The sequence below is a fragment of the Lolium perenne genome, chromosome 1 (genome assembly GCF_019359855.2).
Source record: "Lolium perenne isolate Kyuss_39 chromosome 1, Kyuss_2.0, whole genome shotgun sequence".
NCBI lineage: Eukaryota > Viridiplantae > Streptophyta > Magnoliopsida > Poales > Poaceae > Lolium > Lolium perenne.
The window spans coordinates 217,008,082-217,080,170 of NC_067244.2; the positions used below are offsets into that span (position 1 = coordinate 217,008,082).

The 72,089-nt window shown below is 42.0% G+C and overlaps 1 protein-coding gene, 2 long non-coding RNA genes and 1 other non-coding gene across 16 annotated transcripts; 3 read left to right on the forward strand and 1 right to left on the reverse strand.

Annotated features, from left to right (window-relative positions):
* Positions 1 to 10,860: 10,860 nt before the first annotated feature.
* LOC127325513 (pentatricopeptide repeat-containing protein At2g30100, chloroplastic) lies at positions 10,861 to 12,503 on the reverse strand. Of its 7 annotated transcripts, none has more exons than XM_071823524.1 (3): positions 12,023 to 12,503; positions 11,212 to 11,280; positions 10,861 to 11,138 (listed from the first exon to the last, which is right to left on the reverse strand). In XM_071823524.1, exons 1-2 carry the CDS (start codon positions 12,296 to 12,298, stop codon positions 11,278 to 11,280), a joined length of 279 nt encoding a protein of 92 aa, XP_071679625.1. In that variant the 5' UTR covers positions 12,299 to 12,503; the 3' UTR covers positions 10,861 to 11,138; positions 11,212 to 11,277. The 7 variants fall into 7 exon arrangements, with proteins under 7 accessions (XP_071679625.1, XP_051208272.1, XP_051208266.1 ...); XM_051352312.2 differs by having other exon boundaries at positions 10,861 to 11,143; XM_051352306.2 differs by having other exon boundaries at positions 11,212 to 11,913.
* A 2,109-nt stretch (positions 12,504 to 14,612) lies between these two features.
* LOC127325512 (uncharacterized) lies at positions 14,613 to 18,036 on the forward strand. The gene is made up of 2 exons (XR_011748716.1): positions 14,613 to 17,829; positions 17,921 to 18,036. It is a non-coding gene; the product is annotated as an uncharacterized lncRNA (long non-coding RNA).
* A 9,196-nt stretch (positions 18,037 to 27,232) lies between these two features.
* On the forward strand, positions 27,233 to 34,098 carry LOC127325510 (uncharacterized). Of its 7 annotated transcripts, none has more exons than XR_007867201.2 (6): positions 27,233 to 27,882; positions 27,978 to 28,173; positions 28,855 to 28,901; positions 29,084 to 29,136; positions 30,579 to 31,252; positions 33,861 to 34,098. It is a non-coding gene; the product is annotated as an uncharacterized lncRNA (long non-coding RNA). The 7 variants fall into 7 exon arrangements; XR_007867200.2 differs by lacking the exon at positions 33,861 to 34,098 and adding an exon at positions 31,593 to 32,430; XR_007867196.2 differs by lacking the exon at positions 33,861 to 34,098 and having other exon boundaries at positions 30,579 to 30,618; positions 31,150 to 31,586.
* Positions 34,099 to 53,680: 19,582 nt separating this feature from the next.
* LOC127325516 (5S ribosomal RNA) lies at positions 53,681 to 53,799 on the forward strand. The gene has a single exon (XR_007867205.1). It is a non-coding gene; the product is annotated as a 5S ribosomal RNA (ribosomal RNA).
* The last annotated feature ends 18,290 nt before the right edge of the window (positions 53,800 to 72,089 follow it).

The window sequence follows — 72,089 nt, forward strand, 5'->3', positions numbered from 1 at the left end:
CTTCTTGAGGTGGAGAGAGATAGGTGAACTGACTCAACATAAAAGTAAAAGAATGGCCCTTCAAAGAGGAAAGCATCGATTGCTATATTTGTGCTAGAGCTTTTATTTTGAAAACATGAAACAATTTTGTCAACGGTAGTAATAAAACATATGTATCATGTAAATTATATCTTACAAGTTGCAAGCCTCATGCATAGTATACTAATAGTGCCCGCACCTTGTCCTAATTAGCTCGGATTACCCGGATTATCATCGCAATACACATGTTTTAACCAAGTGTCACAAAGGGGTACCTCTATGCCGCCTGTATAAAGGTCTAAGGAGAAAGCTCGCATTTGGATTTCTCGCATTTGATTATTCTCAACTTAGACATCCATACCGGGACAACATAGACAACAGATAATGGACTCCTCTTTAATGCATAAGCAATTAGCAACAATTAATGTTCTCATATGAGATTGAGGATATATGTCCAAAACTGAAACTTCCACCATGATTCATGGCTTTAGTTAGCGGCCCAATGTTCTTCTCTAACATTATGCATGCTCTAACCATTAAATGAGTGGTAAATCTCCCTTACTTTAGACAAGACGGACATGCATAGCAACTCACATGATATTCAACAAAGAGTAGTTGATGGCGTCCCCAGGAACATGGTTATCGCACAACAAGCAACTTAATAAGAGATAAAGTGCATAAGTACATATTCAATACCACAATAGTTTTTAAGCTATTTGTCCCATGAGCTATATATTGCAAAGGCGAATGATGGAAATTTAAAGGTAGCACTCAAGCAATTTACTTTGGAATGGCGGAGAAATACCATGTAGTAGGTAGGTATGGTGGACACAAATGGCATAGTGGTTGGCTCAAGGATTTTGGATGCATGAGAAGTATTCCCTCTCGATACAAGGTTTAGGCTAGCAAGGTTATTTGAAACAAACACAAGGATGAACCGGTGCAGCAAAACTCACATAAAAGACATATTGTAAATATTATAAGACTCTACACCGTCTTCCTTGTTGTTCAAAACTCAATACTAGAAATTATCTAGACTTTAGAGAGACCAAATATGCAAACCAAATTTTAGCAAGCTCTATGTATTTCTTCATTAATGGGTGCAAAGTATATGATGCAAGAGCTTAAACATGAGCACAACAATTGCCAAGTATCAAATTATTCAAGACATTTTAGAATTACTACATGTAGCATTTCCCGATTCCAACCATATAACAATTTAACGAAGAAGATTCAACCTTCGCCATGAACATTAAAAGCTAAGAACACATGTGTTCATACGAAACAGCGGAGCGTGTCTCTCTCCCACACAAGCATGATGGATCATATTTTATTCAAACAAAAACAAAAACAAAAACAAAAGCACACAGACGCTCCAAGTAAAGCACATAAGATGTGATGGAATAAAAATATAGTTTCAGGGGAGGAACCTGATAATGTTGTCGATGAAGAAGGGGATGCCTTGGGCATCCCCAAGCTTAGACGCTTGAGTCTTCTTAGAATATGCAGGGGTGAACCACCGGGGCATCCCCAAGCTTAGAGCTTTCACTCTCCTTGATCGTAGTATATCATCCTCCTCTTTTGACCCTTGAAAACTTCCTCTACACCAAACTCGAAACAAACTCATTAGAGGGTTAGTGCATAATCAAAATTCACATGTTCAGAGGTGACACAATCATTCTTAACACTTCTGGACATTTCCCAAAGCTACTGGAAGGTAATGGAACAAAGAAATCCATCCAACACAGCAAAACAGGCAATGCGAAATAAAAGGCAGAATCTGTCAAAACAGAACAGTTCATAAAGACGAATTTTAAAGTGGCACCAGACTTGCTCAGATGAAAATGCACAAATTGAATGAAAATTGCGTACATATCTGAGGATCACTCACGTAAATTGGCATAATTTTCTGAGTTATCTACAGAGAATTAGGCCCAGATTCGTGGCAGCAAGAAATCTGTTTCTGCGCAGTAATCCAAATCTAGTATGAACCTTACTATCAAAGACTTTACTTGGCACAACAATGCAATAAAATAAGATAAGGAGAGGTTGCTACAGTAGTAACAACTTCCAAGACACAAATATAAAATAGAGGTACTGTAGCAAAATAAACACATGGGTTATCTCCCAAGAAGTTCTTTCTTTATAGTCATTAAGATGGGCTCAGCAGTTTTAATGATGCACTTGCAAGAAATAAGAGTTGAGAGCATCAAAAAGCAAATTCAAAACAAATTTAAGCCTAACATGCTTCCTATGAAAAGGAATCTTTTAAATAAACAAGTTCATGAAGAGCAAAGTAACAAGCATATGAAGATAGAACAAGTGTAGCTTCAAAAATTTCAGCACATAGAGAGGTGTTTTAGTAACATGAAAATTTCTACAACCATATTTTCCTCTCTCATAATAACTTTCAGTAGCAACATGAGAAAACTCAACAATATAACTATCACATAAAGCATTCTTATCATGAGTCTCATGCATAAAATTATTACTCTCCACATAGGCATAATCAATTTTATTAGTTGTAGTGGGAGCAAATTCAACAAAGTAGCTATCATTATTATTCTCATCAAGTGTAGGAGGCATAGTATAATCATAATAAAATTTACTCTCCATAGTAGGCGGCACCAAAAGACCACTATCATTATAATCATCATAAATAGGAGGCAAAGTATCATCAAAGAAAATTTTCTCCTCAATGCTTGGGGGACTAAAAATATCATGCTCATCAAAGCCAGCTTCCCCAAGCTTAGAATTTTCCATATCATTAGCAACAATGGTGTTCAAAGCGTTCATACTAATATGTTCCATAGGTTTTTTAATTTTCGCATCAAACCATCCATGTCTTAAATCAGGAAATAGAATAAGAAGCTCATTGTTGTCCATTATGCCTAACTAGTGTAAACAAGAAACAAAATGATGCAATTGCAGGATCTAAAGGAAATAGCTTCGAGCACACACACAACGGCGCCAGAAAAGTACTTTACCTGGGACCGGAGTATGAGTGCCTTTTACCTTTCCTCCCTGGCAACGGCGCCAGAAAAGTGCTTGATGTCTACGGGTGCTTCTATTCTTGTAGACAGTGTTGGGCCTCCAAGAGCAGAGGTTTGTAGAACAGCAGCAAGTTTCCCTTAAGTGGATCACCCAAGGTTTATCGAACTCGGGGAGGAAGAGGTCAAAGATATCCCTCTCATGCAACCCTGCAACCACAAAGCAAGAAGTCTCTTGTGTCCCCAACACACCTAATAGGTGCACTAGTTCGGCGAAGAGATAGTGAAATACAGGTGGTATGAATGAATATGAGCAGTAGTAACGGCGCCAGAAAAGTGCTTGCTGGCGTGCAGTTGATGGTAGTAATATTGCAGGAAGTAAAGATGCAGTAAAACAGTAAACAAGCAGCGATAGCAGTATTTAGGAACAAGGCCTAGGGATCATACTTTCACTAGTAGACACTCTCGACATTGCTCACATAACAGAATAAATAGATAGATGCTAGACTCTACACCCTCTTGTTGGATGATGAACACCACTAACTGTGTAGGATTACACGAACCCTCAATGCCGGAGTTAACAAGCTCCACAATATTCAATGTTCATATTTAAATAACCTTAGAGTGCATGACAGATCAACATAACCAAACCAAGTACTAACATAGCATGCACACTGTCACCTTCACACTACGAAAGGAGGAATAGATCACATCAATACTATCATAGCAATAGTTAACTTCATAATGTACAAGAGATCACAATCATAGCCTACGCCAAGTACTACACGATGCACACACTGTCACCATTACACCGTGCAGGAGGAATAAACTACTTTAATAACATCACTAGAGTAGCACACAGATAAATTGTGATACAAAACACATTGCAATCATAAAGAGATATAAATAAGCACTTCACTATGCCATTCATAACAGCGAATAAGTATTCTGTGAAATATAGCCTAAGAGACCCACACGGTGCACACACTGTCACCTTTACACACGTGGGACAAGGAGTCTCCGGAGATCACATAAGTAAAATCCACTTGACTAGCATAATGACATCTAGATTACAAGCATCATCATATGAATCTCAATCATGTAAGGCAGCTCATGAGATTATTGTATTGAAGCACATAGGAGAGAGATGAACCACATAGCTACCGGTATAGCCCCGAGTCTCGATGGAGAACTACTCCCTCCTCATGGGAGACAGCAGCATTGATGAAGATGGCGGTGGTGTCGATGGAGAAGCCTTCCGGGGGCACTTCCCCGTCCCGGCGGCGTGCCGGAACAGAGACTCCTGTCCCCCAGATCTTGGCTTCGCGATGGCGGCGGCTCTGGAAGGTTTTCTCTGGTTTCGTCGAACGTCGTCGAGGTTTTAGGTCAGGGACGACTAAATAGGCGAAGAGGCGGAGTCGGAGGGGCCACAGGGGACCCACACACTAGGGGGACACGCCCCCCTTGGGCCGCGCCGCCCTGTGGGGTGGGGCCCCCTGGCTCCCCTCTGGCCTTTCTCCGGTGCTCTGGAAGCTTCCTGGAATTATAAGATCTTCGGTGTTGATTTCGTCCGATTCCGAAAATATTTCCTTACTAGGATTTCTGAAACCAAAAACAGCAGAAAATAGCAACTGGCCCTTCGACATCTCGTCAATAGGTTAGTTCCGGAAAACGCATAATAATGACATAAAGTATGCATAAAACATGTAGATATCATCAATAATGTGGCATGGAACATAAGAAATTATCGATACGTCGGAGACGTATCAATGAACCACGGGGGCATCTCCAAGCTTTGACTTTTCACTCTTCTTGATCATATTGTATCATCCTCCTCTCTTGATCCTTGAAAACTTCCTCCACACCAAACTCAAAACAAACTCATTAGAGGGTCAGTGCATAATTCATATATTCAGAGGTGACATAATCATTCTTAACACTTCTGGACATTGCACAAAGCTACTGGACATTAATGGAACAAAGAAATCCATCCAACATAGCAAAACAGGCAATGTGAAATAAAAGGCAGAATCTGTCAAAACAGAACAGTCCGTAAAGACGGATTTTATTGAGGCACCAGACTTGCTCAAATAAAAATGCCCAAATTGAATGAAAGTTGCGTCACGCACGTAAATTGGCAGATTTTTCTGAGCTGCCTACAGAGAGGCAGGTCGAAATTCGTGACAGCAAGAAATCTGTTTCTGCGCAGTAATCCAAATCTAGTATTGACTTTACTATCAAAGACTTTACTTGGCACAACAATGCAATAAAACAAAGATAAGGAGAGGTTGCTACAGTAGTAAACAACTTCCAAGACTCAAATATAAAATAAAGTGCAGAAGTAAAATAATGGGTTGTCTCCCATAAGCGCTTTTCTTTAACGCCTTTCAGCTAGACGCAGAAAGTGTGAATCAAGTATTGTCAAGAGACGAAGCATCAACATCATAACTTGTTCTAATAATAGAATCATAAGGTAACTTCATTCTCTTTCTAGGGAAGTGTTCCATACATTTCTTGAGAGGGAATTGATATTTAATATTACCTTCCTTCATATCAATGGTAGCACCAACAGTTCGAAGAAAAGGTCTTCCCAATATAATGGGACAAGATGCATTGCATTCAATATCCAAGACAACAAAATCAACGGGGACAAGGTTATTGTTAACCATAATACAAACATTATCAATCCTCCCCAAAGGTTTCTTTATAGCATTATCAACAAAATTAACATCCAAATAACAATTTTTCAATGGTGGCAAGTCAAGCATATCATAGATTTTCTTAGGCATAACAGAAATACTTGCACCAAGATCACACAAAGCATTACAATCAAAATCATTGACCCTCATCTTAATGATGGGCTCCCAACCATCTTCCAACTTCCTAGGAATAGAGGTTTCAAGTTTTAGTTTCTCTTCTCTAGCTTTTATGAGAGCATTTGTAATATGTTTTGTAAAGGACAAATTTATAGCACTAGCATTAGAACTTTTAGCAAGCTTTTGTAAGAACTTTATAACTTTAGAGATGTGACAATCATCAAAGTCTAAACCATTATGATCTACAGCAATGGGATCATTGTCCCCAATATTTTGAAAAATTTCAGCAGTTTTGTCAATTTCAGCAGTTTTAGCAGTTTCAGGTAATTTTGCACGCTTTGCACTAGGAGTAGAAACATTGCCAACACCAATTATTTTACCATTGATAGTAGGAGGTGTAGCAACATGTGAATCATTAACATTACTAGTGGTGGTAATAGTCCAAACTTTAGCTACATTATTCTCTTTAGCTAGTTTTTCATTCTCTTCTCTTTCCCACCTAGCATGCAATTCAGCCATTAATCTAATATTCTCATTAATTATAACTTGGATGGCATTTGCTGTAGTAACAATTTTATTTTCAATATCCTTATTAGGCATAACTTTCAATTTTAAAAGATCAACATCAGAAGCAAGTCTATCAACCTTAGAAGCAAGAATATCAATTTTATCGAGCTTTTCCTCAACAGATTTGTTAAAAGCAGTTTGTGTACTAATAAATTCTTTAGGCATAGCTTCAAGACCAGGGGGTACACTCCTATTATTGTTGTAAGAATTCCCATTAGAATTACCATAACTATTATCATTAGCAGCAGGATATGGCCTATAGTTGTTACCGGAATTATTCCTATAAGCATTGTTGTTGAAATTATTACTTTTAATGAAATTCACATCAACATGTTCTTCTTGGGCAACAAATGAAGCTAAAGGAACATTATTAGGATCAACATTAGATCTACCATTCACAAGCATAGACATAATAGCATCAATCTTATCACTCAAGGAGGAGGTTTCTTCAACATAATTTACCTTCTTACCTTGTGGAGCTCTTTCCGTGTGCCATTCAGAGTAATTTATCAACATATTATCAAGAAGCTTTGTAGCCGCCCCCAAAGTAATGGACATAAAGGTACCTCCAGCAGCTGAATCCAATAGGTTCCGCGAAGAAAAATTCAATCCTGCATAAAAGGTTTGGATGATCATCCAAGTAGTTAGTCCATGAGTTGGGCAATTCTTTACCAAAGATTTCATTCTATCCCATGCTTGAGCAACATGTTCATTATCTAATTGCTTAAAATTCATTATGCTACTTCTCAAAGATATAATTTTAGCGGGAGGATAATATCTACCAATAAAAGCATCCTTACATTTAGTCCATGAATCAATACTATTTCTAGGCAGAGATAGCAACCAATCTTTAGCTCTTCCTCTTAAGGAGAAAGGAAACAATTTCAATTTTATAATGTCACCATCTACATCCTTATACTTTTGCATTTCACATAGTTCAACAAAATTATTGAGATGGGCAGCAGCATCATCAGAACTAACACCAGAAAATTGCTCTCTCATAACAAGATTCAGTAAAGCAGGTTTAATTTCAAAGAATTCTGCTGTAGTAGCAGGTGGAGCAATAGGTGTGCATAGGAAATCATTATTATTTGTGCTAGTGAAGTCACACAACTTAGTATTTTCAACAGTACCCATTTTAGCAGTAGTAAATAAAGCAAACTAAATAAAGTAAATGCAAGTAACTAATTTTTTTGTGTTTTTGATATAGAGAACAAGACAGTAAATAAAGTAAAACTAGCAACTAATTTTTTTGTGTTTTTGATAAAGTGCAGCAAACAAAGTAGTAAATAAAGTAAAGTAAAACAAAGCAAGACAAAAACAAAGTAAAGAGATTGGAAGTGGGAGACTCCCCTTGCAGCGTGTCTTGATCTCTCCGGCAACGGCGCCAGAAATTTGCTTGATGCGTGTAGTTGACACGTCCGTTGGGAACCCCAAGAGGAAGGTGTGATGCGCACAGCAGCAAGTTTCCCTCAGTAAGAAACCAATGTTTAATCGAACCAGTACGAGTCAAGAAGCACGTTGAAGGTTGATGGCGGCGGAGTGTAGTGCGGCGCAACACCAGGGATTCCGGCGCCAACGTGGAACCTGCACAACACAATCACAGAACTTTGCCCCAACGTAACAGTGAGGTTGTCAATCTCACCGGCTTGCTGTAACAAAGGATTAAACGTATTGTGTGGAAGATGATGATTGTTTGCGAAGAACAGTAAAGAATAATTGCAGCAGATTGTATTTCAGATGTAAAGAATAGGACCGGGGTCCACAGATCACTAGTGGTGTCTCTCCCATAAGATAAACAGATGTTGGGTGAACAAATTACAGTTGGGCAATTGACAAATAAAGAAGGCATAACAATGCACATACATATATCATGATGAGTACTATGAGATTCAATCAGGGCATTACGACAAAGTACATAGACCGCTATCCAGCATGCATCTATGCCTAAAAAGTCCACTTTCAGGTTATCATCCGAACCCCCTCCAGTATTAAGTTGTAAACAACAGACAATTGCATTAAGTATGGTGCGTAATGTAATCAACACAAATATCCTTAGACAAAGCATCGATGTTTTATTCCTAGTGGCAACAGCACATCCACAACCTTAGAACTTTCATCACTGTCCTGCATTTAATGGAGGCATGAACCCACTATCGAGCATAAATACTCCCTCTTGGAGTCACAAGTATCAACTTGGCCAGAGCCTCTACTAGCAACGGAGAGCATGCAAGAACATAAATAACATATATGATAGATTGATAATCAACTTGACATAGTATTCAATATTCATCGGATCCCAACAAACACAACATGTAGCATTACAAATAGATGATCTTGATCATGATAGGCAGCTCACAAGATCTAACATGATAGCACAATGAGGAGAAGACAACCATCTAGCTACTGCTATGGACCCATAGTCCAGGAGTGGACTACTCACACATCGATCCGGAGACGATCATGGCGATGAAGAGACCTCCGGGAGATGATTCCCCTCTCCGGCAGGGTGCCGGAGGCGATCTCCTGAATCCCCCGAGATGGGATTGGCGGCGGCAGCGTCTCTGGAAGGTTTTCCGTATCGTGGCTCTCGGTACTGGGGTATTCGCGACGAAGGCTTTAAGTAGGCGGAAGGGCAGGTCATGGGGCCACACGAGGGCCCCACACAACAGGCCGGTGCGGCCAAGGCCCAGGCCGCGCCGCCCTAGTGTGTGGCCGCCTTGTGGCCTCACTTCGTTTCCTCTTCGGACTTCTGGAAGCTTCGTGGAAAAATAGGACCCTGGGCGTTGATTTCGTCCAATTCCGAGAATATTTCCTTACTAGGATTTCTGAAACCAAAAACAGCAGAAAACAACAACTGGCTCTTCGGCATCTTGTCAATAGGTTAGTGCCGGAAAATGCATAATAATGACATAAAGTGTGTATAAAACATGTGAGTATCATCATAAAAGTAGCATGAAATATAAGAAATTATAGATACGTTTGAGACGTATCAACTAGCACAAATGCCCGTGCGTTGCAACGGGTGAATAAAAAAACTACATCACAAAGTTATAGAATAATCCCTTTTACATTGGCGAAGCCTAGTTCTTCACCGGCCCATCAAATCTGGCTGAGTCGACATATGGTTGCGGATGAGGACAACCGCCAAAAAAATGGAATGAATCTTCCTCCCTCTCACCTGCACACACCATCATGGTATTATACGCAGGAGGCTAGAAAAAACCAATCCAACATTTTAATATAATGTACTCACTTCATTCTGAATTAGATGTATCATTTTTATCCAGATCCACATATGTATATATACACTAAAAACGTCTATATATACAGGATGGAGGGAAGAAATAATGAAAATAACTCCAATTACAGACTACTAAACTATAACCGTTCCTATGTATAGAAGGGATATTGGGCTAATAAACCAACTTTTGCATACAAAACGCATCCAAAGAGATTGTAAAATAGCACAAAGCATGGATGCAGTGAAATATAAATATCAATATGATTACTTCACCATCCTCGTCATTTTTGACCAATTGCAGCAAGTTCGCTTTCTTGTAAGATACTAAGTTTGGCTAAATCTGTAGACCTTTTTAGTGTACGTCTAGGTGTACCATATTTTTTTATAGAAGGTAGAATAATATGTACAAGAACTGATATAGATCACACGCGATCTTATCAGTCAAAACCCTCGTAAAGCTACCCTTACAACTCACGCATACAAAAAAAAGTGTCTCCAACTCCTGCTCTACTTCAGAGCTTCATGGCTTCCACCATTTTGGCAGAAAAAATGTCTTCGTTGCAGTGCCTCTTGATATCAAGCCCACCTTGGTGATATGGTTTGCACACCGTTTCCCAGGACACCAGGCACTAACCTCCCGGCCTCTACCTCCTCTGAGCCAGCTCAAAAAAAAGTTATGCTTCTGTTTCAAATATTGGTGGTCATCTGTCAAGTTGTGGTTTAATATTGTAAAATTGGAAAGAAAAACTACAAAAGTTCTCAGCAAGAATGCAACTGTCAAGTTGATCATCTGAATCTTTGATGCAAATAGGAAGTTGAAGGAAACAAAAGTTTCTGATATGGGACCATACTTCCTGCTCCACATTATTCATTATTGAAAATGAGGTTCAAAGGAAAAAAAACTTTATTTAGCTACAGGATTGTAAGAACTGATTTTTGAACATAAATCAGAGAAAGATCAGTTACCGGTGGGGGAGATCTAATCCATTGAGAATCTGCCTTGTGTATGCAGAGACTTGTAAATCTCACAGTTTATACTTGTGATAGAGAGATGAATGATAACCTTTTGTAACAAGCTCAATAAAAATGTAGAGTTTTGCTTCTTCATGCATTTTAATTTTGAACATCATTGCTAGCGTACACAAACAATGACTTAAATAAAAAATTATTGAATCGGAATACATAAACAAGCAACATCAAAAGGAGTGCTGAATATACCTACAGAACTATATTTTTATATTCAAACTGACTAAAGAGAACAATTTCCTATGAAGCAAAATATAAAATCAGAGATGTACATAAACATCGAATATTAGAGATTTAGAAGATGGCAGAGCATATGAAATGTGAGAGTGTGTAATATACACAACAGTTAATATTACATGATTAATACTACTGACAGAAATCAAGAACAACAACAAACCTGTTCTTGTGCAAGAATAGACTGATGTGCATTGCTTCCTATGTCAAGTAAAGACACTTCCTTAACAACAAAAATTGAACCTTCGCTGCACAAATATTCAATATCAAATGCCAATGATTTTTTTCTTATCAAAAAATATTATTAAATGCTTACCAAGTACAGCAGAAACAAGAAAATATGCTTGCTCACTCCTAAGAATTTCCTCGCGAATAGAAGTGTTCACTGCGAAGAGATAATTAGAAGTCATTTTGTGTTATGCCCAGCTCATTGATTATGTTATTCTGCCTTCTGATTGTTAGTTACTCCGTATTTGTGATTCGTCGAGTGCCCCCTGCTCACCATCCCGACCCCCACCATAAAACAACAGATACTCAGAATTATTAAATGTATCAGGCTTCTTGGTAGGACATGACAGCATCCTGGGGTTACTGATGTCAAGAGTTCACTCGGTTAGTGAAGGTCAAATTATAGTATCGTCTAATATATTAATTAATACCTATGAAAAAATATTTCCAAACCCAAAATATTCCCTAAAAGAAACCTTAGTCCTCCCTGTATCAGCCAAACAGTAATAACAATATCATGGTCAGAGTACTGTATGAGTCATGTAGAGAGGTGCTTCCATCGCAAGTCTATCAACATTGATGTGAGGTTTATGACTTACCGATTATCATATTCAGACCATGTTGAGAGGCATGTCATCAGAAAATCAACATGTGTTATACAAGCATGTTACTATAGCAGTAAGAGTTGCAGTGCTCTGCTTACATGCCTAGTCATTCTAAATCCAAAACCATAGAAATCTAAGCTGGTTTTCAGCATGCGGTTCCAAGTTCTAAGAATCAAGAAACAGTCCTGAGTAGGATATGAGCACAGATTCAAGACAGTCCTCGATAGTCAATCGCATAACTAACGAAGGAATAAGCATAAAACTTGCAGGAGGGAGATAGAGCTAGTTAATTACCATCATCTTCCATGCGAGGTAACCGACGGGGCCTCCAGTCTGGCCGTCGTAGTCCGCTCCCGCGCCGACGCTGCCCCTCCTGAGCATGTTCCTGACGAACTCGACAGCGCGCGCCCTCTCACTGCGGTCCCAGTAGAGCGCAACGGCCTTCTCGACGAGGCTCAACCCGGGTCGCAGGCTGACGCAGTTCATCTCCCCGAGCAGCGCGGAGACGTCGCCGCCGCCCCCCACGAGGCGCTTGATCCAGCCGCAGGCGATGGCGGTCATTAGCTCCATGGTCTCGTCGTCGACGTAGTCGGTTCGGAGCAGCCAATCGAACACCTCAAGGAGGCGTCGCGGCCCTCCTACGCGAAGTAGACGAGCACGAGCTGGAGGTCCCGCAGGGAGAGGTCGGCGAGCGGGGCCTTGTCGTCGGCCGCCGCGGTGGGCTCACGCTATAGGTGCTCGATGGCGGCGGCCAAGAGCCCGCGCCGAGGCGCACCGAGGCACAGGGGGGCAGAGGGAGACGGCGGCCGGGCGCGGGGAGGCGAGCGAGACGTGCGTGAAGGCGGTTCACGTGACGAGGTAGCTGGGCCGGCCCAGCTGAGCCCGCGCGGAAAAAGAATGGTCGCTGAAGCCTACGACCAAAAGGACGACAAAAGTAGGGGAAGAAGGGGGAACACGTTCATTCTTTTTAAGTAGTAGAGAAAACCATCAAACCAGTGTGCTTGAATTCGTCTGTACCAAATATATTTCATATTTTCCGATAGACTCTTAATATTCATAATTTTGCTGCAAAAATGATATACCTCCCCCGCTAAAAAAGTGAGTACCCGTTAGTTGGAATTGTGAGATTGGTAAAATAGAAACATGGTTGCTGGATTACAGGAGCCAGATACAAAGATGAGCATGATGTACACAGCCAACTAGAGAACATGTCGAATAGGTAGGAATATGTAATAAGCAAAGCTACTCGTCTAGAACTAGTTCAACGAAGGGAACTCGTTGATGTCATATAGGCTGGGTGGCGGCGTCGGAGCCAGCGGCGCCTGCATGCCTTGTGCCACAACAGGTTGCTGCCTCCTTGACGCTCCGTTCTTGTATCCACCCGACATGCCGGGCTGCTGCCGAGATGATCCTCCTCGCTTTGCGCTTGTCTCGGCCTGGACCCTGGCGGCGTGCTTCATCGCCTTGGCCTGTTTCTCCAGCTGATTTCGCCCGATTATGTAGTCCCGAGCAGAAGGGTAGGCGTTGCCAAATAGTTCCTGGGTAAGACTCAGGGCCGGTGTCCCCGCGTTCGCGTCCAAGTCGAAGTGGTTGACGCTCGGCTTCTGTCCCGCCATGAGATGAGGACGGGAGCTAAGGACCGCGAGCTGCAGAAAACGCTAGATCGGCCGACGAGATCGAGCAGCGATGCTTTTGGTTTGCTGTGCGATCCGTCTGTTGGATGATCGGAACCTGCACAATGGATGGGTATATAAAGGACGTGGGGTGCAATCCCAGGCGGAGTCGATCGATCGGTCATACAACTCCGAGACGAACTTTCAAGGTGGAGTCTCAGTACGAGTTGGATGATACGTGTGAGTGCTAGTCCTTGTTTGCTTAGGAGTCGGTTCAAGTTCCATAGTAGTCTGGTGAGCTAATAACTACTATATTAAATGGGAACTGACATCTTTTTTGTGGTAATTTTGGGGCCTTTTTCGAATTCACATCGTGCTGACACGTGTCTTACTTGGTGGTTTGATTTTCGCTGCCTTTTTTCTGTGTACATTTCGGTGCTATCTAGCAATTTTGTGAAAGCAGACCCATTGCTTTGGTAGTGCGTTATTTTGGCCCTTTGAACGTGTGGCCGTAGCCGTGAAGGGAGCAGTCAAAGCGGTGGACATCCATGTCCCCACTGATAGGCTGTCTCTATAATTTTACCCTCCTCCAGATTTCTCTCTTCTTCCTGGACGCCTCCGGCCACCATCCCACTGCTCCGGCTCTTCCCCCACTTGCACGACGCCACCTGCTCCTCCCCACTGGCGCGTGCCCACAGCGCCGCCTCATCTCCTCCTCACCTGACCTGCTCTCCTCCCTGTGCTTCTTCCCAAGAACAACATCCATGGGATTCAATGCGAGCGTCTGCTCTGGCGACTCCGCCCCTGTTCTTTCGCTCGGTGCTGCGGATCTCCACGGGCGTCGCACGGGTAGGGATCTTCACCAACGTCAGGTGTTAGTAGTTCCCTGCTAAGTCGTCCCCTTCCCCATGGTAGTCGGCGCTACTGAGGGCGACCGGCTCAGCGGCAGAGCTGCGGTGCCGCCCCTGATCCTCCCAGTCCCTACCTCATCTACCACTGCAGAATAGAGCCGGTGTTGGTTGCTGTTTCATCCACGAGATCGATGGCGAATATTGTGGATCGACGAAAGGAGATTTTACCAGGTATGCTCCCTAAGGATCGAGCATATCCTACGATTGTACGGAAAATTGACAAATCTGTATGCTAGGGTTGTTATCCACGGATTTAATCTTTCCTTGTGTGTGCGTTCAACAGGAAGAAGAGGAAGTGACAGCACAGGTCGCAGGCAAAATTCACCTCTTGCTACAAACTGGTGAACGCCAACTGCCAGCAGCGGCATGGTGTTAGGCCTCACGGATGGGCATTCTCTCAGTTTTTTAACCATTGTTGCAGACTGCGGCCAGCAGCGGCTAGATGTTGCCTCTTGCTACGAACTGGTGAACAACAAGTGCGGAAGGATTCGTACGTGCAAGCCAGCAGCAGCCTGGTGTTAGGGCCTCACGGATGGACATTCTCTCAATTTGGTAGTCATTGTTGCAGTCTGTAGACCGCGGATAATTCAATGCACCAGTCAGGTATTTCACAAAAAGTATATGAAATAATTTGCTTGAATTTAGTAATCTATCTTTGATGTGATGCTTATTTATCAATATATTGGTACATGAACAAACAATGCCATCCCCGTGACAAAAGACCAGCTAACTTTTGGTCACTATTTACAACTAATTGAAGCACTCCTGCGACCAATGTCAGCACAATTTCTCTTCTTCACCTCTTAGTAGTATGTCTAATTATATTAAGCGCTGGTTATTTCCATCACATAGTTCTTCAACTAATTTCTAATTTTCTACGCGTGCCACTTGATATCTGGTCAGTATTTATATTTTTTTAGGTTAGTTGTGCTTTACACTACCAACCTAACAAGATCCTCATATACAGATCTGAGTTGAAAAAGACAGTAGTCCTTTGCTTTTCAGATAATAGGCCATATATGCCAAGTTTTAAATTAATGAAGACAACTTTACCAACTTAGCTTAGCTGAGTGGGTTGTTATTTTGAGCTTATCATCTATCGTCGTTCTAGAATCACCATAGTCGATGGTGGCAATCTGTGATAGGACAACAACTCCTATGAGGGCAACGAATACGGCCGATGTACTCGACTCATCCCGTGTGTTGGCACCGTTGTCTTCCTCCCAGAGAGGCAAGTATTATCGATGCTTCTTACCGTGGTGTAGGATGCGTAGACGGTAGCTCAATGTCCAGGTGGATGCAGTCTGGCGGGGAATAGGAGCTGCTGCCTACTTCTCTTGCACTCTCAATCCCCTTATTGCTTCGCCCGACTCTGATTTCTTTGCTCTGTTGTCCTCTGAAAGCCTAGCAGATCACAAGGTTAGTATGAAATAATGTAATGGGGTGGTCACGGCTCCCGAATCTATCATGTTTAATTTTATATACCTGATGTTTTCTATTGGGTATATTTTTTGTTCTTATTCGAAGGCAACTCCAGACCCTGCTTCCAATATGTTGTCCTCATCTATTCTGGAGGTTTGCAACAATTACGAGGGGTCTTTCTCCTGAATTGTTCCCCAAACAAAGAAGGTAAAAACTAATCTCTACACCTCACTTAGTGGTATTTAATTGACACATTTGTTATCGTGCTATTGTTTGTTTCCACTAGGGATCCAGTTTCCATGTTAATTTTTCATTTGGTTCGGGTTTGTAACTTGTGGTTGATGGTCATGTTGAAATTTTCTTTCTTGGATATTGATTTGTGCTTTGATTGTTTCAGATAGTTAGTCTATTAATTATTTTCATTGGCTGATTGCAAGGAGGTGAGTACTATTGGCTCAAGGTGGTGTCTTTGGCACTTCAAAAACTATCCGTCCTATAATAGGCAGTTTCAAATTCCTCATTTTACATAGGTTAGACCAATAGTAAGTTGAAGATGTAATGGCCTAATGGGCTTATAACCGGGTTGCTTGACTACCTCTCCTAGATAGTGCAGCAGGAGATTTTGTTGGCCGTACATAATTATTTTCATTAGCTGATTGCAAGGAGGTGAGTACTATTGGCTCAAGGTGGTGTCTTTGGCACTTCAAAAACTATTCGTCCTATAATAGGCAGTTTCAAATTCCTCATTTTACATAGGTTAGACCAATAGTAAGTTGAAGATGTAATGGCCTAATGGGCTTATAACCGGGTTGCCTGACTACCTCTCCTAGATAGTGCAGCAGGAGATTTTGTTGGCCATACATGCATGGTGGGTAACTTCTGTATACATACATATCATGAGTGTCTTCTTAATGATAGGCGGTACTGTTGGTGCATACAAACCAGAAAAATAATACTTCCACTAGGAGCATTGCTAAGCCTTTGTCTGTGTGCACATGTTTCTATTTTCCTATAACTAGCTATATCAACATAAGCATTTCAACTATAACTTGCGGTTATGCTTTGCTTCTTTCATAATGAGAGATGTTTGCCCCGGTATTTGGTAATGGTTCCCCCTTGGTATAAATCCTCTTCAGTTATTGGTTTCTTATTTTCTTTTTTTTCCCAGACCTGAAGAATCGGACGGAGAAATTTATATTTTTAGTGGATACCTATACCAATGAATGAGTCCTTGCAGAATTTTCAAATCGTCTTTCGGTTGAATTATTGTTCTCTACCTTCTTGCTAGCCATTTCTCTACTTACATTTAGTGATCCTGATGCCAAATGGATCAGACGAAATAACATCACATCTTAATTGAGCGAGAAAGGTTTGTGTGCCTAGGGATGGGTGTTTTTCCTCCTCTTATATTCAGTTCGTTGAGCATTTTGTGTGCCCTGTTCAGGCCAAGCTATGTGCTCGCTTTTGTTTGGTTGTTTGTTTGCTTATCCAGTAATATTACTAACCTGCAATGACATGCTGGCCATATACATACAGTTCTTTGAATTTTATGTTGGAGAGTCTGATCTAATTGCTAACCAGTATATGCTTACAGTTCAACTATTCTTCATTGCCTTCAGAGAGGGCATTGATGCTCACTGAATCTCTTTTTTGATAGAACTTCGCCCATCTTTGTGCATATGCTTGGGTTTTCAATAAAATATGTTGTTATTTGGTTCAAACCAATTATAAAACAAGTATATACTATCAGTAGTTTGGATTGTCCATCCATTCTGGACAGACATAGGTGGAGTCACCGGTCAGGTAGTGCATCCAACTGAATTCCTACATTTCGCCCAAATTTCGTGATATGGCAGCATTGAAAAGTACTCTTCATTAGTAATATAATAATCTTGCATTCCTAAGTCTGATACCTGCTTTGCATCCTTCCTGCAGGCATGTGAGTTCATTGAAGAAAATATGCATGTTTTTTCCTTGTATGGTTCAAGCTGTTTAAATAGCAGACCATTCGTGTTGCACATTGGCCATAACTATCCATACATGTCCCTTCACAAACTACTATCTATTTCCGAGATCTAAGGCATAGCCGGGATGGTGAGTATGGGTTGATGCACGCCTGCCGGCCTTAGTTCGAATCTCCGCATTCGCAACCCAGGTTCTACTCACTAAATCTTCTACAAAACTGCCAAGGGCTTCTTCCCCTGTAGGCGTCATTTTTTTATTTATTATCTATTTCCCTTAAACAGTTGATTGGCAATGTGGGGAAGTAGGATTGTAGAGTGGACGCTCACTGGTTCCTTTTGCTTTGGTCAAGACGCACATTACAACAACGGAATATAGTGATTCAGATATGGGCCAATTACTACATATGAGTGCTCTGTATGGTGTGTTACCTCTGAAGTTATACATGTTTGACAAGTGATGTTTGTCTCTAATTTGAACTTTTTCCTACAGCAATCTGTTTGATCAGTTGTTAAGCGATCACCCTGAGAGAAAAAAGGATTGAATGACTGCTTCTATCCTCATTGTGTAACTAACCGTAGCGATCTTACTGTTGCAAAATTAAAAGGACACAGGTTCAAAAGGCCATCTACAAGAACAACACATGTACTTGACCGAACAAAGTGCACACTCTGAATAAGATCATCACTGAATAACAGGTTCTGTCATGATTACCATAGATATTTTGTTTCCGGCTATCCTAATATTTCTATTGATGTCGCAATTCTGAGTGAAGTGACATGTGCTTGAAAATTTGAACCAAGTAAAGTAGAATGAGGATGCAGCGTGTAGTTTTCTTGATGGGATTTGCTTTCTTTATTATTCTTAACTATCTCTCTCTTATGAATATATGAACCTTCCAGTTCCAGGTGGTACTACCAACAAGTATTTTTAGATTATATCAACCAAGGCAAACCATTATTTTTCTCTTCTCTTATTATTACTAATTGCAGTACAAGAAATCACAGACTTCATACATGTGTCATGGACAGTCGATTGGTAAAGTAGAATGATCTATATTTAGTTTGCCCCGCTTTCCCTGAAAATACCATGTTGTTTTTGGCAACTAATGCGTAAACTCACAGCTTCACGTGTTAAAACATGGATGTAAACTGAACAAGTTTGGATGGGGCAATAGTACAACATACCACCTCCTCCGCTTTTCAACTCGCAGCTACCACATGGGCGCGGCGTGCCGCCGCGCCATTACATGCTAGTAACATTAATGGTCTTACAACTTGTTCATCGTGTGAAGGTTTAATCTGTACATAGTGTAGTCGCTGTTGGGATTCGCCCACGGATCGATTACATCAAACTAGACGAACACACGCGCACAAAATTTATCGCCAAGGGCACGTATCGTGCCCTCTATTCTTTTCTTTATTTTCTACTTTTCTCAACTCACAATACAACTTCTGTGTTACAAGTGGCAGCCAACCTCATGTATATATACACGAGCAGCCCCAACCTTATTAACCGACCGGTACATGACTTCCTAAACTGACCCGACACAACTTGCTAGTATAACCCTGGCCGGACACAAACAGCAAACCGGACCAGAACATGACTCTTACCTAAACTAACACGTGCTACTACCTAAGACACGACAAACCTACTGCTACTAGAACTAGCACTCATCGTCTATGCCATGCAAGCTAGGCTAGACTAACCTACAACCTTGCTGAATAAACTCTTGCCAATTCCTAATTAGACTCAAACAAACTAAGGCAAGATTATTACTAACAATCTCTCCCTAATCTTGACTTGTCATCTCGTTGTACTCCTGCTCTTGACTCCTTGCAGATTCGCGATTTGTCGACTCAACTTCAACGCATGATCCGGACTACCAGCCCACACGGCCGCATCTACGCGTGCAACATGCAAGACTTGACACACAGACAGTCTTCACGTCGAACCAATTTAACCGGTCACTGTCCCACTACACGTCAAGCTTGATCTCCTCGCCGAGACACGCAGATGGCCACCTTGCCACCTTGTCTTCGCTCACGTCGATCCTTGCTCCCGGGCAACTCCTCGAACGTGACGCGCTTCAACTGCAATGGATCCTCACAGAAACAAGCACTTGGACACAACGACGACTCACGGACTCGACGCCGACTCGACGTGCAGACGTGCACACACTTGACTCTTTGACTCATCGGACTCCTCCGAACACGATCTTGACGAGACTCCCGGCACCGCACCTCGGCACCACCTCTCCCGTCAACGATCATCCGCAGCCCCACCACCTTGCGACGACAACTCTCCGCCGTCTCCTCCTTGTCGCTCCGCCGAGCGACAGTCGCCCGCCCCGAGGCGCTAGTAGGGTCGCCTCCCCGGGGCAAGCGTGGCTTCAAATCTTGAACCTCGCTCTGATACCAATTGTTGGGATTCGCCCACGGATCGATTACATCAAACTAGACGAACACACGCGCACAAAATTTATCGCCAAGGGCACGTATCGTGCCCTCTATTCTTTTCTTTATTTTCTACTTTTCTCAACTCACAATACAACTTCTGTGTTACAAGCGGCAGCCAACCTCATGTATATATACACGAGCAGCCCCAACCTTATTAACCGACCGGTACATGACTTCCTAAACTGACCCGACACAACTTGCTAGTATAACCCTGGCCGGACACAAACAGCAAACCGGACCAGAATAAACTCTTGCCAATTCCTTATTAGACTCAAACAAACTAAGGCAAGATTATTACTAACAGTCGCAATCCTACAAATTAGAATCATGTGAAGATTTGGTTCTCAATCAATAAAAAGCTAACATGTGGGAGGTGGCGTTTTGGCTCATAGGAGCAAATGCTCCTATTATACAAAATAATTAAAAAACAATTTTAAAAATGTCAAAAAATTCTGACATAATTTTTTTGTTGTACATCGTGACATTTTATGTTAGTGCACAAGTTTTCATGGAGAAACAATATTTTATGTGGCGTGTACAAAAAAGACAAAAAAATGTCCTGTATGTAGTCGTGTTATAGCATCAAAATTTGTCTTTTTTACTGGAGCCACAAATTTTTATAGTTTTTTTTGAAAACTTGTGTACGAACATAAAATGTGTAGATGTACATGAAAATTTTTAGTTTAGAATTTTTTGACACTTCGAAATGTTGATTCACGCAATGGGAGCAAATGCTCCTATGAGCCAAAGTGAATATCCCTAACATGTGGCGTTATAGTTTTTGCAAAAAAAAACTCTTAATATTTTTTATTTGCGCAAGAAACACATGATGCCGTCTTACATGCAGGTCCCACCTGTCAGGGGCTACGAATCAAATAAAAGTTAGAGTGCACAAACATGATTATGCTAGTCCTTGTTTGCTTAGGAGTCGGTTCAAGTTCCATAGTACTCTGGTGAGCTAATTACACTAAAGGTACTACAATTTGTTCATCATGTGAAGGTTTGGTCGTACATCTAGCATAGGGTGTAGCCGCAATCCTACAACTTACAATCATGTGAAGATTTGGTCCTCAATCAATGAAAAGCTGACATGTGCCGTTATAGTTTTTGCAAAAAAACCCTTAATATTATTTTTTTGCGCAAGAAACACGTGCTGCCGTCTTACATGCGGGTCCCACCTGTCAAGGGCTATGAAACAAATAAATGTCCTACAACTTGTTCATCATGTGAAGGTTTAGTCGTACATCTTGCATAGCGTCTAGCCGCAATCCTAGAACTTACAATCATGTGACGATTTGGTCCTCAATCAATGAAAAGCTAACATGTGGCGTTATAGTTTTTGCGAAAAAACTCTTAATATTTTTTATTTGCACAAGAAAGATGTGCTGCCGTCTTACATACGGGTCCCACCTGTCAGGGGCAAATAAAAGTTAGAGCGCGCAGACGTGATTCGAACTGGCGACATGCTGGCGCTAACTCCCGGTTGCCACCGAAGCTCATATACATATACTTACTAAGTAGAGAAGTTGTGCTGTTATACAAAAACTAGATCATGAAAGCGCGCGTTGCCGCGCCCGTACATATTTAAGAAAATTATAGATTTGGCATACACAAATATAGGCATTTTCATCTTTTAGACAAAATTAGTTGAAGAGAAAATTATTCATATGTTTGTACGATGGATACAACCGTATTGCCCTGCACGCCATGTCTTGCTGTTGATTCTTATTAATTTGGGGAGTTTTTGGAGGAGCTAGTGGCGATACTGAATTGGGGAAGAAATGAGTTGCCCCATACCACGGTTCCAATTACATTTTTTTGCCTTTTGCTGATGCTATAAACTGTTTGTTTGGAATAAGATTTACCAGATAAGTCTCTTGATGTATAAGAAGACATGCCTTGCTGGGCCCATGTATTTTAACACAAAATTATAAAAAGTAGTAGAGAAGATTTATACGATATAATAAATAAATTTAATTAGTTCTTGGTGTAGGCACTATGTGACATCTCTTCAAATTTTGTTTGTATAACCAACAACAAGCGCTCTTTATTTGGCAGAACGAATCCACATTTTGGAAGTAAAAGATTCTTTTAAAAAATATGTTTCTATATACAACAATGCTTTCCCCACCCCTGGCAAATAATTATAAAAACCAAAAACAACTACACGAATAGGATTTCACAACACGACACAATGTTACACATTAAATCGAGATTCGAGGTTAACTTCATCAATTCATGTGGAACAATTTTTGTGTTGTCCAAGAAACTAAGATAAAACACTAAACAAGCATAAATAGGTTTAGTTCAAGATTAAGAAACTTAGGTCTAATGGGTTCCACACCCTGCACTCAACATTAGTTTTTTCCTCATTCTGCAATGCCAAGAGATTAATCGATATAATTTAAGAATCATTATTTTGCAAACTCCAGCAAATAAGTATAAAATAAATACTCTTTTCGATCCATGATAAGTGTCGTGGTTTTAGTTCATTTAACTAAAACCACAAGATTTGTTACGGATAGGAGGAAGCAGTACATGATGCTCATAAACCTAAACCGGACAATAATTATTAGATGACCAGAATATTCATAGTGTATAAAAGAATCAAGAATCATAAAGTTGACCATGATAGCGAAAAATCTGCCGCTTGGTTGCTCTGGTGCAATATCAGTACCTGCAAATGAAGATCACCTTTTGCACATCATCTTACTGAAGTAAACCGGTAAAATACAGAATTAAGATCTGGTAAGTACATAGCTTGGACATATAGTTGGAGATACCTGATAAAGTTCTTTCCCCGTAGAATATTGAGTTAAGATCATAATCATTAATTAGCTTTGCATCAAAACTTATTTTGGTTGAAACATGTCCTTCTGGAAAGGTAAATCTTACGAGGATAACTATATTAACATTCCAAAATTAACAGGATATTTCCACTATTTCTTTCGGGTATACAACAAAGCTTTGCCTTACCTCACATCTCATTCATGTATGATGAACTTCTACCATGGTAGTAAACTGCAAATGTTTATTCAAACCGAAAAATTATAGGCTACCAAACAATAAACATAATGGAAAGGAAACTTTCTAAGATTTTGTAAGAGCTGAAGTCTCACACAGTATTTCAATTCAGCAAACAAAAGTAGAAGGATTAACATGAGTAGTACCTTCTTTCAAGACTTAGAAGCGAATCTGTAGTCGACTGTGTGAGTTCCTATTTAAGTCCTCGCAACCAATAACCGGAACAACCCTCTGGACCAAATTACTGGACTTCTGAAAAGTTGCCCTCACCCTTTATAGGGCAGTGGGATGAAGCACAAAAAAAATCACGTTAAAAACTAAAGCAACATTGAGGCACAATATTCTCTCAAAATAAAAGCTTTGAGGCAGAATAGATTTTTCCTGAATCTGCTATATATTATATTGCACCGCTATAGCCAGAAACTATAGGTGACATTGGTCACCGGCGCCGGCGTAGATCAGCACCACAGCTGTAGCTTGCACCGAGGAGAGAAGACAAGGTCGGCGAGATGGCGAGTCCTTGCCGGACCTGCCGGCCATCGACAGCACAGTGACTCCGGCTACTCAAAGGTACTTATATTATTACTCGTGCAACCACCGTCGAGCCGAAGAACTTGCTAGATTACAATGTTCGCCACCGTTTTCTCTTGCGATGGCCTACTCCGGACGATTAGTAAATCATGATGGCATTAAACTTTTGGTATGCAAAATTTAAAATAAAATTGATGGTTATATTTTGAAAAAAAGTCAATGGTTACAACAGCTAAGAAAATATATACTACTACGGTGTACGTACTATTATGCGTAGACGAAATGGGCATAAGCTTGGAGTCGTCTCATTTTGACTTTTGTGTATGTACTGGGTCGTATGAGTAGATGTGCTGAACTATGTGCTAGTACGTAGCAAGTTTTATTATTTTTTCACTCCCCAACGCCTCAGCCCTAACGGTGCACATGAGACAAATTAAGTATTGTGTATTGTATATGAATTTGGTATAATGAACGCTCATACTTTACAATTTTTAATACAGTTCATCAAACATCATCTGCACAAGATTTATTAGGGAAGAAGCGTAGGCAACGCATTGTTGCTGGCTGGCCGCACAATATTGACAGATCTCTGGACGAGTGAACTATTAGAATTCAGTGACAGTGCACGAAAAATCCGTAGCCCGTGTCTGGGGTGATAACCGTTGGAGAGCTCACTTGCTGAGAGCTCTCTTATTTGATTTTCTCTCCGGTGGGTTGGACGAGTAAACTGTAGGTGAAGTTGTAGAATCAAATTTTGCTACCAATATACTTTTCACCTATCCTCCGGACTGGCCGGAGACTTGTTATATTATTGTATGTGTATAATGTCTGTGGTGTGCATTATGAATTAATGAAATTATTTTTTTTGTAATAATTTTTTTGTCAAACGTTTCTTTTTGTGTGTAATAATTAGCTGACTATTTCTTCGCTCAGTCTTTCAAAAAGTTTGTTCACCGGACGAACTTGAAAGCGCAAATCTCACACGCCTCATGGTGCGCATGTTCCCGAGATCGCTGCGCATGGTCTGTCAGAGAGGCTCTGCATTAGCGTAGCTGCACAAGTTCTCCACTCCGGCGTAACCCCTGCCGTACCTTCTCAAGTTCTCCACTACGATCCGACCCTTGCCGTATTTGTTGTGCCCGAGAGGAGAGGATACATTTATGGCCCGTTATGCAGATGATTTACTAATGTTCTTGCTCGTGTTTGCGCGTGCGTTTGACCATTTCCTGACCGTAGTAGTAGTGGTAAGGATCCGATGCGAATTAGCATGAGATTTTTACCAATCAAATGGCCATCTAGACTAGTATTGTACGTTTTTTCGCATACCCATGATCACCATGAGTATTTATGAAAGCTCCATACATAATTTGCTAAATTACATTCTGTACCAGTTCCTTCACACGAAATTGACATACTCGTACTAGTGGTCACCATAGAAAAGACACACATACACTTATATTTCTACATAATTACAACTCAGAGGGAAAGGATCCTACGGTACAACTCGTAGCTCACGTACCCGTCTTTTGCTGCGTACTCGAGGTGCATCGGGGAGAGAGGCTTAGTCTCCCATAAGTCGTGCTTGTCACATGAGAACTTTGTCTTCATGTTCTTGTAGGTCCGTCGATGATAGCCTCTGCTAGATCAGTCATTCCTACCCGGCTCTTGAATATATCTTGGATGTCGACGTGGTACAACTCTGGAATATGCATCTTGGCATGGGCAAGCATGACCTTGTTGTTCCTAGTGTCAACGCTCGCGAAAGTAATCCCCTTGCACTCAAAAAAATTGTTGAGAGCCGGACAATGTTTGAAGGAACTATTGTAGTGGTACACGAGGATGTGCTGCCGCATGATGATTTGCATGACGACCATCTCTTGTCGCTTGCACGTGCTATGCGGGGTGTACTCGAGGTTGAGTCCAACGAACCTGTTCTTCTCCTTATCGATCCATTTCTCATACATGGCTAGGATTCGCTCCACAGTCGCTTCCTCATTGGTGTCGACAACTTCTAGAGTCGTGGTGCCATGGGAAGTGATGTGATGGGTCTCCGTATGGGAGGTAGAGCTACTGAGTGTGTGTGTGTGGGGGGAGGGGGGATCGGAATGAGTGAGGAAGAGAGTAGATGGATGCCGAAGAATGAATGGGAATTCGGTACTCACTCCTTCAATTAAAAGGCTAGTTTTGCATCACCACCAAGACAATTTCTCATTGGACGTTAAAAATTCTTCCTATGCTACGTGCATTTATTTAATTAGAAGAAGTAACCCTCCTCCAATTACTCTCCAATCGCATGCTATTCCCTATGGTGAAACTAAGTGGGAGCATTTTTCTTAGTTGCATTCCCACTTGCTTCGTTTTCCACCGCATCACCAGCATGCAAGTTAACATGCATAGGTCAGTTTGTTTCGTTCTCTACCCCACATGCATGCAAACATGTTTACACCGAGCAACGGTTATATATATTAATATTGCGTCGTACCGCCATTCCACTTCACGAGATTTTGGCACACGTTCAAACCATTCATATTCCCATTTTCAACCGAAATAATCTCTGCTTAAAGTGGGAGCATTTTTCTTAGTTGCATTCCCATTTGCAATTGAAAAAGTCTCAGATGCGAACCCCCACTTGCAACCCCCCAAAAAAACTCGTATGCAATCCAACTTGCAACTGATGTGCACAAATCACGATGAAATCGGATGGCTCAGGACTTTAGCTGAATATATAGATTTTCCTTCCACTTACAGATTGATCTGTTGGTTGAATCTTACATACCATATAGATCATACTTGCAATAACAATTTCACGTGGTACCAGACTTGTATATCAAACATTGATTCATATCCTTAGCAACACGATACTAAAAGTAAACCCTAAATTACCTATACCCTAAACCATAAACCCTAAAAATAAACCAAGAGGTTCTAGAATAGATAATTATCTATTCTAGAAAAATACCACAATTGCAACCCACTTGTTTCGTTTTTTTTACAATTTGCTATTTTTTTTTTAAAAACACTTTTTAGAAACATATCAAAAAATATCATTAAAGTTTTTAAATTATAAAAGGAAATGAAAATTCCTAAATTTCAAAAAGATGGAATTTAGAATTCAAAAAATCAAAAAAATCTAGAAAAAAAAATATTCGAAAAAACTATTTTTCTGAAATTTTAGAAAACTAGTTAAAAAACAAGAAGTACAAAATTAGTAGAGGCCAGTGGCAGTGGTTAATCACTTTACCTGTCTTTTAAACAAAACACAAACTATATATATATAACTACTATATTAAACCTTAACAACTTTGTTTTTCCACAGAGTTTTGGTTATTTTTTGTGATTAACCTTGAGGTGACACGTAAGTTACTTTATGGTTGAATACCATTTTACTTTTTCCGTGTGTACTTTTGGTGCTCCCTAAGATTTTTAGAGAGATTGAGAAACAGCTATGCAGTTTACCCCTGCTTCCCGTGCGTGGCTGTAGCCTTTTGTAGAGATGGTCAAAGCGGTGCCGCTTACTGCTCCATCTGTTCCCTAACCGAACAGCCAATTTTTCCCCACCCCCACAATCCCGTCTCTCCCATCTTTTTTCTCTCCTCTTCTTTTTATTTCTCTTTTTTCTCCCCATGGCCGCCAGCAACATCGCGGTGCTGCACCCTCCTCCTCCCCTTCCATTTCCCCACGACCACACCGTGCCCCTACGCGGGTCCTCTTCATTCCCCAACAGCAGGCGGCCGCGCCATGGCATCAAGGCGGGGCGCGCATCGATCTACGTGCGGTGCGACCTCGGGAGGCAGCTGGGATGGTGGCGACGCCGTCGGCATGGAGATGGGCCAGCAAGCAGGGACAGGGGAGGTCACGTACAGCCACCTCGACCACAGATCCATCCGCGACCGGCTACCGGCGACCAACCACCAGCAGCTAGAAGCGTCGGTGGGCAGTTGTGGCGCCTGACCGCATATATTCCTCTACATCCTCTTTCTTTCTCTGGCCTCTCTTCTTCTGGATGGGGCAGGGGAGGGTGCTGACCTTCGCTGCCGCGCCATTGGCTACACGACGACATGGGCATCCCTACCAGCCTCGGGTTGTAGAAGGAGCGGCGGGGGTCGGGGTGATGATAACAGTAGCGCGCCATTCCCTGACCACCGGCAACCAGTTCTGAGGAGGACAAAAAGCAAGTCAGTCCTCACATCTGAGCCTTCCTTTCCTAATTTGCTTTCCGGATACGTCACTAGGTTTGTTTCTTGAGTTATGTCAATGTTCATGTACTCCACATTTATAATTTTCCTGTGTTGACGTGCCCTGTAACATAGTTGTGTCGTCTATGCAGGCACAGTCGTGAATTTTACAGGGGAGTGAAGCATACCAGCTGCATGTTTCCTAGGGATTCTATATGGTGCTGCTGGTAGATGAGTCATTCCTGGATGTTACCAAGCCTTGTGGAAAACCTCAGCATACTATGGCACCAGAGCTTCCATTGATTTTACTATTTTGCCTGCTTAAAGTCTGTGTTATGTGTTCATCAGGTATGTCCCGCTGAATGATGCTTCCATGTGTTATTTCAGTTTGCTAGCTACTTCAGCAAGCTATTCTAGCAAACTAATGACAAACTTTGGAGATACATGATTTTATCCCTACATAGTGTTATGAGTAACAATAAGCTACGTGAATGAATTTCGATTTATCGACTCATGAGTAGTAACATTCTTGCTATGTAAAAGTGATCTCACATGCATGTTTGAAAAGAAGGCACGCTAGGAAGTATTTCTATCTTTTAGATGGAATTGTTTTTGTCTTGGCCTGATGCCCGATAAGCTCTGTGCAGGAATTCTGAATTTTCCATTCGTGGGTAGTAATATTGTGGACCCTGTTGTGCCAAAGTGAGCTCTTGGCTTTGGATTTTGTTAAAATTTAATGGTGCTTAGCTTCCTATTGTTTTTTTTTGGCACCCAAAATCCTCCCTCACACTGTTGATTCAGTTAGAGTATTTGTCAGCCTGACCTTACCAGTACATATCTCAAACAAGTGAGTCAAGATTCTCATATATGAAATTGTGTGTGTCTGACTGATTATATTCATCTGAATGTAAAATTTAGATTTTCAATCGCTATAGAGTGTTCTGCGTGTTCAGCGCCATGCCAATGATTCTAATATACTTATTATTGTGTATCCAGCTAACTAATAATGTTGTATGTTTTTATTTTCAGGATACATCTTGCACCGACGAGATCAGAAGGTCCAGGTCATTGTTTTGGTATGTATATGTGGCTTACGCTGAATTTTTTTCATAAGGATTGTTTGTGTGTGAAACTATCAGTTGGTTTATGTTGGAAGCTAGCGAGTTCTTCGATAATTTTACTAAACTGGTGTCTTTTGGCTGAAGTTATTCCAATGCGATAACTGAGCTAAACTTCTTGTTGTACTCATTGGTATCAGAGCCGTGTTACGGAAACTGAGTCAGCATCACATTATTTCTAGGATGGTTGAACGTAATTATTCTTCAAAACTATTTGATTTCCATTAAGTAGTCAAATTCTTCTCTCTTTATTTTTTCAAAGGAAGCTGAATAGAAATCTCCGTCAATATTTATCGAATGGCTATTTGTTTCCTGAGAAAACGAAAGCATATCTGATCATTCACATGAGGCATTACAACATTTTGCAGTGTGTTCATTTTTCTTGCAAGTAACGGATATTACAGTGCCAGCCTTGATCAATTTACTACTTAACACTGCTGTTAACTAACCATAAGTTTTAGCAATCTTCTCTCTTTGTTTGGGGTATAGTTGCCTGTTTTGATGAGTTATATAAGAGATTGTCTGTTCTGTTCATCGTTGCATTTTTTTTATCAGTTACTGCTACTGGATTGAACAACAACAGCTACTACAAATTTAGGACAAATGTTATTTGAAAACTTAGTGCACACCAGTGTGTTATGCCCCTTCACCCCTTTTAAGTATTTATTGGCAATAAAAGTTTATATAAATGATTGTCCGAACATCTGCAAGCATAAACAAAAGATTATATTAGTTTCCCCACTACAGTAGCTAGGTTCTTTTGAATTCGTGTGTTGAAGCATAAACTCTCGACGTTTTGACCATTTCAATTGTTTATTGGCAATAAGAGTTTATATAAATAATTGTTCGAACATCTGCAAGCATAAAGGAAACACTATATTAAGCTCGCCACAACTGTAGCTAGGTTCTTTTGAATTGTTGTGTTGAAGCATGAACTCTCGATGTAATTGTAATCATGTGTACTCTACACCATGATTCCTTTACTTTTTAAGATATGGTGATTTGTGACCATTTGTTAAATATATACAGTCCCATCCCATATATACGAAAAGAAACAGGCCCATACTTTCATAGCTCCTCGCCCTCAGACCGTAGAACTTGCCTGATGTTTACTACCACCTCGCTGAACAAAGCAAGAGATAGCAAGGCTGCTGCCTATATAAAAGAGCAAGTGCGCTGTGTGTAGACACTAGACGCTACCGATAAGACTCCCGACTCCTGGATATGGACGGACGCTATATGGTCCGCACAGAAAATAATGTTTTTCTATAGAAGAAATTAATTGGTACAATTTTATAATGACCTGATGGGCACCCCACAGAGTCGGGTTACCCAATGGGTACTGGCATGGGTCTAGCACAAGCCCCATGGGTAGGGTCATGGGTCGGAAGTCGACCTGATAGGAAGATCAGGCATGGGTCTGGCTGACCCGACCAAGCCCGACCCAATTGCCAGCCTTAGGTTAGCTGCTATGTCAGGTAATTTGTCCAAGCAGTTATTGTAAGCTAAGAAGCAATATACTCATCCCATGAGCATTTTATGTAGAATATGAGCACTTGATCCTTTAGAATGACAGTGTTTGCAAGATAGTATACAATAGCATTTTCTGAATTTGTGCCACAATATGATTTGCAGATAGAGACTGATATAGATGATGACTAGATCTTAAACTGAGGTAAATGAACAAACTTCTCCAATCCGTTTTTTAAACTTACTTTATTAAGAAAAAATTGCTTTACCTCTGTGATTGCGATTATATGTTTGTAATACATGGGATTGTGGAATTTCAGCTGCACACACTCTTCTCTATATATATACATATGTATGATATTGTAAGATGATAACAGCTTCCAAGGATTATTCCTAGCTAGGTAGAACAATAAATTCTCACAAGCCTCCAATAGGTCACTCTTCTAAAAAAAAAATTACATTAGTTAAGCAAGCAGGCTGTTTGTTTATCCTAGAATGATACCCTTTGTCTTTAATTAATCAATTTTATAGACAGGTTGCTCATTATAATCTTCTCTTTCATACAACTAATTCTTCCCGAAGAAGTTCTAATAAATAATCAAAAGTGAAGCACGATGATATTGTTGTACTATGAGTATTTTGTGAAACCACATGTAATCTACCAACTAAAATTTCTTCCAATTTGATGCATCCATACGAACAAACAGTAGCTTGACTAACTTCTTTTTTCTGCAAGCAATGAAGTAAAACAAAACATAGTCCCCACATTTCATTGGGCCGACTGCCGAGACTAGAGCACCTGATAATCTAAAGCAGCTCAGGAAGACCGTTTATGCACGGTACCCACTGCCGTCACCACTATGTATACTTGCCAGTTATGTGCTTTTGTATATGTATGACAAACACCTTTCATTGTGTTTTTTATTGGACTGCAGATCATCAAATATGCTCTAAAAACAACTAATATGAGCCAACTGTGGCTGGACGATATTCACCTTTCTAAAAAACAACTCTATTTTCCATTTACCTTTCTCAAAATGTATTTCTTTCATTAAATATGCATTGAATCAGATCAATACCGGAAAATTTTACATGATGTTAGTCTTGAGATGATACTATACTACCAGTTTTTGGGGTAATAAAGTTACAAGTTTCTGAATTTTGTTTGTCATTTGGCAGCAAGGATTTCTGACCAAATCAGAACTCCCCTCATCCCCTACAAACATGGCCCCACCCTGTGATCCAGAGAGAGAGAGTACGTGGGAGGAAGAAGTACCAGCGGCCGGCCGCTCCCACCGTAAACTATGGAGGCGAATTCCCCTGTTTTTTTTCCATCGGGGATGGATTAGAGTCAGTTTTGCAAGGGGCGAGCAGCAGCAGCTGTGGCGGCGCACCAACCGTTGGTAGTAGAGGAGCAGCGTGCGAGGAAGCACAATGGACAGAAGGGCTAGGCTAGGGCATGGAGAAGACTCACCATAGGGACAACAATGCATCGGGGTGGTAGATGCATCCAGAAAGGAGCACCTGCCGGCGTTCACTCCTCCCGTATTCGCTCCGACGCGTCACCCTCCGTGTTGCCATCCTCCTTCCTTGGGAAGAAAAAGGCGGCAAGCTCCTTCTCCGCACCGCCGGTGACCTCGGGAGAAAGAGGAGGGCTTGTCGCGCATGGGCCCGACGCGCCGATGAATGCGTCGCATGCGCCACAGTGGCTAGGGAGGGGAGGGGGAAGCCTGGGGAAGGGTTGTGGGCGGCAGCCGGTGAGGGATGGCAGAGGTGGAGGGCTCGGAGAGGTAGGGGGAACAAATTAGCAGTTGGCTCCGAACCAGATGCAGTGTTGAGCGGCAGAGCTGGATCGTTCCTTTCTGGAAAGGTGGGCACCGCTTTGACCTGCTGAACCAACACTACAACCACACATTAAATGCACCAAAGCAGCTCACAAACGAAGCAGCTCGAAGAAAATGTACTACGGAGCACCGAAACTCACCACAATGTTAATTCCTAAATCTCCTCAAAATTCTAAGAAAAAAGAGGTTGGTTGCCCTTTAATATAGTAGTTATATTATCCTTCAATAATGAAATCCGATTTGACGGACGCGTTTGGAAAAAGAAGCGTAGAGCTTCTTACATAACTGGAAGAAAAGGTAGAAAAGTGAGATAAGCTATTCAAAAGGTAGAGTAAGTGGAACGCTTCATCTGACCATGCATACATTCCCGCTAAAGGAAATGAACAAACTTACTAACTGGTTTTCACTTGGAACGCATCTATATTTGTTTTGTCTGTCCGCCCCGCTTAATCTCTGTGTGTATTGCGACAATCTTTTATGCCACCATCTAGTATTTCATGATACGGAAGGACACAAATCCGACTAAATTGAATTGAAAATTATGTTCTCTATCTTATTACCGATGTTTATGCTAATTCTTTAAAATACCCAAAACCGGTGAGGAAAATATTATGTCGCTATATTCGAAATAGAAATCAACTTAAACGGAAATATTGGTCAACTAGATGGAATACTTTATTTCGCCCAGAAAAATCAAGGGGGTTTTGGGGTGGAGGTGCTTGAAATTAAGAACAAATGGTTATTAAACAACAGCTATATACACTTTTGAATAATGTGGCAAGAGGCACTGCAAAATAAATACCCAAAATGAAAATTTTATCTCAGGTTAAAGAAAAATACACTTATTCTTATTTTTGAAAATGGCTCGTGTGTGTCAAGGAGGGATTTTCTTAGTAGAGAGAATTTTTTTCGTTGTTGACGGTATGAAGACACGGTTTTTGGAGGACACGTCGAAACTTCCTTTAGCCAATAATATCCCTCCTTGTATAACATTATGTGACAGAAAAATGTTTCATTTGCACAATTGTCTACGACACCTTTAAATATTGACTTCGGGCATACTTTATTTGGAAATAAGTGGAACAAATGGTTACACTTAGTTCATCGTTTGATGACAACACATTTATCTGATGAACCAGATACTTTGAGCTTAACAACATCAAGATTATTTACTTTAGATCTATGTATGCGGACCTATCGAATGACTATACTAGATTTCTTTGTCAATACCTATGGAAGCTCAAAGTGATATTGAAGATTAAGTTCTTTATCTAAATTATTTTATAGAAACGTCTTATTAACCAAACATAATGTAGCAAAGCTATAGTAGAATGAATGTAAGACATATGTTTTTCGCGATCCAGAGGATTCTATTCATTATTTGCTCATTGCTTGTCGCTTCACTCGTCTTCTTTTGAGGATAGTTGAGTTTGCTTTTGATTTACCAGCACCAACCAATATCATGAATTTCTTTAAAATTGGTCACTTGAATTTATTTGAAATTGTGCACATTTGTGTGGGAGTCTATGCTTTGCTATGGTCTAATTAGAACAGTGGGAATGACATGGTTATTAATATGACTGGATATGTTATTTATTTGCAGGTTATTCATTCATAGATTATATGTTGGATCTACATGTGGTATTTTATCTTCTCAGATGGGCTAAGAGAGTCTATGAATAATGGATGCGGCCGCCTGGAGATAGTCGCACAGGTTTTCTACAACCTGGCTAGCCGACAACACTCTAATAGATCAGATGTTGCTTAAGCTTCACATGCTTTTTAATCTTTCATTGGTTAATCTTTTGAAAGGACACGGATACCGCCTAGAGGGGGTGAATAGGCGGTTTAAATTTTTTACGAATATGATTTAATAAATGCATAATAAAACTAGCGTTTCATTTGACAAGAATAAAACCTATATAGCTAGGATTCACCTATATGCACCAACAACTTATGCTAAGCAATACAAGCAACTATGTGATAGCAAGATATATAACTTCAGGCACGAAGACTATCACAAAGTAAAGTGCATAAGTAAAGAGCTCGGTTATAGGAATAACCGAGGTGACGTGGAGACAATGATGTATCCTGAACTTCACACTCTTACGAGTGCTAATCTCCGTTGGAGCGGTGTGGAGGAAAAATCACTCCAAACGCCACGAAGGCCTCACCGTATTCTCCTCGACCCTTCCCACTAAAGGGGAAGACCTCGATCCACTATGGAACCTTAGGGTGGTCACCGAACCCACACAAAGCTTGGGGCTATCTCCACAACTTAATTGGAGGCTCACAATAAATCACCACAAAGGCCTTACCCTTGAAGAATCTCCACAACTTAATTGGAGGCCCCAAGAACACCACAAAGACCACTAAGCCATCTAGGGTCCAACGATCCAAGAGGAATAAGCTCCCGGAGTAATATACTCACGAACTTTTAACCTCCACGTATCACCGCGGAGAACTCAAACCGATGCACCAAATGCAATGGCAAGTCCTTCACTCCCAAATTCTAACAAAGCTACAAAAGCTATTGGGGGAATAAGGGAGGAAGAACAAAGTAGAAAAACACCAAATTCTCCAAGATCTAGATCTAGAGGGTTCCCCTCACAAATAGAGGGATTTGATTGGTGGAAATGTAGATCTAGATCTCCTCTTTCTATGGTCATATGTGGGCCAATTAGGAATTTTATTGAGTTGAGTCAGTTTAGTTTGGGCCTATCCAAACCAAGGTAGAGAGGCCCACTAGGGCTGGCCGGCCAAACCCTTCATATAAGGGCTGGGACGGCTAGGGTTTTAGGGTTAGAACCGGTTTGAGTTAAGTCTAGACGCTATCGCGTGTGTGCTTGGTGAAGCATCCCTCCGGGAACGGCGCTGGCGTTTATCTATTATAGTTGCAGTGGAGGTTCTTGTGTTCATCAAGGATTGTCGTGCTTTGGTCTTGAGGCGTGGTGATCTCCATCACGTTGCTTGCTGGGTTTATCTCCTACTTCAGGTTGCGTTCCGCGCGTAATTGGAGTTATCTATCTACCCGGGTTCTCGCTGTGAAAGATCGGGCAACACCCTAGGAGGATCATGTGGGTTCCCCTCATCATGTGGTAACAGATTTCTGGGTTGCTCATGGCGAGATTGATTTGTTGATTCTCCTCTTCGGGTAGTTGACAGATTGGCCAGTTCATTGAGATTGTTGGCGTGTTGTTATAGATCGTGGCCGTGGGGTGCTACCACCAGATCGTGAGGAAGCGAGCGGCAGCGACGCCTTCAAGGAGATCGTCATGACGGGGAGCTCGTACAGATCAGTTCTGGTTGGATTGGTCGAAGTTAAAAGAAGTATACAAGATCGTATTTGTTTGTGTGCTGCGTCACGTGGAGCTCCCAGTTGGTCAGTTTTGGAGTAAATCATTGGCTGCCTAGGGAGTATCAACGAAGCAAACAATACAAAGGGAGCTTGTACGTGCAGCTGATTAGCAATTCTTTTTTAGCAGAGTACGCGCAATCGTGAAGATGCAGCAGTTTCGACCAGCTGATCCGGTGCCACGGTCAAGGCAGGATGCCAGACCGGACAGGCCGGTACAAACCGGGCCATGCACCGGTGCCCGCCGGGTCGATTTCCGGGGAGCAGAGGAGCATCTCCCAGCCCACCAGGCCGGCATACCGGGTCCCGGGCCGAATGGTCCAGTCCATGGGCCGGCAGCATCGGGCCCCGGGCCGACCAGGCCGGCACCAAGGTCGACAGAACTGGCTCCCAGGCCGGAATTCCTGATAACCAGGCTCGCACTTCAGCAGTCTGCCGCGGTGGATTCGTTTCCAGATGATGTTTTGGGCATGTGGTGTTCTCATGGGAAGATATCCAGTGCTGTTTTCAATGATTATCTTGACATCCGGAAGGGAGTAGAGCGTCAGGCATCCAAGCTTCATTGGTATTTTACACCATCTCGTGACAGTTGAGGAGTACGAACATTGGGAAAGGAACATGATATTGGGTTTCAATCGATGTCGCCAATACAATGGGAAGTTCAGTGGGTATGATGCGTATGTCCTTGCTTACCGGCGTGTGGACGAGGAGTTAGACCATTGGTGGTGTGATGCGGTTGACAGAGGAGAATTTGCTTGTACTTAGGAGGACTTCAAAACTTTTATTTGTGATGGTTTCGTATTACCATATATGGAGGCAAGTGAGCAGCCGTCCGGAGTTGTGCATGCAATAGAGGAAGTTGGTAAGTGCATAGTTCCTATTCAGGAGGTTGGTCCATTACCGATAGTCACTGAGGGCGAGGTGATATCTTCAGAGGAGAAGGAACCTGGCTCTGATACCATGGGCACTACTGTGACTATGGTGGAGGATGTACCATTGAGTGGGATGAATATGCAGCTCAAGAAGGTACACGGTGATGTTTGCAAGACAGTTGACAAGGTTCAGCGGTGGAGTTTGTTTTAGATTCAGTGCATTATAAAGGGAAATGCTTGAAAGTTGATGATTGATGATGGTAGCTGTAGTAATGGCATAAGGAAGGTGATGGTGGTAGCATTGGGGTTGTCTACATGGCGTCTTCCTGAACCTAAACGTCTTGAGTGGGTGAATAGCTAAGGTATGCTGAAGATTACTCATAAGGTGTGTGTGCCATTTACAGTTGATGATTATGTTGATGAGATAGAGTGCGATGTGTTGCCATTGGAGGTGTGTGGATTGCTACTTGGGCGTCCATGACTGTATGATCGCATGCCGGGAGAGCAAATACATATTCTTTTATGCATGGTGGCAAACAACGGACTTTGAAGCCTATGGGTAATTATCATATCAAGTCCCATGTGGAGTTGGTGGTACGCAAGAAGAAGTTGCACAAGCCTAAAGTGCAGCATGAGGTGCATGATGTTCCAAGTGTCGATGTTGGTGATGTTTCAGCCATGCCTGTAGATTACAAGCCAGTTCTTGTTGGTGACAAGCCAGATGAAGCTAATCCTATTGTTGATGAAGATGTTGCAGCATGTGCTATAGTTCCAGTTTGACTTGATGCCAGTATACAGACTGATGATGTTTGTGCTAATGGCGTTTCAGTACATATGGCCGCAGATGCGCGTGGGAGGAGTGGGAGGCGAGCACGGTAGTGGATACAGTGGGCAGTGGCACTACCGTGCTAGGAGTACTGCAGTCTAGTTTTCCGCGACACCATGGATGCATAGAGGCAATGATGGTCGTGTTCGACAACTTTGTGGCCCAGGCATTACTCGTTTGCAGGGTTGCACAAAGAAAGTTCATATTCAGCAACACAGGGTTCCATCAAGACCTCAGAAGAAGAAGTTATTGGCGCCGAAGTCCAAGCTCATGTGGAGAATAAAGGAGGCACCAAGTGATGTATCAAGTCAAGCACGCCGAGAGGGAGGATGTGGTGTGGTAGGCAGGCAAGACTTGAAGATGGTGCAGACGTGTGATGTTCATATCACGTCACTTTTTCCAGAAGACCCTCACGCGTTGGGGACAACGCTTCTTGAATGGGGGGACGATGATACGTGCATGAAGGCCGAGGTGAAGCCCAATTTCAGGAATCCACCTAGCTAGTTATCTTATTTTATGTATTTTATATCTATGGTCATATGTGGGCCAATTAGGGATTTTATTGAGTTGAGTCAATTTGGTTTGGGCCTGTCCAAACCAAGGTAGAGAGGCCCACTAGGGCTGGCCGGCCAACCCCCTCATATAAGGGCTGGGACAGCTAGGGTTTTAGGGTTAGAACCAGTTTGAGTTAAGTCTAGACGCTATCGCATGTGTGATTGGTGAAACATCCCTCCGGGGATGGCGCCGCCGTTTATCTATTATAGTTGCTGCGGAGGTTCTTGTGTTTATCAAGGATTGTCGTGCTTTGGTATTGAGGCGTGGTGATCTCCATCACGTTGCTTGCTGGATTTATCCCCTACTTCAGGTTGCGTTCGGCGCGTAATTGGAGGTATCTATCTACCCGGGTTCTCGCTGTGAAAGACCGGGCAACACCCTAGGAGGATCACGTGGGTTCCCCTCATCATCAAGAATATGCAAGAATCATGGGAGGAATCAAGAACTAGCGCAAGATTCTCAAAGTCAACAATGGAGGAGCGACATAGTGAGAGAAGCCCTGATTTTGGGGAAGAAGAAGGCTATTTATACCCCCCCACACACACACAAAAGTAACCGTTACAGGAATTTGGGTTTGGAGTCTCCGGTGTAAAGACACCGGAGTCTCCGGTGAAAAGACACCAGAGTCTCCGGTGTTTAACCCAAGCCCCGGAGTCTCCGGCCAAGTTCTCGGACCCCCATTCTGAGCGTGAGGCACACGGGCCAAAAAATCGAGTTTGGTGGTCCGGGGACTTCACCGGAGTCTCCGGCCTTGGGGGAGGCCGGAGTCTCCGGTCTGGGTACACCGGAGTCTCCGGTCTGGAAACTCCGAATGACAAGAAACCAATTTTGTTGGAAAGAGGACGAAAAGAGCTACCCCAATTGATGTGGGCATTACCCTTCGGGTAACTAGTATTACGCTACCTCCTATGGCCCAACCGGGGCCCATGAAGATCATCCACCGACCAAGGTGGGCCGTTATGTCGGTTCCAAAGAAGGATTCTTGAAGAACAAGGGAAGAAGACGAAGAAAACAAGGAAAGTTTATACATATAATTCATTGTAACCTAGTCGTACAAGGACAGACCTCTCGAGACCTGGCTCACAATATAAGGGCCAGGAGAGGGTCTGCCGAGGGACACAATCAACTTAGCGATAACCACCGTAAGTCTAGAGCTAGGCCATAAGAAATCTTAGCTTCTCAATGAGTTCATAGTCGAAACCTTTGGCTACCCCATTGTAACATGATATTCTCGATAATCAAGATCAGACAAGCAGGAAGTAAGGGTTTTACCTCATCGAGGGCCCCGAACCTGGGTAAATCTCTCTTCCCGTTTGTTTGGTATACGATGTCTCGTGTCAGCCTGCAGGATTCCATCAACCCTAAGCCCCAAAAGGTGGGCACTGCCGAGGAGTACCCTCGACAATTGGCACCGTCTGTGGGGAGCCTGTTGGCACAAGACCCGGCATCGGCTGCTTCGGCCATGTCATCAGCAACTTCATCAGCATCGCCGACGTTGTCGTCGGCCCCTTCATCGCCAAGCTCAGGGAACTCGATTCGATTCGGGTCCTTCGAGTTCACTCCGCACAGTGACTCGTCTCGTTCAACCTTTTCGGATCTACAAGGAGGGTTGGGCATGACGTTCGGGAGCGTCCATTACAATATCAACGCTGGGGGCATCCTTCGGCTGCCCGAACCGATCGTCTCCAACTCAGCAAGGATTCCGCCCTCGTCAGCGGCAGGATAAACCGCGTCGACTCCGGCCCCGATCGATCTGTCGACTGGATTATCTGCATTAATATTTTCTTCACCACCAATGACCCCCCGATCAATGTCATTTATGTCACTTGGATCCGATGATTCTATATCATCCGACATGACTTCGTATTACTGCTGAAACTGCGATACCAGAAACGGATTGGGCTCAGACAACACGCCGTTCGTCTGCAGCACCAACTACTCTTCGGGTGAGGAAATTATCGACAGCGTTTCCAGGACAACCACTTGGAGGGTGGCTCATCATCAGATCTACGCTATCCTCAATACAACGGACGGAGGAGAAGAAGGAGAGTGCACACCACACGTTAGCAGGCGCCACAACGCCAAAAACAGCGCCAACAACGACGACAGCGATTACACTATTGCAGAAGAAGAGTGGGAAGCAGCTCGAGGTGCTATACTCAACAATACTGGGCTCCCCTCCGGAACTTTGGTAGGGACTCTTAACGCATATCGCTCTATATTGGAGAGGAATCGAGTGCGGCTGTCAAACGAGCAAGCAACTCTCGATCGATGTTGGATCGTGGCTGATCAATCTAGTGAGCACCGCAGAGCCTCGCAGGCAGGCGCGTCTCGGAGCAACCAAGGTTCAGGAAGACATCGACCAAGGATGCCTCGACTTTCGAAAGATGATGCAAGGGAAATAACTTCGAACTTGTCCAAATCTTTTATGACTATGTACATCGCGGGCATGTTGAGACCAAAAACCGTTGAGGGAGCAACCGCCAACCTCGCGACATATAATCATCAGCCAGCACCCGAGGGGCCCATGGCGTAAGCTCATCGGAGTGCTCTGGAAGGCCTTGCAATTCTCGGAGATAAACTCGTCCCTCGAAAGGAGAAGTCTACACACTAGGGCAGTGGCTCCAAGCATCGTTCGAGAGAGGCTCGAGATGATATTACTCAAAGTAGGATTGATAGAGCTCGACGACGACGAGCAACACGAGAGGAATACGACAGCGACGACTCCGAAGAAACTCAGGATTATGATGGCGAAATGCGAGGAGCCAATTATTTAAGCTATAAGATCCGAGAGACAATGCCACCCAAAAGGTTTAAACCAACTCCCACTGATGCTGCTAAAAATGACGGGCAGTAGGAGCCGAGATCCTAGATAGATGATTATCTACAAACTGTGATCTTGCACAAAGGGAATCAAATAGCAGCAATGCAATGCTTGCAGCTTTACCTGAAGGATTCGACACGAGCCTGGTTGAGAGGTTTGCCAAAGGTTTCCATCAAATCATGGGAAGATCCGGTCGATGCTTTCGTCAAAAACTTCCAGGCGATATACAAAAGGCCCGTAGGAATCGAGGAATTACGTCACTGCCAGCGGAAGCAGAAAGAATCGATGCACACGTACATCAGACGGTTTCCCAAACTATTGAACGCTGCCGGAGATGTTTCCGTCGACAGAGCAATTGATGCCTGATGGCATCCGACGGGAATCATATATTGAAGAACTTGGTCGAAAGAAGCCAAAGACTATCACCAAGTTGATGGAGATCGCCAACAGTTGGGCTGACGAAGAAGATCACGTGAGAAAACCTCATTCTCGCAGTGACGATGAAGATGACGATCAACCAAGGCATAACTCGGGCAATCGAAGAGATCGTCGCAAGAAGAGGAAAGATCGTGGATACGACGATACCAAAATGGTAGCCGCTGGATATTCTGATCGACGAGATGATCGGTATGATGACAGACGTGATGATCGTCAGGACAACAATCGTAATTTAGGAAATCGAGGCAACTACAACGGACGCCCTTCAAGGGCTCCGGAATTGCCTTTTGCCATGCAGTTAAATGCTCCCTGTTATCTACATGCATACATCGACCCCAAGGATGACAAGAAGAAGTCAAGTCATCTTCTCAGAGGCCGTCGACAGTTTATTGAGATGCAGAAGTTTATTCAGCGGTCGTACCTTCCACCGCCACCACCACCACCTCAGCACCAAGTTCAGCAAGTGCAAACTCATAACCCTAACGAGTCCTTCCCTCCACCGCGGGGGCAAATGAGCATGATTCACAAAACTGGTGTCTCGAGAAGGGAGATGAAGAAACTCACGCAAGAAATCAACCTCGCCGAAAGTACAATGGCAAATATTCCAGAATATGTCGACTAGTCATCACAGAGCATCCTGTTCAGCAGAGCGGATCACCCAATGACCATCCCAAAACCAGGTCATGCTGCCTTGGTAGTTGAGGCTCAAATAGGAGAATTCAATATGAGCAAAGTGTTCATGGATGGTGGAAGCGGAATAAATTTGATATTCGCAAGTGATACGTCCATTTTGCATCACTATTTTATATCATAATTTGCTGTTATTCATTGATATATTTCATATTTGGAGATGATACTTATGTTATTTCATCTATTTTGCATGATTCATGATTATTGGAGGATCGCGCACCGGAGTCAGGATTCTGCTGGAAAAAGCGCCGTCAGAATGCAATATTTCGGAAGATCAACAATTGACGGAAATTATATGAAAAATCCTATTTTTCCAGAAGACGAAGGGAGCCAGAAGGGGGAGCCGAGGAGGGCCGCCGTGGGCCCACCTCATAGGCCGGCGCGGGCCAGGCCTTGGCCGCGCCGCCCTGTGAGGAGGGGGCCCACAGCCCCCTCTGGCCTCCTCTCCTTCGCGTACATCTTCGTCCCAAAAACCTAAGCTCCAGGGGATAGTCGAGAAGGGTCACAGCCGCCTCTGCGGGGCGGAAAACACCAGAGAGAAAAGAGTTCTCCGGCAGGCTGAAATCCGCCGGGGAAATTCCCTCCCGGAGGGGGAAATCGATGCCATCGTCATCGTCATCGAGCTGGACATCATCTCCATCATCATCACCATCATCTCCATCATCATCACCGCCATCTCCACCGCTGCACCTCGTCACCGCTGTAACAATTTGGGTTGGATCTTGATTGTTTGGTAGGGGAAACTCTCCCGGTGTTGATTTCTACTTGTTATTGATGCTATTGAGTGAAACCATTGAACCAAGGTTTATGTTCAGATTGTTATTCATCATCATATCACCTCTGATCATGTTCCATATGATGTCTCGTGAGAAGTTCGTTTAGTTCTTGAGGACATGGGTGAAGTCTAAATGTTAGTAGTGAATTATGTTGGTTAGTATTCAATGTTATGATATTTAAGTTGTGGTGTCATTCTTCTAGTGGTATCGTGTGACGTCGACTACATGATACTTCACCATTTATGGGCCTAGGGGAGTGCATCTTGTATTCGGTTGCTAATTGCGGGGTTGCCGGAGTGACAGAAACCTAAACCCCCGTTAGTATATCGATGCAGGAGGGATAGCAGGATCTCAGAGTTTAAGGCTGTGGTTAGATTTATCTTAATTACTTTCATGTATTTGCGGATGCTTGCAAGGGGTATAATCACAAGTATGCATTAGTCCTAGGAAGGGCGGTGCATTAGCATAGGTTCACCCACACAACACTTATCAAAACAATGAAGATTAATCAGCTATATGAAGCGAAAGTACTAGACTAAATTCCCGTGTGTCCTCAAGAACGTTTGGTAATTATAAGTAAACAAACCGGCTTGTCCTTTGTGCTAAAAAGGATTGGGTCACTCGCTACAATTATTTCTCTCGCACTTTATTTACTTGTACTTTATTCATCTGCTATACTAAACCCCCCTGAATACTTGTCTGTGAGCATTTACAGTGAATCCTTCATCGAAAACTGCTCGTCAACACCTTCTGCTCCTCGTTGGGTTCGACACTCTTATTTATCGAAAGTACTGCGATACACCCCCTATACTTGTGGGTCATCAAGACTATTTTCTGTACGTGTTGTTTTTATTTCTGCCTGCTGCTATAAATCATTATGGAGGGGTCTTCTCTTGAATTCCTCTTTGGAAAATCTACTACTACTGCAAAGGTAGTGGATGAGGCGCCAGGTGAGAACGAGGTTCCATACAAAATACCTATGAAAATTATTGAACGTGTTGTGGATAACCGCTATGAAGGGGATGGAACTGTCCATCCTGGTGATCATTTACTGTTTTTACATGAATTATGCGGGTTATTCAAATGTGCAGGTATTGCTATGGATGAAGTTAGGAAGAAACTATTCTCTATATCGCTGTCTGGTAAAGCGGCGCACTGGTATAAATTGCTGAAGAATATGGATTCTCTTAATTGGGAGGACATTGTGCCTTTATTTTACTCCAAATTCTATCCTCCAAGTGAAATTCACAAAGATCGGAACCGCATATATAATTTCTGGCCTCATGATGGAGAGAGTATTGCCCAAGCTTGGGGGAGATTGAAGTCTTTGATGCTCAAATGCCCCATTCATGAGCTTCCTGGTAATATTATTATTGATAATTTCTATGCAAGATTGTCTTTTCAAGATAAGACTTTGCTGGATACTTCTTGTTCTGGATCATTTACACGCAACAAAGAAGAGTTTAAAAGGGACCTTCTTGATCGGATGCAGGAGAATACTGAAGGATGGGAGAACGACAAAGATAGAGAGTCAGGTATAAACTATGATTATAAATGCATTGAAGTTTTTATGGATACTGATAAATTTCGTAATATGAGTGCTACTTATGGTCTTGATTCTCAAGTCGTTGCAAACTTTTATAAAGCTTTTGCCTCTCACTTTGAATTGCCTAGGAAGAATTTTGATAAGTATCATGAACCATATAAAGATAAAATTGATTCATCTATAAATAAATGTGCTATAATAGAAACTGTTGATCATATTCTTCCTGAAGCTTATATTGAAAAAACTCCTTTCCCTGCTAAAATGAAGGAGTATTCTGTTATATCTAGTGCGGTTAATAAAAGTGTAAAGAAACCTATTGAACCTGAAGAACAAATAAAGGTTGAACCTGCTGTTGCAATAATTAAAGATCTTGTGACTAAAAATGTAGAAGATGGTCATATTATTTTTTGTGAAGATGCTTCTAATATTGTTTCGCATCCTAATAAGTCTAGGAAAGCCAGTGTTCCTATGCTCTCTGTTAGAATTGGTGATCATTGTTATTATGGTTTATGTGATATTGGTGCAAGTATTAGTGCCATTCCTTATGAGCTCTATAGGGAGATCATGCATGAAATTGGTTCTTGTGAACTTGAAGATATTGATGTGGTTATTCGGCTAGCTAATAGAGAAACTATCTCTCCTATTGGTATTGTTCGAGATGTGGAAGTTCTATGTGGTAAGATTAAATATCCTGCTGACTTTTTGGTACTTGGTTCTGCTGCTAGTAAGTATTGTCCTATTATTTTTGGTAGACCTTTCCTAAATACTTGTGGAGCTGTTATAGATTGCAAGAAGGAAAAAATTATGACTAAATTTGCTGGTGAATCTTATGAGTTTAATTTCTCTAAATTTGCCAAAACTCCTTATAAAGCTGATTTGCCTAATAATGATTTTAGAGTTGAACAGTGTGCGTCTATTGCTCTTGCTCCTAATAATCCTTTGCAGCAACATTTAGAGGATAGTGAGAGTGAAGTCTTTAGGGAAGAAAGAAATGAGCTTGAGGAAATTTTCCTTCGTCAACCTATTCTTAAACATGACTTGTCAGTTGAAGATTTAGGTACAACACCGCCACCAAAGGAAGATCCTGTTTTGGATTTAAAACCATTGCCTGATAATCTTAAGTATGCTCATATTGACGATAAGAAAATATATCCTATTATTATTAGTTCTAAGCTTTCAGATATTGAGGAAGAAAGGTTATTGGAAATATTGAAGAAACACCGAGGAGCTATTGGCTACACTCTTGATGACTTGAAGGGGATTTCTCCCTCTATTTGCCAACAAGCTATCAATATGGAAGATGATGCAAAGCCTGTTGTTGAACATCAGTGTCGTCTAATTCCTAAGATGAAGGATGTGGTATGGAATGAGGTATTAAATCTTCTTGAAGCTGGTATTATATATCCTATTGCTGATAGTAGATTGGTTAGTCCTGTGCATTGTGTTCCTAAGAAAGGAGGAATGACTGTTGTGCCTAATGATAATGATGAGCTCATCCCTCAAAGAGTAGTTGTAGGGTATAGAATGTGCATTGATTATCGAAAACTTAATAAAGTTACTAAGAAAGATCATTACCCTTTACCCTTTATTGACCAAATGTTAGAGAGGTTGTCTAAAAATACTCATTTTTGCTTTCTTGATGGTTATTCTGGGTTTTCATAAATTGCTGTTAAAACTAAAGATCAAGAGAAAACCACTTTCACTTGTCCCTATGGAACTTATGCTTATAGGCGTATGCCTTTTGGTTTATGTAATGCTCCTGCTACTTTTCAAAGATGCATGTCTGCTATTTTTCATGGCTTTTGTGAGAGTATTGTAGAGGTATTCATGGATGATTTTTCTGTCTATGGGAATTCTTTTGATAATTGCTTGCGAAACCTTGATAAAGTATTGCAGAGATGTGAAGAAACTAACCTTGTTCTTAATTGGGAGAAATGCCACTTTATGGTTAATGAAGGAATTGTATTGGGACATAAAATTTCTGAGAGAGGTATTGAAGTTGGTAGAGCTAAAGTTGAAGCAATTGAGAAGGTGCCCTATCCTAGGGATGTTAAAGGTATTCGTAGTGTTCTTGGTCATGCTGGGTTTTATAGGAGATTTATTAAAGACTTTTCTAAGATTTCAAAGCCTCTTACTAATCTTGTTCAAAAAGATATACCTTTTGTTTTTGATGATGATTGTAAGGAAGCTTTTGAAACTCTAAAGAAAGCCTTAACAACTGCTCCTGTAGTTGAACCTCCTGATTGGAATTTACCTTTTGAAATTATGTGTGATGCTAGTGATTTCGCTGTAGGCGCTGTTCTTGGACAACGAGTAGATAAGAAATTGAATGTTATTCATTATGCTAGCAAAACTCTTGATGCCGCTCAAAGAAATTATGCTACAACTGAAAAGGAATTGTTAGTTGTAGTCTTTGCATGTGACAAGTTTAGATCTTATATCGTTGATTCAAAAGTTACAATTCATACTGATCCTGCTGCAATTAGATATCTTATGGAAAAGAAAGATGCTAAGCCAAGGCTTATTAGATGGGTGCTTCTCTTGCAAGAATTTGATTTACATATTATAGATAGGAAAGGTGCTGATAATCCTGTTGCTGATAATTTGTCTAGATTGGAAAATATAGCTTATGATCCTGTTCCTGTTAATGATAGTTTTCCAAATGAACAATTGGCTGTAATAAAGGTGAGCTCGCGAGATAGTCCTTGGTACGCTGATTATGCTAACTTTATTGTATCCAAGTACTTGCCTCCAACCTTTTCAGCTCAGCAAAGGAGGAAATTCTTTTATGACTTGAGGCATTATTTTTGGGATGACCCACACTTATATAAAGAAGGAGTGGATGGTATTCTGCGAAGATGTGTTCCCGAATATGAACAACAAGAGATATTGAGTAAGTGTCATGGTAGTGTTTATGGAGGGCATCACGCCGGAGATAGAACCGCGCAAAAGGTTCTACAATCAGGTTTTTATTGGCCAACTCTCTTCAAAGATGCAAGAAAGTTTATTTTATCTTGTGATGAATGTCAAAGGGTTGGCAATATCTCCAGATGCAATGAAATGCCTATGAATTATACTCTTGTTATTGAACCATTCGATTGTTGGGCATTTGATTTCATGGGTCCTTTCCCTTCTTCAGAAGGTAACACTCATATACTTGTCGCTGTTGATTATGTTACTAAATGGGTGGAAGCCATACCTACAAAAAGTGCTGACGGTGAGACCTCTTTAAAAATGCTTTTAGATATTATTTTTCCTAGATTTGGAGTTCCTAGATATATTATGACTGATGGAGGTTCTCATTTTATTCATGGTGGTTTTAGAAAAACTCTTGCTAAATATGGTATTAATCATAGAATTGCTTCCGCTTATCATCCTCAAACTAGTGGGCAAGTAGAATTATCAAATAGAGAGATTAAATCTATCTTGCAAAAGACTGTTAATAAATCTAGAAAGAACTGGGCTATTAAATTGAAGGAAGCACTATGGGCTTATAGAACTTCTTATAAAAATCCTATGGGTATGTCACCGTATAAAATGGTTTATGGGAAAGCTTGTCATTTACCTTTAGAACTAGAGCACAAAGCTTACTGGGCTGTAAGAGAACTAAACAAAGATCCTAAACTTGCCGGTAAGAAAAGATTGCTACAATTGAGTTCTCTAGATGAATGGAGAAGTGAAGCATATGAAAATGCTAAACTCTTTAAAGAGAAAGTTAAGAAATGGCATGATAGAAGAATTATCAAAAGAGAATTTAATGTTGGAGATAAAGTCCTATTGTATCGGTTTCGTCTCAGATTTTTTGCAGGGAAATTACTCTCAAAATGGGAAGGACCATATGTCATTGATGAGGTGTATCGATCAGGAGCAATTAAAATTAGCTCTCTGCAAGGTAATGCCACACAAGTGGTGAATGGACAAAGACTCAAGCATTATATTTCTGGTGATTCTTATAATAAAGATGTTGATGTTATTCAAGTGGTAACTCCGGAAGCCTTCATCAAAGGCCAAGTTGACAGTCCTGCAGAGTCCGACTTTGAATAGGTAACAGTTCTGGTAAGAAAAAGTCCGCGTTTAACTTTCCGAACAATGTTTTTGCAACTTTTGGAAAATATGAAAAATTACGAGATCGAAACGGAGTGGAGGAGACGCACGAGGGCGTGACCCTAGCCTGGCCATGCCGCCCTGTGAGGAGGGCCCCTCGTTGCTCCTCTCCGACTCTGGTTCGACCTGGTACTTTCCTGTTGTCGTGAAATTTTTTGCTATATAATCCCCCGGACCCCTGGAGGTCCGTATATCGTTTTCTCGTCATGTTTTGTTTCGAGCTGTTTCTGCCAGGATCTGCGTCGGATCTAGAGCCACCATGTCTTCGTCGGGAACTCCGAAGGACAGCTTCCTTGAGGACGTCGTCAACCCGTACATGAGCGAGTTGAAGATGCACCCCAAGGAATTGTTGCTCGTCGATGGAGAGTTGTAGATTGAAGATGTCCGGGGTCCTAAGGGAGAAGGAAGCTTGGAAGACGGGATGGAGAAGCTAGAACAAGAGGTCTTTAACTACAAGAAGATGGCTGAGCGTGAAGTGGACATCTTCCACAAGATCGTGTCTGAACTTATTGATGAACACGAGAAGGAGACTGCAAAGCTGTGGAACGATATCCTCTCACTTCACGACACCACCAACAAACTCCAAGCTCAACTCTATGATGTTCAGAATCAAAACTGTGAGTATGAAAACAGGTTTAAACACATAAGCTATGCTGCTAGTTTCAGGATCCCTGAGACCAAGATGTCGTTTGTTGATGGAGAGCCTCTTCCTTGGAAGTCTGATGATGTGAAGAATTCACCACCGAAGGAGTAATTCATCATCGGTATTGGCATCCCCTTGGTTTGTTCCAAGCTTGGGGGAGTGTCGCGGTATCACATCATCACTATCTTTTATCTTTTTACTATCAATAGTGTCATATCATGAGTAGGGAAGTTATCATATAAGATGGTTTGCAATGTGGAAGTATCTCTCTTTAGTTGGTTATCTATGTATCCCTTGGTGTGAGTTATCTTCATGGAATATTAATGAGAAGTCTTATCATTTACATATTGCACATCTTATTTTAGTTTGCAATCTCTATTATATGATTGATCTTGTTGTTAGTATTGGTATCACTTTGGGAGCATCGAGTAAATCTATTTGGTTTTGGCAAACTTAGCATTGGTCAATAGCAACAACACCTTGAGTTTGAGTAGAAAAGAGGAAACACATGTAGATATGTTATTATCTGTCTTGTTAGTTCCTAGCTTAGTATTCTGAAGTTAAAATTGTTTGTGCTTACGAGGAAGATGCATGATTGTTTCGATCACATGTATATTTGTTTGTTTCCCTCAACTCTTATGCTTGCTAATTAACCTTGCTAGCCAAAGACCTGTACCGAGAAGGAATAATTCTCGTGCATCCAAACCCTTTAAACCAAACCTATGCCACCAGTGTCCACCATAACTACCTATTATGTGGTATTTCCCTGCCATTCCAAGTAAATACTTCATGTGCTACCTTTAAACAATTCAAAAATTATTACCTCTTATTTGTGTCAATGTTTTATAGCTCATGAGGAAGTATGTGGTGTTTTATCTTTCAGTCTTGCTAGGCAGCTTCCATCAATGGACTAGTGGCTTCATCCACTTATCCTATAATTTTGCAAAAAGAGCTGGCAACGGGGTTCCCAGCCCCAATTAATAAACTTTCATTAATAATTCTCTTCACATGTTTTGCCCTGATTCATCAGTAAGCAACTTAATTTTGCAATAGACACTCCTCCATGGTATGTGAAATGTTGGAAGGCACCCGAGGATTCGGTTAGCCATGGCTTGAGAAAGCAAAGGTTGGGAGGAGTGTCATCCTTAAATAAACTAAAGTACATGTGTAAACAAAAGAGAAGGGGCATGATCTACCTTGCTGGTAGAGATAACGTCCTTCATGGGAGCCGCTCTTTGGAGGTCTGTTTGGCAAGGGGGTTAGAGTACCCGCTACCATTCATTGACAACAACAAACACCTCTCAAAACTTTACTTTTATGCTCTCTATATGATTTCAAAACTCAAAAATCTCTAGCACATGATTTAATCCCTGCTTCCCTCTGCGAAGGGCCTGTCTTTTACTTTATGTTGAGTCAGTAAACCTATTTTCCTCCATCTCGAGCAAGCATTTGAGTTGTTGTGATCAAACCATTTATATTGTGATCTATTGCATCATGTCTTTTATTCTTCCTTGTTTAAGTACAAGTTTTATCTGAATGAATGTAGCTTTTAAAGTTATCAATGTTTATGAGGAGATTACTATGATTGAGTATGCAAGTTTATTATAAGCTTTAATATGAGAGCGCTGCTCAATAGATAAGTATAATCTGTTAACTGTTCTCTGACCAAGAACGAAGTTTGCCATCACCAATTATGATTTCTTATGCACCTTTATTTGTGATTACCTTCTACTTGTTTCAAGTTGAATTATATGAGGAGGTTGTTCACTAGAATGTCTTGTGTGAATGAATATGATGCTTCTTGTCCGTATTTTATTTATCGACTCTTCACTCCATAAACATGTGGTCCTGTTTACCGAGTTCAGTTTCGCTTGGGGACAAGCGAAGTCTAAGCTTGGGGGGAGTTGATACGTCCATTTTGCATCACTATTTTATATCATAATTTGCTGTTATTCATTCATATATTTCATATTTGGAGATGATACTTATGTTATTTCATCTATTTTGCATGATTCATGATTATTGGAGGATCGCGCACCGGAGTCAGGATTCTGCTGGAAAAAGCGCCGTCAGAATGCAATATTTCGGAAGATCAACAATTGACGGAAATTATATGAAAAATCCTATTTTTCCAGAAGACGAAGGGAGCCAGAAGGGGGAGCCGAGGAGGGCCGCCGTGGGCCCACCTCATAGCCCGGCGCGGGCCAGGCCTTGGCCGCGCCGCCCTGTTAGGAGGGGGCCCACAGCCCCCTCTGGCCTCCTCTCCTTCGCGTACATCTTCATCCCGAAAACCTAAGCTCCAGGGGATAGTCGAGAAGGGTCACAGCCGCCTCTGCGGGGCGGAAAACACCAGAGAGAAAAGAGCTCTCCGGCAGGCTGAAATCCGCCAGGGAAATTCCCTCCCGGAGGGGGAAATCGATGCTATCGTCATCGTCATCGAGCTGGACATCATCTCCATCATCATCACCATCATCTCCATCATCATCACCGCCATCTCCACCGCTGCACCTCGTCACCGCTGTAACAATTTGGGTTGGATCTTGATTGTTTGGTAGGGGAAACTCTCCCGGTGTTGATTTCTACTTGTTATTGATGCTATTGAGTGAAACCATTGAACCAAGGTTTATGTTCAGATTGTTATTCATCATCATATCACCTCTGATCATGTTCCATATGATGTCTCGTGAGAAGTTCGTTTAGTTCTTGAGGACATGGGTGAAGTCTAAATGTTAGTAGTGAATTATGTTGGTTAGTATTCAATGTTATGATATTTAAGTTGTGGTGTCATTCTTCTAGTGGTATCGTGTGAACGTCGACTACATGATACTTCACCATTTATGGGCCTAGGGGAGTGCATCTTGTATTCGGTTGCTAATTGCGGGGTTGCCGGAGTGACAGAAACCTAAACCCCCGTTAGTATATCGATGCAGGAGGGATAGCAGGATCTCAGAGTTTAAGGCTGTGGTTAGATTTATCTTAATTACTTTCTTGTATTTGCGGATGCTTGCAAGGGGTATAATCACAAGTATGCATTAGTCCTAGGAAGGGCGGTGCATTAGCATAGGTTCACCCACACAACACTTATCAAAACAATGAAGATTAATCAGCTATATGAAGCGAAAGCACTAGACTAAATTCCCGTGTGTCCTCAAGAACGTTTGGTAATTATAAGTAAACAAACCGGCTTGTCCTTTGTGCTAAAAAGGATTGGGCCACTCGCTGCTATTATTTCTCTCGCACTTTATTTACTTGTACTTTATTCATCTGCTATACTAAACCCTCCTGAATACTTGTCTGTGAGTATTTACAGTGAATCCTTCATCGAAACTGCTTGTCAACACCTTCTGCTCCTCGTTGGGATCGACACTCTTATTTATCGAAAGTACTGCGATACACCCCCTATACTTGTGGGTCATCAGCAAGCACAGTCAAAAACATTGGCATTACAATGAAGATGCTATAAGAATCTGATACATGTTTTCACGGCATCCTTCCTACTTTACCAGCATATTCTCTCGGCAAGACTTTCTTGAATGTTGTCTTTGGAAAACCCGAAAATTTCAGGAAAGAAAGGATAGAGTTTGAGGTAGTAAATTGGGAATCACAGTACCATGCTATACTCGGAAGACCAACTTATGCAAAATTTATGGCCGTGCCACAGTATGCGTACCTCAAGCTCAAGATGCCAGGCAACAATGGAACTAATATCACAGTCTATGGAAGTTTTTCTCGCTCAGATAACTGTGATCGCGAGTTTCAGAGGATTGCGGCTAAATTCGGAATAAAACAGGAAGCTATCGACTTCCCTTCTAAGCAACTGACCTTTCGAGATAAAAAAGATGACAGTATCAGAAGTCGAAAAAGAAACCAGATGACCCTGCATTAGGAGTTTCAGCGGTTGGGCCTTCCAAAGTTGATAATAAAGCCTCAACAGAAGCCGTTAATACTTTGGCGCTTGTCGCAAGTACTCCTGATGAAATCATCGGCACCTCCAGTGCTACCGGCTCCCTAGACAAGATCCAAGATAAGAAGGACCCTCCTCTTGCTTAAAATAAGATGAGCGGTGTTATGCATCTTTAATTTTTTTCATCTTAGAAGTTTTCTTTCAATAAGGATTTTTTAGCCACATCTTCCTTAGTTTACCTTATTAATAAAGACTCAAGTTTTGGTATTTTGAGTATCGAATTAATTCGGGACACCCGAACAAGTTTATCAAGACCTTTTCGCATACTACCGCGAACATCAATTTCGACCCATAAACTCAATAAATAAGTTCGAGGGTCGTTGTCAAAGACTATACCCAAAATTACCATCTAAAGCCTCTGAAAAATATGAGTGCTGCAATAGAAGGTTTATAAACGGGATTATAACAATACACAAATATCCTTTGCTAAAGCCTCAAGACTACGCGAGTGCTGCAGACAACAAGGATAAACAATTATACTTACAAACAAGACCCATGCCGGTACTTTAAACTAAAGAAGTACTAAAGATCGACGGAGTCGACGGCAGACACAGTTTTCTCGATTCGCTCAGAGGCTGCCGCCAAAACATACATCATCGGTTGAAGCGAAGTTGCAAATTACTACGGGTTCAACGAACCTGCAACATGAGCTGATCACTTTGCGTCACGCGGCAACATTTATGGTAAAGTTAGGGCGATATTTTTTTTGCGGGCACTCGCGCTCGGCTATAGGTGATGGGGAACGGAAAAGCGGGATGGGCACGGTACAACATAGGGGAGAGAAGGAGCGGGAGGGGCAAGCATAAGGGAAAATGAGTGCAGAACATGTCATATGCGATCATACCAGAACTAAAGCACCGGATCCCATCAGAACTCCGAAGTTAAGCGTGCTTGGGCGAGAGTAGTACTAGGATGGGTGACCTCCTGGGAAGTCCTCATGTTGCATCCCTCCTTTTTGCGTCACGCGGCAACATTTATGGTAAAGTTAGGGCGATGTTTTTTTGCGGGCACCTTTCTTGGTCACCAGACAGAGTGAGAACTGCTCAGCTTGCTTTCTTTCCCTAGCACACACTTAGTAGATAGTAGGCACAGGTCCGCTAAGAGCTCATCGAACTTTACTTGTAGAGTGAGACCTGTGCTCGATATGGTTCATTTCAGTGCTCTTTCTCTCGGTATGGTTCAGTAGTACTCGCTATCCAGCCAGTCATCTACTTGACAAGTTTGGAAAGAATCTCTCGGAAAAGAGAGCGCAATCTCTCTTTGCTTGTGCCACCCGGGCGGAAGATATATCTGAGTCAAGCTCGTCGAAGAAGAAACAGCTACTGACATCCAGGGATGAGGGCTCAGATCAGAGTGAACAAATAGTGCGAAAGGAAAACTTTATTTACTCTATAAAAGCAGCAACAAATGCAGTAATAGGTAGTGTTTGAATACCTCTAAGTACTGAGTTAGGACTCTCAGACCAATTAGTGGTAATGACACCATATCGCCCCCGATAACTTTCGTACAATAGCATCAACGATGCCTAAGAAATTTCTAAAGAGCATAAAGAATTGCTCCTTGGACAACAAAAATGTGCTAACGGCACCTGAAGAAAATATCAAGAGAAATTCGTGTTTTTCCAAACATAGCAAAATATGATATCTCCAAACAAAATTTACATCATACACATAATGCACCTGAGCAATCGGTTGCAACAAATATCGAGTGCATAAGTATCATCACTCTAACAGGAATATAAATGTTATCAGGACTGTTCTTCTGGGCCTTTTGCCTCTTCATCTACTTTTGAACTATCTTCTAGTCTCTCAATTGCGATGGCAGCAGGAATTTTCGCCATAGCGAAAAGATGTCCTACATTACCATCGGCGTTTGCAATCGCCATCAAATCCGCGGAAGGATGTTTCGGAAGCACGAGGGCAAAGGCAGTTTCGGCTCCTGCGATAAGTTGTGCACGAAATAAACTTTGGACTTTCTTGGCGTTGCTGAACTTTGACATCAAGGTTAACAAAGTCGGAGGAGTTTCATTCAAGGGAAACATTGTCTTCCATATCATCTTCAAACCAGTGTAACATTTGTCAAAGAATCGATGCACTTGTTGCACCCGATCTTGAAATTTTACGATAGTGGCAGCTTTTGATTGGTTCCTCTAGAAGACTTCATCAAAGCACGCAAGATTGGTCAAAGAATTTACACGTTCATGCACGCGTTGTTCTTCTTCCGACAAGTTCAGAGCTATGACTATCAAAAGCAAGGACAGAGATGACATCCGAAAAATATCCTTCATAGTATCAAAGAAGCAAAGGAAGAGGAAAATACTTACAGTTCAAGCTTTCTGTTGCTTTTTGCCACTCAGTAAGAGCATATCGTTCTGCGTCAGTGGCTAGCTCGCCTTTCTTCTTTATAATGGCAGCCATGGCGTGAATACCACGCATATCTTTTTCCATCTGGAGAATACGGGACTTCATGCGCTAGAGCCGATCATTTTCAGAATCATCAGCCGAAGAACCTTCGGTAAAAGAAGGTACGAGAGCTACTTGCAAAATACATCATTAAGTATGTTATGGAATATGCATAACTTCAATTGACTTTACTCACATCGAGAGCGTACATTCAAAACACCAAGAGCATTGCAGTTAAAATAAAAAGGTACTGGCAACATTGCCAATACAGGATTCATTACAATAAAAAGACCTTTTCGAAAAGGTATTGTTTAAATCAAACGGAGAAGATTACAATTTGACAATAAGAAGTCACAGAGCTTGGGTTTGGCTCGATAATCTTGGGCCAGCGGATGACTTGTTCGCCAAAACTAGTTCAAGAAGTTGCAGTGCACACTTGCGTGCTGATGATTTGTAAAGGCCCAAGTCAATAATTTGCCCATTTTGGTCCTTCGGCAGCTCCTTTGTCATCCGTTCCATATCAGCTTTAAAGTCGTATCTCATCATAAGTTGGAAAGCAAGGAGAGCACCGTAGGTACGCAATGTGCGTTTGAATACCTCGATAGTGTCCTTGGTGTCGACGGCGAAAGCATCCGTCAGCTATTCCAGGGTCTTCTCTTGGTTGGCTTTTGGGAAGATCATGGAATGAATCCTTGACATGACTCCCTTGTTCTTCTGAAGAAGGGTTTGAATGAGCTTGCTGGATTTGATTTTCATAGACAGAGTATCAGCGAGAGAATCATCTGGAAGCTTATCCAAAGGACCAGAAGGAATATCGGCAGCTTCTGCAAAAGATGGATAGTAAAATTTAAATTACAATAAAATTAAGAAAGGGAAATTCGAAGGCTGAGACGATGAAGATTACTAAGAAGGGCCAAAGTGGATTGGCGAAGAAGGCCATCCTTCTCGTTCCTTTGGGCTTCGGCTTCAGCCCTCAGTGTTTCCTCATCCTTCAGTTTCTTCTTCAGCCGATCAAGCTCTTCCTTCAAAGAATCTGCATTTTGGCAAGCTTCGGCAGCTATTTTCACTGCATTGTTAAGCTTTGAGGAAGTAGATTCAACTTCCTTTTGAAGTCAAATTTTATCAGCTTCAAGCGAAGTAAATTGAGAGGCAAAGCCCTTCAACGCAGTAATGACCGTTTAGAAATCCTATAAAAAGAAGAAGAAGAGATCCGCACCTGCTAAAATAATAGTATATTTTCCAAAGTCCACATTTAGCTGTGAGTAGTCGAATATAGGCTCGGGGGCTATTGGAAGCAGGTCCGTCATCAAAGGAAACGGGAAAACTTACAGGTTTTTCGGTAGGAGGAGGAGAAGTTGTAGTAGCTGCTGCCGAAGGAATCTCCTTCCCTTTAGAAAAGAAGAAACTGTTGAAAGTTGGGCTGCCGGGGCTACTACTTGAGCCGAAGCTTCAGAAACTGCGGGCGTTAGCTTGCTGGAGCTTGCCTTTGCCTTCTTCAAAGGAGGCTCTATGAAGCCCTCGTCGCTGAAAGCACATAAACTAATCAGAACGAATACTGGAATGCAAAGGAATTCTTGGAGCAGTCGAAGAAACTTACAAATCACAAATCATCTTTGTCTGCGAAGCCGCCAGATGGTCTTTTTGAAGTTTGGGGGTTGGCCTTCTCCGGAGCTGCATCAACAAAGGCAGCATGATCAGCATCATTATCATGATTTGACTCCACCGTATCACTTATGTCAGCAACAAAAGATCTATGGTCAGTTGAAAGAGCTTCAGGATTCACAGGATCATTGTCTTCAAATTCTTCATTTTCCTCGGCATGTGACTCCATAGGGATAGGGGAATCTCCCTCCTCAAGATTTTCATCCAATATATTCGGAAAACATTTGGTAGTTAACAGGACCTGTCGAAACAAGTAAAGGTTTTTAACAAAAGAAAAAGAGCACATCCGGAATACAAAAGTTATTATAAGTACGAGAAGGGAGTTACCTCATTTGGTTGGTGGTCAGAATCAAAGGGTGCTTGAGGAGCTAGAAGCGGGATTGAGTCCTCTTGGCTGAAATGAGTTAGACGCCTAACTTCATCTAATAATTCCTTCTCAGATAACTCGGCAACATTTACTCTGGTCTCATCCATAGGACTCGAATATAACCACATTGGATGGGCTCTAGACATGCTTGGTTGGATTCGGCGTTTTAAGAAGACAACCGCTATTTTGGTGCCCATCTTAGTCTGACCGTCGGACTCTTTGATCCGAAGAATTTTGTCAAACAATCTATCGACTGCAGGCTTTTCTTCGTGTGACAATATATTCTTCCAAGACCTTTTCGGCACAGCTTCGAGAACATTAACAAACTTCGGCAGACGCATTTTGGCTACTGATGAGTCTTTGATGTAGAACCACTTCAGCCTCCATGCTTGAACTGACTCCCTCATTGGGAAATAAAGTAATTCGCTTCCTTGCGAACGACAAATCCAACTCCACCAGTGACGAAAGAACCGCTACTAATGTTATAGCGTTCTACAAAAAAGATCTTCTTCCACAAACCCCAGTGAGGCTCGATGCCCAGAAAGGCCTCACAAAGGGTAATGAAAATAGCGAGATGAAGGATCGAATTGGGAGTCAGTTGCCATAATTGGATCTCGTACACATGAAGAAGACACCAGAGAAACTCATGGGCATGGAGAGAAAGTCCATGGTACAAGAATGACATGAACATCACAGTAAAACCGGCAGGAGGATTGGGGCGTGAAGCCAAACCTGGAAGGATGACGTTTCCCTCATCGGAAGAAATCATACCAAGGCTACGAGCTTTCTTCTCATCGCGCTTGGTCTTAGTAGAAGCAGGCCAATCGCCGGGCACAGGCGCCGCGGTGGAGACCTCAGGTACGGGCGCCGCGACGGAGACTTCTGATGCACCCCTCTTTTGCGCACCAAATGTGACCTTGGCAGTGACGCCACTGGATGCGGCGCCGGCGTCAATGGTAGGGTTCTTCTTGTTCACCATCTTCAAGAATGCTTGGCAATCGGAAGAAAGTCAAAGAATGGCGGCAGCGGCGCGGTAGCTTTGAGGAAGAAGGGCAAGCGAGGAAGGAAGACTATGAAAAGGGGAGAGAGGAATAATAAATTTCCTCCTTCTCGTTCATAAAACAAAGGAGATCTGCGGTTAGGTTGCCGCGTGTCAATGCATCTATCATAACAAAGGATACTTTTTCCATCAAGCGCGGAAATCGAGGAGGCGCCTAGGTTAATGCGCAAAGACTAGTAATTTCCTAACTAACCACGCAGAAGTAGGGTGGGCCCGTCAGGTCACGTCGTATCAATCGAACCGCCGGAGTACACTACAAGAAAAGTTGCCATGGCCGACGAAGTTGAAGTCGCGCCGTGGTTGCTGGTGTACCATGGCCGACGATTTTTGGTCCCTCCGTGGTGCATGTCAAAACTTTTTTTTTCTCGTTTTTGAGGCCACCTAGCCCGACGAAAGCGGCCAAAACGTCGCGTATGGTGGCCCGGTACGTGGTGCATCTCGAAATCTCGGGTTCACCGGCTGAGTCAACGCAAATCCGCACCGCCGAGGGATGTAGGGCCCAGATGGCAGCCTCTCTGGCATTGTTTTTTTTCTAGATCGCGCCATCTCGTTCAACGTTCTCCGATCGAGCCATTTACGATGCAGGATCATGGGTCCCGCATGTCATCCTCTATGAACCAAAATTCTTTCTATTCTTGGATTTTTTTTGACCCCCTCATTTCTGGCTACTTCCTTTTTCTTTTGATCCCTTGCCGCCTTGGAAACGTTGAGACCGCTGCTGCTAAATGGGACCCGCATGTCATCCTCTATGTGCAATCAACTTTCTTTTCTTGGAGTTTTTTTTGGCACCTCAAATTTGGTCACTTGCCTTTTTCTTTCGATCCCCTGCCGCCTCTCAAACGGTGATACCGCTGCTGCTAACTGGGACCCGCATGTCATCCTCTATGTACTATAAAACTTTCTTTTCTTGAATTATTTTTGGCACCTCATATTTGGTCACTTACCTTTTTCTTTCGATCACATGCCGCCTCTCAAACGGTGATCAAGCGGCTGCGAAATGGGACCCGCATGTCATCCTCTATGTACTATAAAACTTTCTTTTCTTGAATTATTTTTGGCTCCTCATATTTTTTCACTTGCCTTTTTCTTTCGATCCCCTGCCGCCTCTCAAACGGTGATACCGCTGCTGCTAAATGGGACCCGCATGTCATCCTCTATGTACTATAAAACTTTCTTTTCTTGAATTATTTTTGGCTCCTGATATTTTTTCACTTGCCTTTTTCTTTCGATCTCATGCCACGTTTGAAACGTTGAGGAACCTGCAGGCTCATGGGACCCGCATGTCATCCTCTATGTACTATAAAAGTTCATTTTCTTGGTTTTTTTTCACCCTCTGATTTTTGGTAATTTCTTTTTTCTTTTGATCCCCTGCCGCCTCTCAAACGGTGATACCGCTGCTGCTAAATGGGACCCGCATGTCATCCTCTATGTACTATAAAACTTTCTTTTCTTGAATTATTTTTGGCTCCTCATATTTGGTCACTTGCCTTTTTCTTTCGATCTCATGCCACGTTTGAAATGTTGAGGAACCCGCTGGCTCATGGGACCCGCATGTCATCCTCTATGTGCTATAAAAGTTTATTTTCTTTATTTTTTTTTCACCCTCTGATTTTTGGCTATTTCCTTTTTCTTTTGATCCCCTGCCGCCTTGGAAACGTTGGGTAAGCTGCTGACTCATGGGACCCGCATGTCATCCTCTATGTACAATCAACTTTCTTTTTCTTTTGATCTCAAGCCGCATTTGAAACGTTGAGACTGCTGCTGCTAAATGGGACCCGCATGTCATCCTCTACGTACAATAAAGTTTCTTTTCTTGGATTATCTTTGGCTCCTGATATTTTGTCACTTGCCTTTTTCTTTCGATCTCATGCCGCCTTTGAAACGTTGAGTAAGCTGCTGGCTCATGGGTCCCGCATGTCATCCTCTACGAACAATAAAAGTTTCCTTTCTTGGAGTTATTTTTTACCCCTAATTTCTGGCTATTTGCCTTTTTCTTTTGATCTCCTGCCCCCTCTGAAACGATGAGGACGCTGTTGGCAGGTCGGTCCCACATGTCATCCTCTATGAACAATAAAAGTTTCCTTTGATGGATTTATTTTGAACCCCTAATTAATTTCTGGATATTTCCCCTGCCGCCTTGGAATCGTTGAGGATGCTGCTGCCTCATGGGTCCCGCATGTCATCCTCTCAGAACGGTAAATGTTTATTTTCTTGGATTTTGTTGACCAAACGATTTTTGGCTTATTTTTCTTTCGATCACGTGCAGCCTTTAAAACGTTGAGGACGCTGCGGCTCACGGGTCCCACATGTCAACCTCTATGAACAATAAACGGCGAGGATCTTGCTGCCTCATGGGTCCCGCATGTCATCCTCTCAGAACGAAAATGTTTCTTTTCTTGGATTTTTTACCAACAGATTTATGGTTTATTTTTTCTTTCCATCCCCTGCCGCCTTTAAAACGTTGACGACGTTGTTGGCTCATGGGTCCCCGATGTCAGCCTCCCCGTACAAGAAACATATGATATCTTGATTATTTTGCGAGACAATAAACAATGTATTGCGCTACTGAGCTATTTCTAACGGATAATTAAATCTTTATTTTTACATAAACAAACTTATATGTTGAATCTCCTTGTTTTTTTGTCTTTGCGAAGCATAGGACTTTCCTGTTTTTTTAAAAAATTCGGAACTTTCCTGTTTTGGAGTGGGCTGAAATTGTACGAGTCAAAAGGCCAAGCAGGATAGTTCGAAGGCCCAGATGTCCAGATGCAGCCCAATTGAAATCTTTCTTCTTGGATTTTTTCACCCCTCATTTACGGCTACTTCATTTTTCTTTTGGTCACCTGCCGCCTTGGAAACGTTGAGACCGCTGCTGCAAAATGGGACCCGCATGTCATCCTCTACGTACAATAAAATTTCTTTTCTTGGATTATTTTTGGCTCCTGATATTTGGTCACTTGCCTTTTTCTTTCGATCCCGTGCAGCCTCTCAAACGGTGATACCGCTGCTGCTAATTGGGACCCGCATGTCATCCTCTATGTACAATCAAGTTTCTTTTCTTGAATTATTTTTGGCTCCTGATATTTGGTCACTTGCCTTTTTCTTTCGATCTCATGCCACGTTTAAAACGTTGAGGAACCTGCTGGCTCATGGGACCCGCATGTCATCCTCTATGTACTATAAAAGTTCATTGTCTTTGTTTTTTTCACCCTCTGATTTTTGGCTATTTCCTTTTTCTTTTGATCCCCTGCCGCCTTGGAAACGTTGAGTAAGCTGCTAGCTCATGGGACCCGCATGTCATCCTCTATGTCCATCAACTTTATTTTCTTGGATTTTTTTTTGACCCCCTAATTTCTGGCTTCTTTCTTTTTCTTTTGATCTCAAGCCGCATTTAAAACGTTGGGACCGCTGCTGCAAAATGGGACCCGCATGTCATCCTCTATGTAAATAAAGTTTCTTTTCTTGGATTATCTTGGGCTCCTGATATTTTGTCACTTGCCTTTTTCTTTCGATCTCATGCCGCCTTTGAAACGTTAAGTAAGCTGCTGGCTCATGGGTCCCGCATGTCATCCTCTACGAACAATAAAAGTTTCCTTTCTTGGAGTTATTTTTTACCCCTAATTTCTGGCTATTTACCTTTTTCTTTTGATCTCCTGCCCCCTTTGAAACGATGAGGACGCTGTTGGCAGGTCGGTCCCACATGTCATCCTCTATGAACAATAAAACTTTCCTTTGATGGATTTATTTTGAACCCCTAATTAATTTCTGGCTATTTCCTTTTTTTCTTTGATCCCCTGCCGCCTTGGAAACGTTGAGGATCTTGCTGCCTCATCGGTCCCGCATGTCATCCTCTCGAGAATGATAAATGTTTTCTTTTCTTGGATTTTTTTACCAAGCGATATTTGGTTTATTTTTATTTTCGATCCCTGCCGCCTTTGAAACGTTGACGACGCTTTCGGCTCATGGGTCCGTGATGTCGACCTCCCCGTATAAGAAACATGTGATATCTTGATTATTTTGCAGACAATAAACAGTGTATTTCGCTCTGAGCTATTGCAAACGGATAAATTAAATCTTTATTTTTACAATTTATATCTTGAATCTCCTTGTTTTTTGTTTTGGCGAAGCATAGGACTTTCCTATATTTTTTTTGAGAAAAATCCGAACTTTCATGTTCTGGAGTGGGCTGAAATTGTACGAGTCAAAAGGCCTAGAAGGATAGTTCGAACGCCCAGATGTCCAGATGCAGCCCAATTGAAATCTTTCTTTTCTTGGATTTTTTTTCACCCCCTGATTTCTGGCTACTTCATTTTTGTTTTGGTCCTGTGCCGCCTTGGAAACGTTGAGACCGCTGCTGCAAAATGGGACCCGCATGTCATCCTCTATGTACAATAAAGTTTCTTTTCTTGGATTATTTTTGGCTCCTGATATTTGGTCACTTGCCTTTTTCTTTCGATCTCATGACACGGTTGAAACGTTGATGAATCTGGTGACGCATGGGACCCGCATGTCATCCTCTATGTACAATAAAAGTTTGATTTCTTGGATTTTTTCACCCTCTGATTTTTGGCTATTTCCTTTTTCTTTTGATCCCCTGCCGCCTTTGAAACGTTTAGTAAGCTGCTGGCTCATAGGTCCCACATGTCAGCCTGTATGAACGATAAAGCTTTCCTTTCTTGGAGTTTTTTTTTTGACCCCCTAATTTCTGGCTACTTTCATTTTCTTTTGATCTCAAGCCGCATTTGAAACGTTGGGACCACTGCCGCACAATGGGACCCGCATGTCATCCTCTATGTACAATCAAGTTTCTTTTCTTGGATTATTTTTGGCTCCTGATATTTGGTCACTTGCCTTTTTCTTTCGATCTCATGCCACGTTTGAAACGTTGAGGAACCTGCTGGCTCATGGGACCCGCATGTCATCCTCTATGTACTACAAAAGTTTATTTTCTAGGGGTTTTTTTTTCACTCTCTGATTTTTGGCTATTTCCTTTTTCTTTTGATCCCCTGCCGCCTTGGAAACGTTGAGTAAGCTGCTAACTCGTGGGACCCGCATGTCATCCTCTATGTACAATCAATTTTCTTTTCTTGGAGTTTTTTTTTACCCCCTAATTTCTGGCTACTTTCTTTTTCTTTTGATCCCAAGCCGCATTTGAAACGTTGGGACAGCATGTCATCCTCTATGTACAATAAAAGTTTCTTTTCTTGGATTATTTTTCACCCTCTGATTTTTGGTCACTTGCCTTTTTCTTTCGATCTCATGCCGCCCTTGAAAACGTTGAGGAACCTGCTGGCCCATGGGACCCGCATGTCATCCTCTATGTACTACAAAAGTTTCTTTTCTTGGATTTTTTTCACCCTCTGATCTTTGGCTATTTCCATTTTCTTTTGATCCCCTGCCGCCTTGGAAACGTTGAGTAAGGCTGTGGCGATGGGACCCGCATGTCATCCTCTATGTACAATCAAGTCTCTTTTCTTGGATTTTTTTTACCCTCTTATTTTTGGTCACTTGCCTTTTTCTTTCGATCTCATGCAGCCTCTGAAACGTTGAGGAAGCTGCTGGCTCATGGGACCCACATGTCATCCTCTATACTATAAAAGTTTCTTTTCTTGGATTTTTTTTCACCCTCTTATTTTTGGCTATTTTCTTTTTCTTTTGATCCCCTGCCGCCTTGGAAACGTTGATTAAGCTGCTGACACAAGGGCCCCGCATGTCATCCTCTATGTACAATCAACTTGCAAGATCTTGGAGCGAAAGAGCTTGTATAAGTGGGACCCATATGTCATCCTCTATGTACAATAAAAGTTTCTTTTCTTGGATTATTTTTTGCTTCTGATATTTGGTCATTTTCCTTTTTCTTTTGATCACATGCCGCCTATGAAACGTTGAGTAAGCTGCTGGCTCATGGGACCCGCATGTCATCCTCTATGTACAATAAAGTTTCTTTTCTTATATTTTTTTTACCCCCTGATTTTTGCTAACTTGCCTTTTTCTTTTCGATCATATGCCGCCTTTGAAATTGAGGTTGCCGCTGGCTCATGGGTCCCACATGTCAGCCTCTATGAACAACAAACCTTTCCTTTGTTGGATTTATTTTTACCCTAATTTCTGGCTATTTGCCTTTTTTTCTTTTGATCCCTGCGGCCTTTGAAACGATGAGGACGCATGGCGTGGTCGGTCCCACATGTCATCCTCTATGAAGAATAAAAGTTTCCTTTTTGGATTTATTTTTGACCCCTAATTTACGGCTATTTGCCTTTTTCTTCCCGATCCCTGCCGACTTCGAAATGATGAGGATGCAATGCAGATCGGTCCCACATGTCAGCCTCTATGAACTATAAATGTTTCCTTTGTAGGATTTATTTTTTACCCCTATTTTCGGGCTACTTGCCTTTTTCTTTGAAACGTTGAGGATGCTACTGTCTCATGGGTCCCACATGGCATCCTCTCTGAACGATAAACATTCATTTCTTGTTAACGACAGGTTTATCAGTATTATTTTCGCAGACTAATACAAGCTCTTTCGCTCCAAGATCTTGCAAGTTAATAGAATAAATCATGGAATTATTAGGATATGTTTTAAATTTCAAATCCACTTTATGAATTTTTGAAAATACCGTGATCTATGTGGGTATGGAGCGATCAAGGATTTTCATATTGGCCATGAGCAGTTTCAAAAATTGCAACCCAATAATTCAAAATAAATACAAACAACTTTTATGTAGAATCTCCGTGTTTTTGTTTTTTGCCAATCATAGGATCTGTGGTTCTTTAGAAAAGGGCCAACATTGCATGAGCAGAAAGGCCCATTTGTAGTTATTGGGCTTCGACAGCCGGAGCAAGTAGGCCTATAGCAAATACCTTGTAGATGGCCGTTGGAACCCAAAAGTATTTGTTGCCTAGACTTAGATGCCAAACTCAGCCTTATTGACATGAACCTTGCTATGCACACGACAATTTCAGTCCGATCCGTGTACGAAACACAAGATCCAACCCTTCGTGTGAGGAAGCAGGTGGCAGCACACCTCCAGATGCTCAATCGTACATACGCATATCATATAGGAGTTGTCGTATGTACATCAGTTCCGGATTGACATGTTTTTCTTTGGTTCACATGTGGGGTCCGCACGATCACCTAGGTCGCACATCTACTTCCTTGCTCGTAGTTGATGCATGTTCGGTTTGGGGATGGGGTGGAACCGAACACACCCCCGTGCCAGTGGATGTACTTTACCCTTTAGCGGCGAAAAAATAGGAATGGTCCTCTCATGAGTATGATCAACAAGAGGTGGCTATATTATAAAGGACGTACACACATTGTAATTATAGTGCTGAAATAAAGTCAATCCTAAAACAGCCATGCATGGGTTATAATATGAAGGCAACACGAAATACAAAAAGCAGGGCAGTGTTCAAATAAACTGATTCAAACTAGTACATACTAAAAACAGTGTACTACTTCTCAACACTTCAAGCATAATAAAAAAGTGTCACTGTTTTTTTAAAGGTAACACCGAACGGGCAATGTTTAAAGCAGGCTTAAACCACATAGCCGCTTGTCGGACACTATCCCAACCATCCTTGGGAAGGCTGATAACTCCCACAGTCTCACCTTCATCTGGCTGGAGGTTGCAGCGCAAAATTTTAGGGTATTGATTATAACGAATATTCCGGTATGCTGTGTAGACGCAGTTTTTCCTCATGAATGGAACCAATGTGCCATCAGGAGCTTTGGATTCACGCTTCTTCAGGTTGGCAATGATTGGGTAATTGAGTCCGAGGAACAGAGAGTGGTCGCTGAGGCTGTTAACCTGCCTCCAAAAAAGTCCACACTGCACGTGCGGTAGATAAGGGATCCAGCTCAAAGACGTAGGTGGCAACGGGAGGATCTGCCGTAGCTGAAGCCCATTCGCAGGATAGCGACTGTCAGCAGGTTCTTCAGCATTGGCAATCCCAATCTTGTTTCTTGTAAGGATGATCATCAATCGCTTGCCATCGCAGATGGAGCGAGGAACCATGCGTCTTGCGATCATCCACCACCGGTGGCGGGATTACAAACGGGAGCATCAGGTTTTCTGCAATATTAGAAATGGAGACGAATAGGGTGTTACTGGCAACCATATTCAAACAGTAGCATTGTTCATCGTTCATGTTCACAGTATAAATACGACTATGTAAGCTAAGGACATTGGTCATTCATATGTTCAAATCGAGTGTCCAATATATCAGTTATACTGCATCCATCCCACGAAACTAGTCTAAACTTCGCCAAAACTAGACACTAGTTAGTGTATACACAGTTATATACTACCTCTGTCCCACCGAAAGTGTCTGAGATTTGTCCAAATTCAGATGTATCTAGACAGTGAAAGCATATAGATACATTCAAATTTTGACAAATATATATCATCTTGAGTTTAAGTCCTGTGCTGTAGTTAATTCCCTTTGTCTTAAGTGATCTATTAGAGAGCTTCCACTGTGACCACCGAAGGGTAAGAAATGTTTAACTGTATAAGTGGATTGCCTAGACCTTTCCATCAGTTCGGACTTTTGGTTGCGTTGGCTAGTCCATGAAGCTTGACATGGTGTCAGAGCCAGGGTCTCGAGTTCGAGTCCTGGCTTTCGCAATTTATCCTAAAATTGTTGTTGCCCCCTCGGAGTCCACGTATATGCCTCTTGAGCTATACCTCTGAGTCTTTCCACATGTTGACTTGTCTCCCATCACACGTGAGGGGGGGTGTTGAATTGTATAAGTGGATTGCCGCCCTTGCGATCAGTTCGGACTTTTGGTTGTGTTGGTAGTGCATGAAGCTTGACAAGAAAGAAATGCTCTTTGTAGCTAACCCCAAGTCTGGTAACATTTGCAAAATAGGTATCAGATGCAGCTATCCATTCAGTAGAAGAATTTACATTTTAGAGTTGAAGGTTCATAATCTCTTCTCTACTATTGATAGTAAAGGGTACACATGGTATTTGTTTACCTCATTTTCGCGTTCTAAAAAAGGTACGCTATATGGTTATGCTAAGTTAAACTGATTTAAGTCTGTTCAAGTTTATCGAAAATTATACTACCAACATCTAAAACATCAATATAGGTTCATAAATTACAAAAGATATTTAGATTTTCTTTTCTCGAACACATGCCTAGTCGTGCATCATTATATATTAGAGCATACAGGGTTGTAGCAAGGCTACGAAAAACTGAGAAAGCAAAAAGAAAGAACTATACAGGGGACTAGAGGCAGCTAATTTTGTTAGGCCTGCAGGTGCTAAATCTTATATATATATGAGGTTGTAGATATTAATCGTAAACTTACTCAAACTTAAATATCATTGAATTAGGAAAAAGATAACCTGAGTTATTTTGAATGAGGGGACGTCACAATCACTAATGAAAGATAATTGTGGGAAACTGAAATCTATTCAAGAAAATGGGAGAAAAAATGTAACAAAAACAAAATTAATTATACCATTCTGCAGATTGTTCACCGATATAAACAAAGAACTGTTTGATCTGCATGTAGGTACATCCAATCAAGGCTTTTTCCCCGATCTCTAGAAAATATAAGCTACGCATGTAATTACAAACGATTTTCTTCTATTTTTCTGTTTCTACGTTAACATTTGAGATACTTGTTAATTACATCCATATTCTGCAGTTGCATAGAGTTACTAATTCAGGAATGCATTCACATACGGAGTATACTATGTTCTTGATGACTGACTAGTACTAATTCATTGCAAGCAACGGTTCATTCATATTCAGATAAAGGATGTGATCGTTAAGTCATATACTTATGAAAGTCCTTATGCATCTCTACGATGCGGATGGCGGGGTCTCTCGTCCTCCTTTTGGAGGCAAAATCAATTAGTTATATATGAAACAATGGGTGTAAAAGGTTATCAAAAAGAGTGCCTTCATAGTGCCACGTTATCTTTTGAGATATCGGTTAATTACACCCATATTCTGCGGTGGCGTAGAGTTAATAATTCAGGAATGCAATCACATGCGAGCATACTATGTTTGTTGGTGACTAATTAGTACTACTAATTCATTGCAAGCAACGGTTCATTCATATTCAGATAAAGGATGTGATCATTAAGTCATATAAGAAAGGTAAAATATAAACAAGGTAGTTCATGAATAACTTCATTGGTTAAGGCAGTGTATCATGCAATGCAACATAAGGACTGAAAAAATACATTTTGCGGTGTCCCAGAAGTACGTGGAGCCGTCAGTTTCGTCCACCGCAAAAATGTGGCCACGGAGTTCAATGGCATCACAGTAATTTGGATAATCAGGTGCAGGTGTAAGGGCCTCCAGCATTCTCCAGTCGCCACCCCCTTCAAGGTAGAAAATCGTTTTGTCGAACAAGGCGATGAGCTTGTAATCTGCGTACCTCCCACCTTTTGTGGGCACTTGGCAGATTACAATCTTCAACAAATAAATTGCTGGACCCAGCTTAAAAGAGTATGCAGGTTGATACGAAACAATACTATGATGAATCTTCGAATCAGGTAGGGATGGAAGGGGGATATGTCGCTCGGTGTAGACGTTCACGAGGCACCACTCATGATGATCGGCGGCGGCGATCCAGTCGCCGTTCGCGCCAAGCCATTTTCGGTCGTGCATGAACGGCAGGGCGACAGAACGGCGAGGATGGTCGAGGGGCACCAGGTCATACACGGTATCATGCAGACGAGATGCGTCGCCAGGTCCCGGTGTTCACCGAACCAATAAGCGAGGCGGAGGCATCGGCGAGCGTGGTTCATCCCAATGGTGCATCTTACCTTCATCCTTGCTGATCATGTCGTAGAGCTCCCTGGAACATGCAGCAAGTCGGACGGTGTAGGTAACGTCCAGATGCGCAGCGATGAGGTCGATGTTGTCGCCGGTGAGAGCCTCCAAGTGGCCGTCCCCGCCGCCCCGGCAAAGCCTAGAATAATCCATCACGTGAAGATGGATTTAGGTGGATGGCGGATGCAATCGCGCTTGGGGTTTTCGGAGGAGAGGGCGAGCGCTATGGAAGTAACCATGCGGCGCGCGGCCGGCCGGGGTAAGGAGAGAAAGGTATACGGAGTAGTACTAGAGATGCGGCGTGGTGGCGATCGAGATCCTGCGCGTGCGCGTGATTCGGGAGGGTGAAGAAGAAGATTTTTATTTTTTTTGTAACGGGGTGAAGAAGAAGATGATAGACATGCAAGGGGCAAAAACTAGGTAGTACTCTAGGCTGCTGCCGTGGATTTGGGCGCCGATTTGATGTTGGTAGACTAGCACGCCACCCATCTATAAATTTGCGACGACGTTTGGTGCGGTGATGTCTCGTCACATCAGGTTGACCCGAGAGGGCTTTTTTACGGTTTCCATTTCGATATATTTTTCGCCAATAATCGTAGTTCTCTACATGCCAGAGACACGTACCTTAACACGTGGGCAGCATGCAACCGCGCGAGCACCAAAATGGAATGAGAAATGTTTTAGAGCAGAACTTCATTTTCAATGCCTTTCCTAGCTTGGTTTGGAAACCGGATAGAGCTTCAGTGACTTGATGCTTCCAAGATACATTGTATTTGTGTCCCACCATCTACCATCCATTTGAGATCCCACGTTCCAAACTATCTCTTATTTCGAAGCTAAAAAAGAAAAACTATTCAGAAAATTTTAAAAAAAAATCCAGTAATATGTAGATTCCTTGTTTTAAAATCTATGAATATTTCATCCCATTCGGATGACTAGCTTGTGATTAAATAGATTCTTACGTACTCGAGCACTAGTTTAAACTAAATATATATTTGCTCACAAACCTATGATTCAAATCGAATGAAACTTCACCAAAATATAAATCGAAATATGCATGATTTACTGGAAGTTTTTCAAAAATTTCATGGTCCATGGGGTCCTCCAAAGTGCAAGCTTTTTTTTTCTTGGTTGGTACTTCAAAACCGATTTTGGATGGTGGCAAGACTTGCACAAAGAGGATGTCAAAATTTTGGCCTTTGTGAACTTTGCAATCAACATCAAGTGTCGGACTCTCGAGAAAAAAATATGAGTTGGCGCCCACCTTTCTTTCAACCGTTGGTTCTCAATCCGAGGGTGGTTCAACTAGCTAACAAAATTGGCTTGGTATTCATGGTCTTGAACCAACGATTTGGCATGGCTTTCAATCGGTATGAGAGGTGATGTATGGAGGTGATTCATACGAGAGGGCAATAAAGAAATATTTTGTCATCCTCGCAAAGCTAGTCTATTTGGAAAGAAATGAATAATTGGTTTTTCGCAACATTGCATGATACTAATTCATGATACTATGCATTGAAGGTGTTGTATCATAGACTAGTATCAGTCTACGATACTTCCCATTGTGACTAGTCTAAGTGCTTTTGCACCATGAACACTAGCTATGCCTGCACCTCAAAAAACACTTCTCCATCATTCTACTATTCACACTTTCTTTTTCTAATAGAACTATGTACCATTGTTTTTAATATAATCTTGTGTCGAGAGTATATATTTCTAAAATAGTCATTTATGTTTCGCATAAGCTCAAAGAGGGGTACTTACTTATGAGAGATATCTTTCAACTAATACGTTGTAGGAGTACTTTAATTATGTGAGCTATAGTGTGAAATGCTTACTAGAACGAGTACAAAAGGTGTTTGATAACATTACAGGCCACACGCCCAGTGTAGCTGGCACGCATTGTAGGAGCATTACATCAATTTAACAACTACGGAGGAGTAGCCTAGGTAGAGATAACGAGCAAAGGAAATAGTTCAACAGATAGTACAACACAACTACGGAAAGGGAGTAGCCTAGGTAGAGATAAACATGCAAATGAAATAGTTCAACAGATACAAATCTTGCATTACAACACGAGTATTACATAAAGTACATCAGCCATTCTTCGGACTCTGTGACGCGAAGGCAGGTTCCATTGCCGGGCGTTGGCGAAGCTTGGGATGAGCCACAACGGAACCTGCCGCCATGTCCATCTAATGTTGGTTTGGAAACCAACGATGGGTCTTTCAGAATTCAAACTGAAGCGGCAAATTTCTGGAGAAGGAGGATATGCAAGGCCTACCGCATGGTGCGATGTGTAAACAGAGTTGCTTCTCGCCATATTTGGACGGTCATGTTCTGCCCGTCTTCTCTTTGGAATGATAATCGGATAGTTCACTCCAAGGAAGAGAGAATATGATCCAAGGGAAATAATCCTCCTCCATGGCCTCGGTGGCATCAATCGACCGGGGTCCATGTTGTACACCTCGCAGCCAAGTAAACCCTTACCATACCCGCGAATAGTGCGACCATGACGACCCTCAGAGGTAGCAGCAGCAGGTAAAATCCGAACCAGTCCAGTATAATCCCGCCCGTCAGTAACGCCCCAGGTATGGACCAGAAAAAGTCTAGAACCATCAGGAGATCGTGCTAACCACCAGGAGCCAAGATTGTACCGACCTTGTTCATCAAGTTCTGGCGGAATAGGTGCCGTGCTGATCAACAAAGGACCTTGCAAAGGAAAGCACAGCTTGAAGTCAGTTCAACGAAAACTTGATTAGTTCATTACATACATGAATAATGATGTAGCTAAAATACTGCCTCCGATCCAAATTAATTGACTCAACTGGATGTGTCTAGCTAGATATGCACAAATTAATTGACTCAAGTTTGTCTAGCTAGATGCACTGGCTAGACAAAGCTGAGTCAATTTGATTTGGATCGGAGGGAGTACTTTATTTTGACTCAA

Excerpts from the sequence above, each read along its gene's own strand:
- LOC127325513 (XM_051352306.2), bottom strand. The coding sequence starts at position 12,298 with ATGGAGCTAATGACCGCCATCGCCTGCGGCTGGATCAAGCGCCTCGTG. Across the intron at positions 11,914-12,022 it reads ACCTCGCATGGAAGATGATG|GACTGTTTCTTGATTCTTAG; the intron begins GTAATTAACTAG and ends TATCCTACTCAG.